Consider the following 63,517-nt stretch of genomic DNA (forward strand, 5'->3'; position numbering starts at 1 on the left):
CAAAATTTTAGACTAAATTATAAAAAATAAAAAATAAAAATATTACAAGAAATCCAATCTATTTAAAGATTATACTTTTATAGCCTTGATAATTTTAAAATAATTGAATTAAAAAGAAATTTAATCATATTAAATATTATTAAGTAATTGTAATCTTTAATTGATATATTTGAAGGAACTATTTCATAGATAAGATCTCTAAAGGTTAAAAAAAAATCATCTATAACTTCTATATACATGAATTTTTTTTAAAAAAACTAAAGATATATCTTTTTTTTTAAGAATCTAATAAGGTTAAGAATTTTTATTTTTTTGGTCTTAAATAAACTTTTAGTATAAAATAAGATAATAAATTTGAAGAAAGAATAGCACCTTTATTATATATTATATAAGATTTTAATTGCTCAATCCTTATTGTAATTGAAAAATTTGTTTTCTAGCACATTATCTTTGTTAGCAACTATATTATTTATTTTATAATTATATTCCTTCTTTGGACAATATTGAGTTGTATATTTAGATTTTTTATAATATAAGTATAATCCTTTTTGATGATGTTGAATCTTTTTTTGCTCAATAAGATATTTGAAACATATTGTGTCAATTTGCATAGATTTTGGCTTTGATGAATAAGATTCTACAAACTTAAAAGTTGTTGCTATCACTTGACTTGTACTTCTTCAATCAAATCTTTATTCTTGATATCTTTCAAAAAGTCAATTTTTGCATGCAATGGCTTGAGCAATAAATTGGTTTAGTGAATCTACTGTCAACACTATCAACAATAAATCTTTAATATTATCTTTCAATTCATATCAAAATTAATTGATAAAGACTTTATCATTTCAATTTATGTTACAAGAAAGGTTTTGGAATTCTACAACATATATGGTAGATGAATAAGATCTTTATTATAAAGATAGGAATTTGATTTCTAATATCCTTCTTTGTTTATTTTTTTCAAATGTGGCCATAAAGACTTCAAAGAATAAATTTAGATTATAAAAGAATTTTGAATTTTTTTTTTATCAAAGATACAAATTAAAAAATAAAAATTCCAAATAAAATTACACTTATGAATTCAACTTGAATAAATCTATGAAGGTATTAGGAAGGATGCAACTTTAAAAAGAATTTTAGTCATTATAGAAATCTTTAAAACTTTGATCTTGTTTTGTTAAACTTTTCCAACATGCTTATTCTTACATCTTTTCCATTTATAGAAATCAAACTTCTTGCATTTGATTGTAAATTTGATCTACTTTTTTTTTAATTACAAAACTTCTTTGTATAGAGTTTAAATCTCATTGTTGACTTCTTTTATAGACATAGAAATAATACTTTTATGATTTATATTAAAAATATGTGAGATTTTAATCCTAAAAATATTGATAAGCTTGTATCACAAATACAAATATTTATGTCAATGGTTATTTATATGATTACATAAAAGTAGATAAATATAGATTAATTTCATAAAGTCTTTTAATTTTTTTTTTTAAAAGCTTTATAGATGCAGTTATGACTTTCAATGTGTTTGTAGGTTAGAAACTTGGCCAACAAGTTAATTACATATTGGTAGCTTGTAGAACAAGTTAACTCTGTGTAGTAGCTTATAAAACAAGCTAATTATGTGGTGCATATATAGATAATTTGCATTGCAAGTTAAGACATGTGGCTAATAAAGTCAATAGATGTTAGAGGTCTTATAAAATATTGTCACGTAGCTCCTAGTTAGAGAACATATATGGAGGCAAGAGTGAAGCCTTGTTCACTCTTATCAACGACTTTCTAGTCCTTAGTCTTATTTCAAGACTTTCTAGCCTTCTTGTTTTTAGCAATAGTCATTCTAGTTTAATATCATATCATCTTTGAGTGACTTTCTAGTTATTTTCAGTGATATAAGAGTGTGTTGAGGATTTTCTTTTTTTGAGATTCATATCCTTGAAATTTTAATAAGAGTGCTAACATATTCTTTCTATCTTATTTTAAAAGTGAGTAGATTATTTCACTTCTATTGTTGTATTGAAGGTTAGAGACTATCCACCTTTAAACAAAAAAAAATTATTTTCTAACATTGATTTTTTTCCTTAAAGAGAGGAGATTATCCCTTTCTGTGGAAATTTTTATTAGAAGTTGTGGATTACTCTCTTTTAATTCAATTTTTTGAATTTTTTTGAATTATTTGTGGAAGGAAAAATTATGGATGCTACTTTCAATGGAAGTAAGAATAGATTTATAACTATTACAAATCTTCATGAGCTTGTCAATATTCTAAGAATAGAAATCTCACATATTTCTAACGTGAATCATAGAGGTATTATGCCTATGCCTATAGAAGAAGTTCACAGTTTGTAATAAAAAGTTATGTAGTTGAAGGAAGCAAGTAGATTGACCTTACAACCAAATCTAGAGATTTTTGCTTCTACAAGTATGATAAGAATAAGGATTATTATGCTTGAGAATTTTGATGGAAAAAAATCAAGGTTTCAAAGTTTTTTGTAAAAGTCAAGCTCTACCTAAGGTTGCATCCTTTCCAATGCCTTGTTGGATTTATTCAAGTCGGATTCATAGGTACACTTTTATCATGAAGTGATTTTTATTAGTTTGTATTTTTAATGGAAAAAGATTCATGAGTCCTTTATGATTTGAATTCATTCCTAAAAGTATTTATGGCCACATTCAGAGAAAGTGATGAAGAAAGAATAGCAAAGACCAAGCTCTTATCTATACGACAAGAATCACGGTTAGCCATTATATATATTATTGAATTCCAAAACCTCACTTGCGATATGGATTGGAATGACAAAACTCTTATCAATCAATTTCGATATGGATTGAAGGATAATGTCAAAGACTTTTTATTGACAATACCAAAGATAAAATCTTTGAAATAATTTATTATTCAAGCCATTGCATGTGACAATCAATTATTTAAAAGACGTCAAGAACAAAGATATGGTTGGAGAGGAACAAATCAAATAATGATGGCAGCTCCTAAGTTTTCAAAAACTTATTTATCAAAGTGAGAACCAATGCAAATTAATATAGTATACTTTAAATTCCTCATAGAGAAGAAAAAGAGTCAACGACATCAAGAAGGCTTATGCTTATATTATGAAAAAGCTAAACATACTGATCAATATTATCTAAAGAAACAATGCAATTACAAAATGAAAAGCATGATTGCCAAAGAAGATAATATGTCAAAAAACGGATTACTCCATCTACAATATGGACCGTGTAGCTAGAATCATGTATAATATCTAGTAAAGGTCTTATTTTCTCTTCTGATCCTTCACCTTGTTTTACAATAGAAGTTTGTTTAAGACCAAAAAATCACAAAATGTTAGTCTTGTTGGATTCAGAAGCCTTAGCTTGTTTTATAGATGAAGACTTTGTCAAAAAATAAGATATATCTTTAATAAAGAAAATCAAACATGTATATGTAGAAGTAATAGATAGACGTTCATTGTCTTCTGTGGATGTCAGACATGAAACTATTCCTATAAAAGTAGTAACTAGTGGTAACAATAGTTTAATAATATTTAATGTGATTAAATTTCCTTCTAATCCAATTATTTTAGAATTATCATGGTTAGAAAAATATAACCCTCAAATAGATTAGATTTCTTACAATCTTCATTTTTTCTATAGTTTAATCCAAGGTCCTATTAGGCAAGTAGAAATCTATAAGTTTAATACATCTAAACCCTTATTGGTAGGTGTAAGAGCTTTTATGTACGCCACAAATGAAGGGCCATCTTTTGCTATATATGCCATGTCTATTGTTGATAGTGAAAAGATATCAAGTGATATTCCTAGCCAGTATCAAGATTTCTAAGATATTTTTGAAAAATAAAATGTAAATATTCTTTCAAAGTATTGTCCTTATAATTGTACTATCAACCTTCAATAAAGAACTCAACCACCATTTGAACCAATATATAGCCTATCATAAAATAAATTGGTTGCATTCAAAGAGTACATTGATGAAAACTTGACTGAGAACTTTATATGCCATTTTAAATCTCTAATTTTTGCTCTTATCTTATTTATGAAGAAAAAAGAGGAATCTCTAAAAATATGTGTGGATTATTGAGGACTTAATAAGATCACCATTAAGAATAGGTATCCTCTACCTTTGATTTCAAGACTTCTTAATCAATTAAATCAAGCAAAGATCTATACAAAAATAAATCTATAATGAGCATATAATGTATTTTGCATTAAAGAAGGAGATGAATGGAAGACTACTTTCCAAACTAGGTGTGGACATTTTAAATATAATGTCATATCTTTTGGACTCACAAATATACTATTTATTTTCAACATCTAATAAATGATATCTTTTGTGAATTTCTTAATGATTTTATTGTCTATTATTTGGATAATATTTTAATCTATTTTAAGAATATAAAAGACTATAAAGTTCATGTTTGTCATATGTTACAAAAACTAAGAGATGCGGGATTATATGCAAAGATGGAAAAGTGTGTATTCTATACTATTCAAGTTGACTTTTTGGAATACATCATTTTCAATAAAGACCTTATGATGGATCCAAAGAAAGTCCAAACTATCATAGATTGTAAGATTTCAAGAATGGTAAGAGATGTTCAATGCCTTTTGGGATTTGCCAAATATTAACAAATATTTATCAAGAACTTTTTTCAAGTTACAACTCCACTTATATGTTTGACTTGTAAAGATAAACTTAAGTCGAATAAAGAAGCTGAAGCATCATTTGTTGCTTTAAAGAAAGAATTTACTTTTGCACCAACTTTGTATTGCATCAACTTTCTTAAGGTATTTTTTACAGAAATAGATGCATCAGACTTTGCCTTGAGTATAGTATTCTTACAAATGAAAATAGATGACAAAGTCTATCTCGTAGCTTTCTATTCCAAGAAATTTTCAAGAATCAAGATTAACTATAAAATCTATAACAAAAAACTTCTTGTAATTGTGGATTTATTTTAAGAATGGAGTCATTATCTAGAAAGTGCTTCAAGTTTAGTCATAGCATATACAGATTATAAGAACCTCAAGTATTTCATATTGGCACATATTTTGAATTGATGCCAAGTGCGTTGAAAAATATTATTATCAAGATTTGATTTAAAGATTACCTATCAACTAGAAAAATAACAAGGTTTATAAAATTTTCTTTTTAGATGTCCTTATCTTGCACCAAAAAAATGAGACATATATTTTGATCAACAAAAAACAATCATCTTGAAGCCAAATTATTTTCATCTTCAAGTAATGAAATCAACATTAATTGTTGATTCGACCTTTGTCAAACAAATTTAATCAAATATGTCCTCTGATCCTCTTATTCATGATATCAAGAATCTTTCTTCTAAGTCTCATGATATTTCAAATTTTGAATTCAAAAACAACCTATTCTATTTCAAAAAATACCTATATGTTACAAAATCAAATCCTAGGTCAAACCCTATTAAAATCCTAATAAAATTCTAAATCCTAAATAAATCTTAAATAAATCCTAATCAATTCTTAAACAAGTTTTAAATCAAATCTCAAATAAATCTTAATCTTAATCAAATCTTAGAATAAATCTAAAGCCTTAATCAAACCATAATCAACTTTAAATTAAATCCTACAGCAAAATAGAACCTCAATAATTAATGACCAAATCATTAATATCAATTCAATATTTTCATAATTCTTAATATCTTAGTTAAAAATAAATAAAAAAAGATGAAATTGATTGCACTTAATAATTGAGAAAAATGCAAGACAATCCAATTAGGTATTTAGTAGCCTCCTATTCCTATCTAAATATTGAACTTCCAGTATCAATATCTCCTTTTTGAATTGTTGAATTACTCTCAAATTTTACTTAAACGTTGGAAATTAAGTCTAATATCCATGTAAAAAAAAATCACTCAATCCAATTGATAAATTACTAAAGATCTTAGAGACACTCATTGATCCTCAAATTCCAATTTCTAAGACCTCAATCCACAAAAACCTTTATACAGTTCAATCGAACTATTTGATTGACTTCAAAATTTGCACATACATTTATAACCAATAAATTAATACACTACCCAAAATTCACTTATATATAAATTTTAAAATTAAAAAAATCATAAAATTTATAAATATATTTTTATTTTTCAAAATCTAAATCAACCAAAAACATCACTAACTTTGAAAATCCTTCAAAATTCAATATTTTTTCAATTGACATAAAACTAATGCTCAAAAATCTTCCTATTGGTTTGCTTTCAAATTCCACTCTCTAATCTATCAAAAACCTTGAAATTGCCATATGGACGTGGTTTTATGCCTCATGGTCTGATTTCAATCCAAATTAACAACCGATCATCTCTAGATATCAATTTTTGTTAATTTGAGATAAATTTTTCTTTACCCTATTGTTAACTCTTTTCTTAACATACCTATATTAATTTCTTATCTCATTTACTTTGATTTGGCTTATTTATGCTTCTATATGGTAAATAGATGTCTCTTCTACAAAAAAACAGCATTAAGATTAAATCTTTTACTACCTTTTTATCTTTTATTCTTATTTTTCTAGTACATCTTTCTACTAAGTTCTTCTATAATAACATCAATATTTTTATTTTTTACTATAAAATTTTGCTATTATACAACAACGTATAATATATGGCTAACTTGTTAGCCAAGTTTCTAACCTATCAATAAATTATAAATATGTAAGTCAAATATGTATCTATAAAGCTTCTAAAAAGCTTTGCCATAAGATAATATCAAATCTACCTACTTTTATCTTCTATCTAATACTTCTTCTTTAGATAAATATATATTTTTGTGACATCATCATTTTGTCAAAAAAGAAAGTATTTGATAGTAAGATCCTTTGTAAGACCATTCATTGTATATATGAGTTATAAGTGTAGTGTATATTTTGTAAAGTTTAATTATTTTGTTTTTTGGCTAGCAAAGTTTGACATCTTAGTACTAGATTTTTATAGTTATATTTCATGGATTTTATAGATTGTAATAGTATTAAATTAAAAATTATAATGTATATATTGTTCAAATCAACTTGTGTATCATAAGTGTATAATTAAAAAAACTTAAAAGTATCACATATAATTAGAAAATAAATTTTCTATTTAATAGTATAGCTCTAAATGTAGGTTGTAAATGTAGTGACTAATGTATGTAAAATATTAATTATTTTTTACTCTAAAAAATATAAAAAATAATATATTATTATACTTTTATATATTCTTACAAAATTATATAGCATTATATTTAATACCTTTTAAATGGCCATGTAAAAGTTTTAGACAAAGATTGAGCAAAAAAAGGATGTATTTTATATTAGCAAAATATATATTGAAGTTAAAATTCATTCATACAATATCAGACACATGTTTGTCTTTCTAGTGAAGAACTCAACAATAGCCACAAGGGGTGGTTATGTTGTGAAGTGAGTGGCAAAGATTATCTATCCATCTATTGAAATAACAATATATTAGAAGAACTTTATATACTATGTATCTTGCTACAACACATGCTTCCATATCCACCAATAATTCTAGTTATTGATGAGCCTTTGTGCATGATTTGTAATATAAGTCTTGCAATAATTTATTTGCGGTCTACTTTGAAAGCTTCTTCACATTGTATATTGTTTGTAGGATTACATCATATGACCTTTTACTTACAATGTGTAAAACTCTAATGTTCATGTTGAGATGTTGTATGTATTGTAAGCCATTTTTTAATAAATTGATTTAGACACTCTTTTAATTCTTCTATGACTAAAGAGTAGAAATAAAAAAGAAATTATTGAAAAATAAGTCTATAAGATTTAAATATTGATGATAAATTAAATAAATTAAATCAAATTTTAATTATTTAAAATCTTAATTTTTTAAATAAGATTTAAATAAAATAAATTCAAATAAACATAATAATATTATACATGTCTACTTTCAATGAAATAATTTAAAATCTATACTAAAAATGATAATTCAAATAATAAATATGTATATATTTAAATTTATTTTATTTATTTAATATTTAAAATAAAATAATAAATCTATTTTAAAATCATAATTCTTAATCAAAAATAATAATTCATTTATTATATTTATTTATATTAATTTTTATTAATCATATTTAAGAAATAGATATTGAATATTTTAAATTATTTATATTTTAAACAATCTTTTAAATATCTTATTTCATTTATACTTTATTTTTAAAAAAAATTAAAAATTTTACTTTAAAGAAAAAAAAAAAAAATAAGATCTATTCATTCATTATTCAATCTTTTTTATATGAAATATATTATTAATTATATTATATTATATACCTTCATCCACATGAAATATATGCAAATTATATTTATTATCATGTGAAATAAATAAATTAAAAAAATTATTACATCTATAATATTTTATGTAAAAGAAGGAATAAATAAAAATTACTATTGACTTTAAAACTTTGCATATAAAGATAGCTTTGCATCAAGGTCATCTTTAGTTTTATGTGCCTCTGAGTAAAATTATTCACAATTGCCTTGACAATCTTCTTTTCTAAGTTCTTAATTTGAATTTTTGAATCTTCATTACAACACTAAATAAATTAAATAGATTCATTGCAACACTTTTTTATAAAATGATACCTCTACTATCTTGTGTTTTTCCTAGAATATGAATTTTAAATTTTTATAGGAATAATTTAATAATTTAAAGTCATTACTTCTACCATCACCAAAATAAGTATCTAAATATTTATTATATATTTAGTCTATATATCATACTTTTAAGACATGAATATGGTCTTGCTTACAAAACCTTGGTATTTAGAGCAATTATCATCTTTGTACCTATCAATATCAATCAAACTTTTATAAAAATTTTATTCCAATTTTACATGGATTTCTTCTTCTATTGTCAATCCAAGTCATGTTATGTCTCAATTTTAATTGTATCAAAATCTTGTTCATCTTTCACACACCAATTCTTTCTTCCTATTATTCTACAACTTTATATGGTGTTACCAATGTATATTGTTTACAGCTAAAAGAAAATATCTTCTAAATATTACCTTAAAATTCCTTCAAAAACTCCAAAAAAACTTCAAATCTATTGCATTGAGTTTGCATTTTCCTGCTTTGATTCTAATTAGAGCAACAATAGACACTCAATTTTTTTTATCTATACAATAATCTATAATTAGAAAACTAGTGGACTTTTTTTATAAAAGAGCATATGATTTTAGTGAATTTGGTATAACTTACAATGGTTTTATTAGGTAAACATAATTCTATCATATTATAAATATACATATTTGATTTTTGTTCTAATGCTTCTATATATATATATATATATATATATAAGTATACATACATATATACATATATTATATTTATTAATTTTTAATTATATATATATATATATAATTTGGTATAATTTATTTTTCAAAAAATATGTGTTTATATATTACTTATATCATCATTTATTGGTTTCAATTTTAAATTGATTAAATGTTTGATATATATATATATATATATATATATATATCAAATTTTACATCAAATAAATTAATATTTTTTATAATTATAATAAAAATTTAAGCGTATATGAATGAATTTTTGTTCATAATTCATTAACTTTGTTTATCTTTATAATTCATGTCTTACATAGATACTCATAAAAATACAGATGTAGAGAGTATTTTAAACAAATATTCTTCCTTAAGTAAAATCTTTAATAAAAAATTAATATATTAAAAAATTATTAATCTAACAAAAAATTAAGATTTTTATTTTTCTAAAATATTTGTTAAGAAAATTAATTATTATAAATTTAATTATTAAGGACAATTTTTATTAAGCTTTAACCTCAACTTTATCCAAATTTATTATATATTTATTAAAACATCACTCAATAGACCATCTTTGCTTTATTTTTTATTATTTTTGAAGAAACAAGTTTTAACATTAAAATATGTATATGCATATGGGATATAATTTTATTATATATAAGAAGAATTTGATGCAATTGGTGGGATTAATCAATAAGATATATATTTAATAACAAAAACTTTGTCATTATTTATACATCTTTTATAATTTCAATATCTACAAAATAATTTTTTGTATAGTAATAATATTATACTTATTAGCTTTTTTTTTAATATTCTAGTAAGACGTTATTTTTTTTGTAACATTTATGTCATCTTATAACATTATTTTAATTATTATTTTTTTATTTAATTTAAAAAATTCAAACATATGGACTTGAATATTTTTTGAAGTTTGTAGTAAGAACTTTGAATTCAAAAAATGTGTTCATGGAATTAAAAAGATTTATGAATAAATGTGGTACAATTTAAGTTTCTTACATCAAAAGAAAAAAATATATATTGATATTAAGATTTCTATTTGTATTGAAGAGAGTTTGGAGATATTTCTTAATAATGTCCAAAGAATAGAGCAACCACAAAACAAAAAATTATACAAAATAGTCAATGTGTTGTATAAGTAATTTGTTTAAGTACAGAAACAATTGTTGTTGTGATAAAGACTCTACTAAGACAATTAAAAGGCTCCTAACTCCAACTTTATTATTTATACTAAGCTAGTTAATTTTACAAATTACAAACCTAAAAACCATATATATTATTCAATTGCTTATTTAACACAATGTGACAAGAGCAATTTACAACAATTTTTTCCATCTCTTCAACAACATTCCCATTAGATGCACGAATGCACCATGTTTCTAATTTGATTCACATTACCATAAATAAACTATTCTTTTTTCAACAATCATCATCTCATAAGTTTACATGAATCGTTCAATACAAAAAACTCACAACAAGTCAAACTCTTAACCCAGTACCAAGATTGTAAATACGCACAAGTCTTTGTAAGAAATGCATTGACCAAGCAAAAGCTGACCTAATCCACCCATGGACCCAATCCCAGAGAAACCCTAACCCTTAAAGTTGCACAAGCAAGTCTCCTACCCACCTTTGGCCACGAGTCAACGTCGAGGATCCACGTGGACAAGGGTCAACGCCTAGGAGAGTGGGGGGTGGCAAACATGATGGGGGTAAAAGCGCGAGAGGCCTCCATCCGGAGGGAGAATGCTCCGGGGGCAGGCTTGTGAGGGATCTTCGAAGCAGATAATGGCAGTCTCAGTGGGCTCTTGGTATTGGAGGACCCTCCCGATTGCGTTATCGCCATGCATGGCGACGTGGCCCGTGACCAGCCCCATCCGCCTTACCACTCTGTCCCTCGGGGATTTGGTCTTGGCGGACGATTGCGTCCTGGTAGCTCGTTGTGAGGAAAAGGAAGTGGACGAAGGCAGTTTTTATTTTTTTTATTTTTTTATTTTTTTGCGGAGGTTGTAAGTTAAGAGATTGCTCGCTGCGGTAGCTAGGAGCCTTGCTGTTGTCACCATGTCTTCGTCAGCCGTCCTTACTAGGTGTTCCGCGTGTTTGAGAAACGGAAGTTCGGTGTCTGCGCCTGGGAATAGCGCTTTGCCTTCTCGGGTGACGCACCTGCGATCATCCGCGTTGGTCACGCCACAGAATGTGAAATTGACGATGAAGGGGATGGTGGGACGAAGAGGTGGATCGAGCAGGCGTGGGTTCGTGACAGCCAGTTCTAACGAGGATGACGTTATTACCACGGAGGTGCGACGCTCTTGCACTTCAGTTGTGGGCGTTATGATTTCTGTGGCTTTGGTTGGTGTTTTGGGAACGTGACCTAAATCTCAGGATAAAGGAATTTAACTCTCACAGGAAGTTCTCGGTCTACCGGCTGGCAAGAAGCGGCAATTTCCATTACCTGCCTCGGTAGACGAGAGTGTCTCGCAGGTACTTGAGTTTGGCCTTCAATGTACTTAATTTTTATGTGAATGCGTACCGAATTTTGAGTATTTGGCGATGTAGACTTCTTCAAACTTTTCGTGGACATTGTTGCCATTTGATTGAGGCAGGGGGAAGCTCACACTCATAGCAGAGCATGAGATATGTTCGCTGACGTGTTCGCAGGCAAGACAAGCTTGCCAGCAAGCGATTAAAGATGAAAAAATAAGAATGATGTTGGAGATCATTCTTCCCCTAATTGGTGCAACAGATCTTGATGATTGGCCGGTAAGTTAAATTAAAAATCTGTCATCTGTCCTCCAAATCCTTATTTCCTTCGCAAGAACTCCAGCACCAGCTTATGCAATTTGGACATCGTGTTTCGTCATTAGTGATGATATGGGCACTGTCTGTGAGACTATGACACTTTCATTTCATCTCCTATTTGATTTTCTCGCTGTACCATATCATGGTTCACTCAAGAATTGACTCAAGGTCTGGTGCCAGGGGCTGCCTTCGTGCTTCTGTGGAAAATCAGGGAGGTATTGAGATGCAATTCAAGGCTGGAGCGCCGCTTGTATCGACTTTGCTTAGGGGGCTTTTGGATACGGCGAGTGCTCAAAAAAAAGATGGTGGTTGCCGCACCTACATTATTGACGACAGTGACGCAGTGGGTGGTTGGGAAAGTGACGAAGTATGTTAAAAGTTCTCTACATCATTGTACTTACTCATCTGCTGTTCAGAACGTCAGCGTAGCATTTTATTCAGGCGGATTTTTCAGAATTGCTGGAGCTAGTGGCTGGTTGGAGAGGCAGAGTGATAGTGCGTCATGTGAACCATCATGTTTACAGTAGGTTGCGAGCCATAAAAAGTAACCGCTGTGAGTTGACAACAGGTATTACAATGTCGGAGATGTATGAATAAATTGAAATAATTGAGAGAAGATAATAATAGTGTCCCTGATCAAGGATGTCATGTGCTAATCGGGGAATGATAATTTCTTCTGTTCTTCGCCTTTGTTGAGTAGTTCTAGAATTTGGTAAGGAATTATTAGTGGAAGTAATTAACATTATTCTTGTATGTGCAATAACAGATTGCTGCGGTTCTTTTCCCTACTCCTGAGACGCTCGACGCTGTAGAGGCCCTGGCTTCTGTGCCCCATCGTCCTTTGTTGTTGGTGAATGCCCAGTGGCAACCTGGACAGGTGAGATTCAAACGATTGAAGCCTTATTTGTACCTTAGGGGAGAACGTTACATATAACCGTTGCGCAACTTATGGTTATGAAACGTCCTGAATTGGGACAGAAATAGATCACATTTCAAATACATGGTTAATGCAGAGTTGTAAATCTCTTAGGAATATCCGCAGCTTAAAGAGCTCAAAGGAAGAGGTTGCTACAGATTGTGTCGGATTTTGGATTTGGAGCACGTAAGAAAGCACGAGAGGATCTCGTCAATACATTTGAGGTCGTGTATTTCCTGAAGCGTAGTCGCATACTCGGAGAAGACGTGTGTCTTATGCGAAGATACCCCGGCGATTGGCAGGTATCGTTGTACATTCTGATTCTGCCATGTTAATCTGATTCTTCGCAATTTGCATCTACGTTAATTTGCTTACACACTTAGGAGGGAGGTGATGTACATTTGACGTTCCTTGAGTCTAAACGTAGCAGCCACCCTTGGTCATTCTCGAATCTTACGACAGGATGTTAGAAAAACCTCTACAAAATATGAACTTCAGTATGGTTTTCCCGCAGGTATTTGTCATAGATGAAGCCGGTGGTACTAATGAATGCGTTGGAGTTGAATCCGAGCGACCTTCATACAGAAGGCTTGAAGAGATTCTCAAGAGCAGAAAAGGTTCCAAGGCTGGTCAAGGTTGGTTCGACAGACTTGTAGGAGAGTTCAAATTCAATCAGAAATCTCTTAAGAATGACGACAATTAAGTTTCTGAAGGCAGACCTTTACATCAAATCAAACTTCATAACCTGATTATGTAACGTTTGTACTGTATTCGATACAATCTCGTGAGCTGTTTGGGCTCAAGGGATTCAAACAAGAGGGTTCTTTGTTCTCAGGTGAGGCTAGAAATATTGCTAGGAACAAGTGTAATGTAGTTGTAGGTGAAAGAGAACCTTGGGAGAGGCGTTCCCTGATGGAATTTACTTTTGTTTAGCGCAGTCGTTGTGGAGATGGGACTTGGCTATCCAGAATCCTGCTCTAGACTTCAATCTCCATTTCGAGTTGTCGAAACTTATGTTGCATTATTTTAATTTACTTATTATTTTAAAAGTTGTGTACTACCTGTGGATATACCCTAGCGCTTGTTTGCTTGAATGTTAATTTAACATCAATGGCGATAACTTGTAACACTCTATCCACATATAAAGATGATTCAGGATTATGTACAACGTGCATCTAGAATCGATGAGAATGCATACAGGCTCCGATCGACCTTCTGAACGGCAATGGAGTTGGCATGCAAGGCCAAAGACCGCAGAGGCGGCACCACCTGGAGATGTGCTGCAGGAATGGATTGTGTAATTTTTAAGAATTCTAACAATGTTAATATTGTGACACATGTCAAAATCGAATTTTTATCAATGAAAAAATAGTCATGCTGTCAGATGCATCACAATTTGACTTAGTTTTATGGTTTAATGAGTAGTCTCAATTACATCTGCAGGTATTAACAGTAACATTGTTGGAGGGTGAATGATAAAGTCTGAAATCTTCATAGTCAATAACACCAGGAAATTTAAAGAATGGTCTTTACGTACACCAGTAGGATTTAGCGCAAATTGCAACATATCACTTTGTCAGGAATATTCAAATGACTAAACAGTAGAAACGTTCCTAACGTTGTCTCGAAGTGCCCGAAAACTAGGGTTAACGTAAGCGGCCGTCGAACGGATGAATGTCATGTCTATTCATCTCAGTGGGGTTAATTCATTCGTCTTGGCTGATACCCATGAGAACAAAGCTTAGGGCTGAGAATCGGCTCCTCCTTTCTGCAAGGTGTGAGGGGCGACTGCGGACGCACTCGAATTTGCAGAAGTTACAGCAATGGCGCCGTCAGTGGTGAGCAATGGGATTGCGGTCGGGCTTCACAGGGGTCACCAAGTGACGAAGCGGGATATCGCCCAGCGGCCCTCCGCTAGCAAGGGCAAGCTCGGCAAGCGTACCTCCATGGTCCGTAACCTCATTCGCGAAGTCGCTGGATTTGCTCCATATGAGAAGCGTATCACTGAGTTGCTCAAGGTCGGTAAGGACAAGCGTGCCCTCAAGGTTGCGAAGAGGAAGCTCGGTACCCACTTGCGCGCCAAGCGCAAGAGAGAGGAGATGACCACAGTATTGCGCAAGATGCGCGCTGGTGGTCACGCTGAGAAGAAGAAGTAGGCCCCTGGGGGTAAACCCCATTGCATATATTAGGGTTTCGTGTCCGGGGTGTTGGTATGAGGTTTGAGTTCTTTAGCTGCGCTGGTTTGTTGATCTATTTTTACGTGCGGGAGTGTGGCAATAAAGAACTTCTCCTTTCACGCACCGGCTATCTCTTTGCACTGTAGATTTGGAGACCTCCACTAGCCCGGCGCCTTACTTGCATTTCGTGTCTTAATCTTCCCTATTTTCTCGTTTTTAATTCACGATTTAATTGGTTTCTTCTCTTGCTCTTCTTTCTTGTCTCTTGTTTGATGCTGTAGTTGCTGTTTTTCTTGAACTGCTGAGCCAGTTGTCTTCCAAAGGGTTTATCCTTGTGGTTGGTAGAGCTGTCTAGATTTAATCTTGCATACTCACAAGTTTAGTCATGGTTCTGATGCGCTGAAATTCGTTTATAAGTTCGGGTTATATTTTGTGGTTGAGCCGGAGTCCACGGTTGGCTATCACATCTTCGTATGAGTCTGATTGAAGTTCTAACTCTTGATAGATTGCTTGCTGTGGTAATCTGATGGAAGTACCAAGCTATTCTATTTCACAGATTTTCTTGTAGACCTCGATTGCATTACTCCAGGATGTGGACCTGATGTGTCAACTTTTTCATGTAAGCATAGTTTGTACCTCGTCCCTCACGGAGGGGCATCTCGTTTGTCTTGTCCGCACTGAAGACAGATATCTGGTATTTTATACAGATTGTTAGTTCTCTTGCTGACTATCTACTGTTAAATAGTGGTTTACATAATGGCATTGTCAGTAATGTCGTCTTTGATCGTGGTAAATTAGCCCTTACGTGTGGACTTCTTCTCTCACTTTTCTCCCATCTTCAGATTTTCACGCTCAAGTTCAATTTCAGTAGATATTTCTTCAGGGCGGCTGGCACCTTTACACAATTGTCGCTACAGTACTTTGAGAAACATTCCCATGTAGTAGACATAAGTTTCATGTACTTCTCAAGAGCGTAATCTCATGGTCCTTGTTGAGGGGTTTATATCGCCTCTGTTCTCTCATTCATTTAGTTGTTTGTGGGGGTATTCTCGTACAGTTCACTGGGCCAATTTTTTTGCTAAATCTAATTACGAACGTATTCCTGAAACAGTTGTAATCATCGTGATCTTGTATCCTAGAGCGGTGGAATCCTGAACGATTGCATCGGCAGCATGAAAAACTATTTAAAAATGTTTGATAGATACTCATTTTTGTTTGACCCCACTGATACAATCCAAGTATTGCATAACATGTTTCAAAACATTGGTAGTATTTTCCCACTACCGATCATTCCTTTACTGAATCAATTTTTTGGTGACAAGTTATGTGTAGTCAGATTCTCTAGCTTTGCAACATGTTTCTAATCGAAGTTTCATTATGGCACCTGGATCATCAATGTGAACACAAAGTCATCATGTGAAAGGTAATCTTAAGGGAAAGGAATATTTAGTCCGAATGCATTGTGTTTATTTTTTTGACATACATGGGAAAATCTCAAGTTAGAAAGCCACTTACATACTCTCTCGCACACATAGACATGGGCGATGGGCTTTTGACAATGGAGGAAGAAGTGGCACTGTATTTGTCAAAGATGTGCAAGATTTTTCACTTCTGAGATTCACAGCACGCCCAGAGCCGCAAAATAAAACTCCAATCTAGTTAATAAATATGTAAGTTCTGAATTGCTCATTTACGACATTGAGAAATCACCTCAATAAGATTCCACTCCCCACCATGATGTCCATGTAGCCGATTGGAATCCTACTTGTCAAGTAGGAAGCTCTCTTGGGGTCCCAGACCACGGTCAGGGCCACTCTTGCAACTGGGGATCACCGGTGGTGGTCCTTACCCTAGAGCCCACACACTGGAATGCAGAGTGAACGGAGACAGAGAGGGAGAGAGAGTGTGTGTGACGGAGGGTGGGAGTGGGAGAAAAAACTTCCACATCAAATGTGCAAAGCTATTTCGGCTTGAACGACAATTTCATGGCTCCTCCTACTCCTCTCCTCCCTCCACTTCATTGCTGCAATTTGCATCACCGATGTGATATTCGCCTTATTTCGTTGCTGGATTTTTTGAAAATATTGATCTATTCCTCTCTCTTCCTGGAGATCAGGTGGATTTCAACCAGATGCCGTTACGGGAGAGCTCTTGGGATTGTGGAGAGTGAGGGGAGGGTGGGTTCTTCGACCTGAATTTACTTGGATTATCATCGGGAGGTGCGGAGTGATGGTGATTATGGTGCTGCATTGTTTTATTCTTTGGCGGAGAGAGGAGAATTCTGAGAGGATCGAGGGGTTGCGGGAGGGCCGGGCATTGTAGTTTTGTGATCGGATTTGCGAGTGGGGGGGGGGGGGGACTGACACACCGAGGCCATTGTGCATGTGGTGTTATGATTTCCAGAAGGAACTGGTAATTTCAGTTGATTTTGCACGTCTTGTTGCGGGTAGTTTGTGGAGGCTGTGTGTAGCGAGCCTGCCTCTGGGATTAGAGGTGATTAGTCTCAAGTTCGGAAGGAATCGCAAGAGAAGTTATCGTTTCCAGTTTGCGTAACATATCAGCGTGACTGTTTTCTGTGAGCATTGTAGTTTATGACATTTAGAGTGGTTTAGGGCTCGAGCTCATAGTAGGGAAGGCTTGCATTACAAGCCGAATGCTGTCAGTCAAAACACATATGTTATTTTTGTAACTTATTTTTTGATGTTGATGCAATTAGGAGCAGCTCTGCCAGGAAATGGAATTTGGACAGGTCTTTTGCAATGTTGTGTGAAGTCTTGCTAAGAATGCTCCACAAAATACCTGGCTCCATGTAGCAACAGTAGGCAATTATCGAGTCATTTTCTAAACCCCTTAAATCCTCTGTCATTTCTTTTCTGTATCATCAGCCGTTTGATTATTGAAGTTCACAATCATGTCATCATTCTAGCGGTCATTTATCTTGGTAAGAACTAGCATTTCGTCAAAATTGCTTTTTACTTCGATTAGTGATTGAAGGATTTGGTTGAGTATTCTGAGAAGGGATGTATTTTTTTATCACCGGCTCACAATTTCATTTGAATTGTAAAGATTGCAGGATATGCCTAAGCCGGCAAAGATTATCATATGAACCCTCGATAATATCATATTTGTATTCAACAAGTTTTAAGTCAACACAAGCTGAATTAATCGATTCATTTTCGTTACATAGCAGAAGTGGCAGCTGCGTTGTCGTATTTACCAGTAATGACATCTTTGGTTCTTACATTTTCTCTTGCTACATGCAAACACGACGATATCGAATCGAAGTAGAGCCTCGGAAATGATGTTGTCGCAGATAAATTGAATTCTGTTTCTAAATTCAGACTATACTTTGGCTTTGATGCGATGCTTGGTCTGTAAAATGTTTCCGGTGATGCAGACTCAAAGCTGGGAGCAGCGGAGGTTTTGGTGTGTGAGTCTCAACCCGGACTGGGCTACGGCCATAGTGCAGAAATACGAAGGGTCAAGTTTTATATGTAAAACTTAACTGCTATATTACTATATTTGCCCTCTGAGATCCGATTAGTGATCCAACAGCGTTCACTAAGTTCACTTCGGCATCCAATAGAAAATTATGTTCAAGACATACAAGAAAAAAACTTTCTACTCTTTTAACGTTTGAAGAAGGGACTGACCATATATTGTCGAGAGGATTGCGAGACTGAGCTTTTCTCGCCATTTCAGAACGAATTTGGTTGGAGTCTTCGAAGTAGGGGGATGATCATGGAGATGTGGAATACGAGTACATCCTCGAGTAAGTCATCCGTGCAGCCGGGTCCGTCAACACCGAACCAGGTGATTTGCATTTCGGTGAAGTTGCAGGTTCTCAGCAAGGGTGTATATGTTGGGAAGTAGCAATGTCTTTGTTGGCGATACTCAGAATGCCTTCTCTGACCTATTTTTAATGCTCGTGACATAGTGCCTGCACCCCTACCTACATTCAAGTTTTGGTAATCGTAGGTCCGCCGAAGTCGAGGACGATGCAAAATGGGATTGGCTCATCGGTTGAAGCTGTAAAGATTTATCAAGTAGAGATCGGTGAGACATGTAAGCACCTAATGTTTCTGTCGTCTTTCGCGTCACATCTATTCACATCTTCTTCGTACAATCACAGAGGATACCACTTGTTCTTGCTTTGAATATTGGATATTCTTGATCAACACGTACATCGTGAGAACAAGCATACAACACTAACTGTACACAATTGATAAAAGGGCTTGTTAGTCATAGAGCAGTAATCCTGTTGCTATTGATCTTTTACACTCTACTTCAGGAATCTAATTCTAGTTTTCTTCTGTAGCATCGTTCTCTACCGCTTGATATGAAGAATCTGTTATACAAGCTTATATAATTTTTAGACATAACATGTCTTAGTCCAGCTCAATTTGCTGGGATTGTCAAGGATCTTGTCCTTTGCTCTTACTAATTGTGCTGATCATTGCTGTGACATGGGTTATTTGCGTGTCAGTTCGAGATGGATCAAATGCAGTTCCCAGGCTACTGTGGGCAAGGAGGTCTGCATGATCGAGCACACCTTCAATCAAGACCCGCCATTTCCGAATATGATAAACTATGGTTCCAGTGCTAGCAAGTTCAGGTCTGAACTTTTGGCCACAGTTTCTAGGCTGCAGCAGTATCCACCAAGGGCAAGTAATCCTCCATCCGTCGGTTCTCGGCCACCTTTAATGGCTTCCTCTCCTGAGTTCAGTTACATGAATATGTCAGCTCCTGATGGATACAGCGGATGGCCTGCTCAAATTTCTTTCAACCTTTCACAAGCAAATTGTGTGGATGGAAGTGCGAAGTGGACTACAGGTGCAGATGCATGTATTGAAAAAGAAAGAGACTTAAGTGCCGTGACTGGTGGAAGGATACTAGATAGTTTCTTTGTCAGTGGATCAATGACACCAGATGCGGAACTTTTGACGCACAGCTCAATTTTCGGCAGAGGTGCACCTGAGCGGGTACCGGAGACCGGCCGGCATCTTTCTTCTTCTCAGTGGTTGATTGAGTCAGAGAGACAAAGGCAGCAGTATCAAAGAGTGCGGACCTCGACTCTCTCATCAACCAACCGTGATCCGTATACAGGTGACACTACCTCATGTTACATGGGGTACGGTTTACTGAGCCAGTCTTATTCTGCTCTTGGCCCAGCATCGTCAGGAGGTCTTCGAGTTTATTGTATGAGTCACTTTGGAGTACCTATTGGTGAGTGCCTTCTAAGAGCCTTTTTGCATATTCTTTTTCTTATTGTTCACTCACGTACGAAGGAGACTGATGTTAGTTACAATGCGGTGCTGATTTAATATGCTATAGTTCTGACGTTTGGCGGGTTGAGGTTGATTGTGCACTATATGACATTCTTTATGAGTCTACGTGCATTTTGGTGGTATCAAGCCATGATTTTGCATATAAAATTCACAACGGTTCCATCCCTCTTGCAAACGAGTCGGAACGGAAGCCGACGACGTGATAGATTGCATGGCGGCTAGGTTTGGAACGTGTTCTCTAAATGAATCTTGGTCTGAACAGTGCCAACTATGGTGGCAGGTGGGCAGCTGTGCTTGACTGACTCACGGCGCTTGGGGGTGACTTGCACCTGCCACAATCAACATATGTCAGTTAGGAGTTTTACCCAGGTATTTCTGATTTGTATGGGTGGTGATGAGGGTCCTTGGTTTGTTGGTATGAATCATCGTAAAAGGGTCAATAGCTGATGAGGGCCCTTACTGAAACGGCGATATGAACCAATTAGAAAAATTGCATTGTTATTGTGTTTATGTTGATCTTGCATGAGGAGTAGGTATTGGAGCGATAAATTCGGCTTGGGTTTTTAACCGATAATTATGATGAGTTTGTGGTGTGGTTGCGTACAGCATTTAGGGATCAACGCTGGAAATCCTGGCGAAGTTGTGTTTATGGAGGGTGGTGAAACTCTAGTGCAGTGGCGCAAGTCATTCTTTTCACAATATGGGGTAAACTTTGGATCAGGATTGTGGATAGCTATTTTCGAATTGGATGATGTGTATTTATAAAAGGTTGTGGAAGTACTTCATGTTAGACATGTTGTGCAAGTGCGGCTCTGCTGACGGAAGGATGATTTGGGCGATAGGTGAATGTGCCGGAGGACAACGTGGGTTGGGATTGGCTGGATGTTGGTTCTTTAAAGGCAGAGCGGAACTGCGTAGCTGGAAACAGAAAGTGTAAAGCGGTGCCGACACAAAGTTGCCAGAAAGAAGTGGATGGGTCAGGCGGCGAGAACAGTCTGATGATGAAAAATAGAATGACACAGATGTGGGATGCCTCAATAGCGAACAAGAATGTTTCGACGCTTCGTACGACGGAGTCCGTTTCGAATACGAAGTACGGTTCATGGCGTGCAAGAAAAGATATCATGGTGGATCTGAGTGAGGCAGTGTTGAGGAATTATGAGCAACCACATAGAAACACGAGCATATCATCAGATATGATGTCGGGCCACTTCTACGAGGCTTCCACGCACCCAACTCTTTTAAGGAGTCAGCAAAACTTAGAGCCCAAAGCTTTACATAGCACGCCGCATTCAGGTCTTGCCTCCATGAGCAATGGGAACAACTTCATAAATGATGGAAGTCAGCGGTATTCCTTGCCGGCACAGCAGTTGTATGGAACTGCGAGGAACGAGAGAGGCGTGATCCATCCAGTCTCCAGAGTAAGTGAGGGGCAAGAATCTCACACAAGAGAGAATGGCATTTCATCGAGTTTTGAGCTACGGTTGGGGCAGCCATCTCAGCAAACACAGGCGACTGAGACAGCTTTTTCATCCATGGCAATCTCGAATGTGGGGCATCCGAACCCTCATTTGTTCGAGCAGATCATGAGAAAAGGTTGTTGGCTTAAGTGCGTTTTCTGTTTCGCGTGATTTTCATGCCGGTACCAGGTACTGTGATTAGGCTGGTCCAGGCGATGGCATTAAAATGTATGTATGTGTGTATTGGTTCAGAATTTATGTGATAATTTTGGTGTGATTTGACAGTGTGGGATGGAAAGCTGCAACACAATCTACAGAAGTTCAATCCGGCGGAACTGCCCAAATTTTCTGGCATCCTCGGTCAGACGAGAGATCAATGTGGTTTTTACACGGCTCGAAAACCAGTTTATGCAAATGCAGATGGCCTTGTTAATTGCGAAATGGACAGCCGTGCAGAGAATGTAAAGTCAGATTATTGTAGTGTAACGCCGAGTACGAGGCAGATGCCACATTCTTCACAAGCGGGATTCAAACCCGACAACGTATCAGAGTTTCAAGTGAAACTTATGTCCCTAGAATGCATAATGCAGTCAACCGTATTAAGCAACAGCAAGGATCGTCAATTAAAGGTTAAGCAATCAGAGTCAGCAAATTTCTTTTCACACACAGGTCAGTCTCGGAGTGTGATATTGGAGAATGAGATGACGTTGGATTCGCTTAGCTCAATGGTATTGATGGAGGTGAGCAACAAGACAGGGCAAAGGCTTCTGGAAGCAGCTATACAGTCATCGTTCACGTATCGTGCAAGGGGACTGGAAATTTCAGATGCGCAATTAAACGACGTTCCAGTCAGACAAATGTTCGCGAGAAATGTGTCTGGTGATGCAGACTTGTATGTTCGACCCACTGTGGGCGGTGGGGAAATGTTTTGGGAGTTCCTGGCAAGGAAACAGGGTTTGAACGATTTGAGAATTGGTTGTGGAAGGACCGCGGAGAGTGGAAATGTTGGACGAGCTGAGCAGTATTCAAAAGGTGCACTTTCTATGCGAGAACAAGGTGCGTCGTTTATGAACCAGCTTACGGTGCACAAATCTGTGGCTGGAGACTGCTGTACAACGTGTGAGGTGTTAAGACAAGCAATAGATGCTGAACATGTATTGGAGAGTCTGAGTTTGGTGACAGACAGAATTAGAATATAAACAGAGAGTTTGGAGATGCTGGAAGTAGCTCAGGACATACAAAGGGAAGACCGGTCTCATGTCGGTTTGGAATCGGAAGTGCCAAATGAAATGTTTCTACGCAAGTTGAGTTAATGTCATGGTGAAAGCAAGCTTCATGAAAGTGAAGTCTGAAGTGTGCAAATTCGTCTTCTGTTTTGCTCTCAAAGTTGTGTAGATGTTAGGAGCTACATTTTGCTTGCTTGGGGTGATATGGTTTCGGGAGAACATTCATGGAGGTTTTGTCTTGCAAAATGAATCTGCCCTGCAGTCCGTCTTGGCAGTGCCATGGTCTGATAGTGTGAAAGTGGGTGTTGCAGAATTGGCAGGAGGGAACGTGAGGGGAATCGAAATGCGGGTCATCGGTGATCAAGACTACGTGGAGGTTCCACCTTTGAGTGGAGGGGGCATACAATGCAGTTGTTTGAAATGCAGAAAAGCAAGTACTTTAGCGAGAGGGCAAGCTGTACCAAGGTGGGGTGGCTATAACGTCTGTGGAAGTGAATGTCGATGGTCTTGTTGTGAAGTAAGGTAGTGTTGATTGGAACTTCAAGGTTGGTGCAGAGGGGCTTATGGATCGAGTTCATTGAATGAGAAGTTGGTGTTGTTTTTCAGGGGGTCTTGAGAAATCAAGTTTGTTCTTCTGATCATGACTTAGTAATGTGAGTGTCGTGGTGTTTGTTCAGGCTTGTAGGACAAGTTTTTCTGAAGGAAAACGCTTGTCATGCAAGCACGGTGGAGGCTGCAACGAAAGTGGGTTTGGCTGAAGGTGATCGTAATGCACCTGAAGACCCTGTTCAGGACAAATATGCAGGGACTGAGTCAGAGGTATACATGGAAGCAGTCGATGTGAGAAACGAAAACTTCTTGTCGAATACCGTTGCAAATAGGACTGCAGCGGAGAGAGGTGCTCTAGGGAGAGATGAGATCACCCCGGACGCGAAGGCTTGTTCGAACAACTCAGAGGTTGTCTCGAGCGGGCTTTTTGACAAAGGGTGTTCTGTAGATGGGAAAGAAGAACCTTTAAATATGCAAGTGTTTAGCACTACAGGCATTCCTGTTGCAGTGGACGAAGCATCCGGTGTATGGAGATACTCTTCTTCAGACGGCTTGGATGTGAATTTGGGCAGGGATGCGAATGTTTCATCGGCTTTGAAGGATCAGAGTGAAGGGGTGGCTTCCCCATCGTCTCTGGGATGTCCGTCGTCAAGCAGTATGTGGAAGATGCTTATGGTGAAGAAAGGTGGAAAGAGAGGCGCCGTGGGATACAGCAGACAGGACATTGAGGACAATGAGGTGGAAGCAGAACCAGTGGAAATCACAGGCGAGTGCTTTGTCGCGATCCTTGTGAAAGTGTTGGTTGTATTGAGGATTGCATTACTGCTCTGTCGAGGTTACAGTGCGGATGCACATTGGGTTATGTAACGTCCTCTTATTTTTTTTTTGTTGAGAATGTATTGGATACGTGCACACCCGTGTCAATGCAGGCAAATTGCACAGGAAGCAGTACAGGAACAGGAAATGGAAATGGTTAGGGTCGCGTTTGGATGGAAGAGATGACGAGGAAGGCAGCCCGGTGTGTTCATTTGGGCAGCAGTTGGAACCTCAAATTACATCAGAGAATGCAACAGTATCTCAGGTACATGAAAGGCTCATCAGACCGGATGGTTGGAAGAAATACATGAGAGAATCAACTGTAGAGATGCCATCGAATTCAAAGCGGCGAAAGCTATCTACAACTCGACGTTACCAAGGAGTGAAGGCGACAAACGTGACAGAGGAGTATTTAGAGGCGGCATATGTGGGTGAGGCTGCTTTGAAGAAGACGGGAACCCTGATGATCCGAGTCCCTCAGAGATTGAACCACCAAAAAGCGAAGAAAAGGATCCAGATAAAACCACACCTGAAAAGTAGCACAAGAGATTGGAGAGCAGATGCGAATGCAGAGGGTCGCATAAGTGCAAAGGATGGCAGGAGTTGGTCTAAGGTCGGAAAGTCCAAGGATTTAACAAAGGCCCGTGTGGAAGTTTCGAGACCTAGTGATTCAGATTCTGGTTCAGATTCTGTGAAAGCAGGCGTTGAAGTTTCCATTGAGATGCCAAATATTGTGACTAAGAGGCTTCGCAGTCCGACGACTCCGCCTTCGGGACCAAGCCCACGAAATGGGCGGATGATATCATTGAGCGTAATACTGAATCAGGCCGCAGAAGCTGGCCCTGTTCCAGTAGCTGCACAATGTCGGGCTGCCTTGCATCAACCGAGAGATGGAACTCTGAAAGTGAGAAAAGAAGGTATTATGCACTATAGTTTAGCTTTGTATATAAGGTCTGACAGTGACATAACCGGCCGTGTAAAAGAATTTATGGATTAGGACCACTCTGACTTTGGAGTAACATGGAAGACAGAAGGTAGAGCCATAGTAGTGCATAAGAAAGTAGATGCATAAAATCGGAAAGTGCAAGATCTATTGAAGTTGACTAGCAACAATAATTTGGGTGGACCAGGTGCTTCAGTATTCGAGTTTCTAGAGAATGAGGATGTGGCAGTCGCAAGAGCTGCCAAACAGGTGACAGCAGCAGTACAAACGGAGAATGCGATTACAAGGGCATGGTCTGTGGGAATGATAGCTGGCCATTTTCCTCGGGGTGAAAGGTCAGCTAGGACAGGAAGCTTGAAACGAAGGAGAGTGGAGTGGCCTAGAAGCAAAAATGCACAGATAGAAGCAGGAAATATGGTATCTAGAATGGAAGGGACATTCGTGTGCAAGATATCACAAGTGAGATCAATAGCAGGCAGCAACGACTTCAAAGAGAAGCTTCAACGAAAGTTTGGTCGGCAGAGTTTACCCATTGGAAAGCAGGTGCGGTCAAGCAAGGTGAAGCGAAACAAAGAGGTGGTGGAAGGGTTGCAAGCCAAGAATACAAGAGTATCGGTAGGAGTGCATGTAGTAGAAATTAATTCGACGCAACTCGAATTGAGGCATCTGCAAGGGCAAATGAAGGTTGGATTAACAGGAAATGGAGTGCTGAAACTAAAGAGGCCATCAGATCTGTCATCTATATCAGAATTGAGCGCTAAGAGACCGAAACTGGTGCATGCATTGAATAAGTTGGAAGATAGTGCAAGCATAACTGATGGAACTTTGGAGCATGGTGAACTTCTGAAGAGGTACCTTTATAACATGTACAGTTTCATGAGGATGTATTTAGGTTGTCGGTATATGCAGAAGATTCTGCCTTTTTCGATGGTACGATGTGTATAAGTCTTTGTTTGTGCAGCTCTTGTTATGTCAGTGTGGTTAGTTTTTGATATAATGTTTTCAGTTAGGTGTCGTTTGACAAACAGAACCTCGTGGCTTTTATAAGTTTACTTGTGTGATGTTGGTCTCGTGCAGTTGCAAGCGAGTGTTACATTTGGGGAAGAAAAAGACTGTGAAGGATCCGTTGATTGGTACCAAGCTGCATAATAAAGACAAGTCCCAACCGTCGGATGTAAACGGTAGAAGTTCAATGAGGAATAAAGAAAAAGGACCTAGAAGCTTTCAGATTAATCCACTTGGCCAAAGTGGGAAATTCATGTGTGATGTGTGCGGAATTTTTAGCTCAGCCAGTTACAACAAATTATTGTGTTGTGCTCGGTGCCCGGTTAAGGTGAACAATTTAGCATTGACCTGTAGTTTTGTGGTAGCTTTGTCTCTTGATGCGGGCACGAAGAATTTAGTTTAGATGTGCTCTTGCAGGCATTTTCAGTGTCTGTTGGCAAGAGTGGTGAATTCATTTGTGTTTTTTTGTATGAATTTGTAATTTCGTGGCAATTTAGTATGGTTGGTGAAGGGTGACTATACTTTCATAATGGTTAAGATGCATTGATTGCATGCGCAGGTCCATCAAGCTTGTTATGGAGTGCCGAAGGTCCCAAAAGGACCATGGTTTTGTCGTACTTGCAAATCTAGAGTAATCAATCCAGTAAGAGTTTTCCTCCCTGTTCTAAAGGATACACCATTGCAGATCTATTGCACTCTTAATGTCAACTGGATATTGATATGTTTTAAAATAAAAATGCGTTTTATGATATAACTCACAAAGCATAACTCTTGTTTGGATTCCTGGAATTTAATTGAAAAGGACTCGATTTTATTTTTTGTAACGATGACCTTGATTGAGATAGAATAAGGATGAATTAATGATTGTGGTAATGGAGAAATTGAGAGGTTGCTCTTGTTCACGTAGATTTGTGTTCTTTGTGGATACGGTGGTGGAGCAATGACACGCGTTCATAAAGCTCGAGATTTCTGCCTTGGATTGCTGCAAACCTGGCGAGATGCGAAGGGTGAGAGTGTGCCTGAGCCGTTTTCAGAGAAAAATAGTGAAACTCCCTTGTCAGCAGTGAACAACATTAAGTTTTCCAGGGGCAGGTTGTCAGCTGGTCTGACAGGAGTACGTGCGAAGAACATGGATATGAAAGTCAGAAAATGTGAAATTTGTGATTTTGAGGAGCTTAAAGATGACAGTTCGGTTTGCAAAGCTTGTCTGAAGCATAGTCCTCAACCCGGGAGCAGTGGTGGCAACATTGTGAAATGGTCCAACAGGGGTGTGAATTCAAAATCAGGCCATGAAAGCTGGAGAAGTAACAATACGGTTCGAAGCATCATGCATGATGCAGGAGCTAAACAGTGGGCGCATATGGTGTGCACTTTGTGGATGCCTGGGACGCGGTGTCTGAACATGGGCACGATGGGAGCGTTTGATGTATCCAGAGTAACAAATTCTCGGCGGAAGGCGGTGAGTTGGACGGTAACCTGGCTGTCAAAGTTACTGTTCATCAGATTCTGGTTTGCAGTTTGCACGGACATAAAAAAATCTTATTGTGTTCACTTCAGTGGAAGTTTGAGTAGGCTATTTTTATACGAGAGGGATTGCCTAGTATATGAGTATTTTCTCCAAATGGTTGCTGGTATATCGATTTAAATTCAACGTTTATGTCTATTCAATTGGGGCATTACTGGTACGCATGACATTTTTTGACCTGAATGTGATGGTGACGCATAAACTTGCAGCTATGCTCCATGTGTCAGAAGAAAGGTGGTGCTTGCATGCACTGTCGTGTACCGAAATGTTCAACTCCATTTCACGTTTGGTGTGCTCATGAGAAGGTATAATCTCCACAAATTTTGCAGTGTTTGGAGAAGTATGTAGGCTTTAGTATTCATATGAATACAAGTTCTTTTAACGGCAGCTTTTCACGCACAGGGTTGAAAGTCACTAGTTATCCTTTTGTACAGCTTATCGCTTTGATGTCTTGCTTGTCTTTCAAGATTTTGGATTGACTTGCCGTCATCAAATGAGATGAGTTCTATTTTTTTTTTTTAGCATGTTATTTTTCTGATACTGTTGTCTTTTTTATTTGTTTTTATTATTCAGGGCTTATTGCAGAGCGAAATTGTAAAAGATGGGAGCAATCAAGTTGGTTTCTTCGGGAGATGTCAGAATCATGGTGATTTTTCTGGTACTGAGTTGGAAGATGTGATGAAGGAGGATTCTTTGTCTTCAACCAGTGGAGAAGTTTGTGCCCGTACTGAGGTGAATTTAATATCTACAGCGTTGGTTTATGTAAGACTTTTGTTGATGATCGTGAAACTAATGGAATTGAGCTCTTTGGCCATTCGACCCAATTTGATGAGATTCTCAACGAGCATTACAGGTGATAGTTTGAACTTTGCTTATAATGTAGGGATACAAAGGGAGGCCGAGTCTGGAAGAACGAGCCAATGCACAACAGCAAATGACCTTGGAGGGATGCACGGCTGTGACTCCTGAGCAAGTTGCAGCATGGCTACGAATTAGTGGTCGTAAATTATCCACTCGTCGGCTCCATAAATCAGCTAGCTTAGCTATGAAATTTGACCACAAAGTAAGTTTACATGGCAGAAGGGCTAGGATTCGACCGATGCTTGATGTGTTTCTGAAGTAATATTTTGAGATGTAAAAGCTGTCTTTGAGGTTCTGTGGAATGATGTAAAAAGGTTTAGGTTACATCAGTCATAACCTAGACCACTCTTGACAATGCCATACATAACACGTTTTAATTCATGTGCTACTGATCAACCACTTCAGGGTAATTAGGGGAATTATCATACAGTTATGCATTAGGGGATGTAACAGGGCGTTTGTTAAAGGGGATAAATTTCATCACTGATTGTCTTCCCTAGAATGTGACGTTATCTTCGCGACATCCAGCATTAAAATTGTGATGTTTCAAATAGGTAGTAGAAACTTCATTTTGGGAGTAGAGTTTTTCCTCGCTATTCAAATACCGGTAATGGTATACGTGGTCTTCTGTATCTGCTAATGCAAATTATCTTTATTCAATACCACTGAGCTTTTCTGCGATCAAATTCCAAACTGCAGGAATATTTGCGGTTCAAACAGAAGAAAGGATGGAAGAAGCTTGCGGTTTATAAATCAATAATCCACGCGCTTGGACTCTACACTACGGATTTTATTGCAGAACGTGAAGTGGTAAGAATCAGTAGCTCTTTAGCCTTTTGAAGATTTGGAAGAGATACTCCGCTTTTTGTGTCGTGGCAGCTGATTATCCACAAACTCGTAGTTTGAAAAAAAATTGAAACTCAAAAAATGCTCGTACCTTTGTCGAAATTTCTCCAGGGGGAATTTCCACGGTTGCAAAATAGGGTCTATGTTAAGATTGAAGTTGGAAACTAGTTTGTTAAAATAAATTCTTTCTGTCTAATAATGTCTCAAATACCTGTGGTTGGTGTAACATCAGGTTGTAGAATACGTAGGAGAGATTGTAGGTCATCGTGTTGCAGACAAGCGCGAAGTTGAATATCATTCAAGGAAGCGTCTACAATACCAGGGTGCATGCTACCTATTCAGAATAGACACGGAGCAGATCATTGATGCCACCCGCAACGGTGGTATAGCTCGTTTTGTTAATCATTCTTGCTCGGTAAGCATCCCTCTTTCAGACGTTAGAGTTTCAAGTCAAATTTGCATTCTGAAATTTATCCATTTTGTAGAAGCAGGCCTAGGTCCTCAATTAGTATTGAAGTGAACTTGTATTTTCTTTTTAATAGTAATTTAGCACGAGCAATGGTCATTCCCCACTTCTTTAATTAGACGGCTCTTAAATCGTCTTTGAATTCCTTTGGACTCTGGTTCTACTCTGGATATCTTTTGAGTTAGTTTGGGACAAGTATAATGCATATATCTGAACTTCTTTATTGGTCTTTTGCAGCCTAATTGCGTTGCCAAGGTGATTTGTGTTGAAAACCTGAAAAAGGTATATTTTGTTCAGATTCTGTATAACTGCTGCTTGTTCATTTCCTTAAATTCATTCGTCCCTAAAAGAGGAACAAGTGATTGGAATTAGCTTCAGTAGAGGTGCTTAAGAAAGTGAACTTAAAAATGTATTAAGTGATGACGTATTATGTGTAATGTCGCAGGTCATTTTCTTTGCAAAAAGAAACATCGATGCCGGAGAGGAAGTGACTTACGACTATAAATTTAATTACGATGAAGTTGGGGACAAAATTCCTTGCTTCTGTGGTACTCCTGAGTGTAGAGGAACATTGAATTAGTAGAATAGGCTGATTTCAGGTTGCTAGAGCTAAACCAAACTTTGTCAATTCAGGCTGAGTGGCTTGTGTATGCAACCTAGACTATATCAAATGTGAAAGATAATGTGTAGTGTTTTAGGATTCCCAAGTATGCACAAATCTTGCACGCTTACATGCAACCTTACATGCAACCTTAGCTTCACACTTAGTCCGCAATGGTAAAATCTATATAATATATGTAGCAAGGATGTGGTTTGTTCATTTATTTATGACTATGTGGCTTGCCAAGTTTTTCCAGTTTTTTCTTTAATTTTTCAGCTCTTAGGGGCGGTAAGGCCAGTGGATGGTCTGGTGTAATCTGTACCAGTGCCTATAAATTGGGTTACAATCTGGAAAAGTAGCGTGCAGTGAACTTCAAAAGATATTTGTGTGTGTGGGTGGAAGTTGGTCGTGGGCACTCAGAAAGCACTCTACCTAAAATTCCATGTTCTTCGACCGTTGCGAAAATTGTTCTATTTTGAGATCTCCATCGGTTGAGGAATCCATGTTATCAAATGGTGTTCCTTTGTCGCCGTGCAGTCTGAATGGTGCAAGCTTGTCGACAATTATACCATGCAATTCAACATGTTATTACTCGTAGACGCCAATCTTCATTGTTGTAAAAGTGGATGTGTTCACATTGTAAACTTTTGCATTGCTTCTAGGAAGGGAAGAAGACTCGATTATTTTAATTGCATCAACAGTGGCTGATTTGTAGATCGCCAAAGCAGTGCCACTCAATGCAATCTCATGAGTTTTTGGTTTGACTTTCTATTTTACTTGTTTTGGTGTTGCTATACTTATTCTGAATTCAAAAGCTGGTAGAAGTCAACAACGTTTGTTTATATTCTGTCTTACTTTAACTCTAAGTTTTACTATACATACCAGATGTGAAGATTGTTATGTTTTACTTTTATTTTTGCTAAAAGACTCATCTTTATATGATCCATAGAATTGCATAATTTTATAAGATGAAACTATTGTTATTTTTATGATAAGTACACAGGAAAAAAAAAAAAAAAAAAAAAAAAAAAATCTGAATTATTTAAGCTCATATCTTAAAATATGTTCTTAACTAAATGCTCAATTGAGACAGCTTTGCAAAACATATTAATCTATTGTATTTTTTTAATGTGCAATACATGAAAATAAATACATTGATTTAGATGATGAATTCAATATATTTTTTATATTTCAACTTCATTTATTTGTTGGTCTTTTTTGCTCTTTTCAACTCCTATCTAGCTTTTAGTTTAATTCTAAGAGTGTGTAGCTTTTTTATTTTGGCAATAATCATTTTAGTTTTTTAAAAAATATTTATGCTTTTTGTTTCTTTTATATCATTTTATTTTTGAGACACATTTCACTTCTTTAATTTCATTCTTTAAGTTCTTGTCCTTTTTAAATTGATAGGGATGTAATAACATGATCAAAGCTTTGTCTTTTATTTTATTAAGGATAGATTATTCTTTTCTTTTAATAAGGCATAAATATATTAGAAGTTTTGGATTGTCTACTTTTAAATTACTATTGTTTTTAGAATTTTTGTTGTTCTTGAATCTTCTCTTCTATTTGTTCAAAGTCATATTGAACATCTTTTTTATTTTATTTTATTTTTTATGGCAAAGAATGTTGATATAAAGGATACAATAGCACAAATATACAAGCAAATGAAAAAGTTAATGTTTGTAATATATCAACTCAATTTTTTACCACAAGAACTAACTAGATTGCTTGGAAGTGAAAATATAGAAATAATTAGAGTTTCTTCAACATATATACTAAACCATATTACTTCTCTTATAGTAGAACATTGTTCAAGCATTAATACAAGTATTAGGGAACTAAGGATTTTCTATCTTAAAAAATTTGATAGTGTTATCTTGTAATATGACTATAAGTTTGAAAAAATATATAAAATGGCAAAATATAGGCAAAACATAGATGAAAAAAAGCTTCTATTCTCTTTGTAGGATCTTAAATAAGACAAAAAAAAAAAATGGATTTATGAAAATAATATTATAAGCATCTTTACGTAGAAGTAAATAGTAGCTTTTAGCAAAAATTTACTTTAAAAAACTAGAATTTGATACTTGGAGAAGAATGGTTGTAAACTTAGGTTGAAATCAAACCAAGAAGCAAAAAACTATGCACCTATAGCATTTCTAAGGCTTTTTTTTGTTGATTAAATAAGAAGATTATGGAAGAAACTTTCTAAAGATTATTTAAATGTTAATTTTGTATTATTTAGATTGATTTTGACTTTGTAAGAGTGATTTGAGATTTTGAGAAATAAAAATAAACTTATAATTTTAGAAATTTTGTGGAAATATTAGCAAATTGACAAGTCAATATTTGAATTTTGTAAAACTACTTGTTGGAAATATTTTTTGTAAATTTGAATTCAATCAATCAATTAGATAAAAGTTTATTAAAATTTAATTTGATTGATGTCTTAGAATTTGAATTTCAAGGATTAGTAAGATTTTCTTTAATCTTAAGCAGTAAATTAATTAGATTGAAAAAAAAAAATTGTGAGTGGATAGCAAACTTAGTTTGTAACATCTTATCAAATTTGAAGGCAAGTGAACCATTTAATAAGGAGATATTCTTGCCAATAAATTGACATTAATGGTTGAAAAAAGAAGACGGATAATACTCGAGCAAATTAGGAGTCTTTTATCCCAATTAGTAAGTTTGATTTTTCTTAAATTTTATATCTTTGTTATTAATTTATAGATTAGAATATGTAAAATATTATAAGTAAGATTTTTAAAATTATAAATAGTTATGAAGGTTTTGAGAGTATTTTAAGAATTAGTTAAGATTTTTTAGATTCAATTAAAGCTACTTCAAGATTGTTAGGATTTTCTTAAGATTTGAGTAGAATTTGCATAGAATTTTATCAATATTCATTTATAATTTTATTAGAATTTTATTGGTATTAATTTAAGATTAAATCAGAATTTATTTATATTTAATTTGAATTTTTTTAGGATTTTTTATGATTTCTTTAAGATTTTCTTATAATCTCTTTAAGATTTCTTTTAAATATCTTTGATGATCTTTATAATTTTTTTAAGATTTCTTTAAGATTTTATTAAGGTTTGATTAGAATTGTTAAGGTTCACTTGGAATTTATTTGGAATTTTATTAGGATTGTTAGGTTCTTTGTTTATTGCAAAGTTCAAGTTTTTCTTCTACAACTAAGTACAAGGTGTATTTTCAAGCAAGTTGACACATAATATAATAATAGTAGAAGATCAAAGTTTTAAGGATTAATTAATCAAGTACAAGTAATGATTAAACTTTAACTTTAGAACTATCTAATTTTATAATTACAAAACAAGTTTATTTGAATGTTGTCTTTAGATTCAACTTTATCATGGTTTTTATCTTTTATTTAAAAAATATGGTCTAATATTAGATAATTTTGAGATTTTTCTAATAAAATTTTAATCTACATATAGAAAATATGATGCATCTCATATTATAATTAAAAAGAGTTATATTTTGTATCAAAAAAAATTAGTATCATTATATGCTTTATAATTTCAACAACTTACAACTAATATTAAGTTGGATGATGTCACCCTTATCAATCAATTTTTCTATGGATTGAAATATGATGAAAGAAATTAATGTTTAGCTTATTTGATACTTAAACATTTAGTTAAGCAATTGATTTTGTTATGAAGCATTTATAAATTTATCATAATCAAATTTATCATAATCAAATTTATCATAATCAAAATTCATCATGATCAAATTTGATTTCAAAGATGCAAAAATATGCCTTGGCATCTTTACAATCGAATGGCAATGCTAATGCCTATTACAAACATACATATTAACACTAATAGTTATTAACATAAGGAGAATTAGATAGAAGTAAAATTAGATAAATTTAATAAAATTTTGTAAAAAAACTTTATAAATATAGATTTGACTTAAGAAGTTTTTGTAGATAATTTACAGCTTGAATAATTAGCTACATGTTACACATGTTGTCTACTTGTTTAATACGTTGGCCATATGTCATACATATTAGCTATTTGTAGTACAAATTAATCATGTTACAAACATATTAAAAATATGCCTTTCTAATAAGATACATATCTTATTTATTAGATATGTGTCAAATGATCTATAAAATATTGTTATGTAGTTCTTTAATTAGATAGTATATGTAGAAGTAAAAGTGAAGCCTTCTTCACTTTTTAAAAAACTTTTCATATGCTCTTGTTTTAGTTGAAGAATCTCTAAAAATTTTATATTTGTAATAGCAATTCTAATTTTTATATTATATCTATCTTTGATTTGTCTACTTTTTCTTTTTGAATGCGATAAGAATATATTATTTCTATAGAATATTATTATAATTCATATCCTTAAAAGTTAGATAAGAGTATTAAATTTGATATTTTTTATTTTAGAATTCAATGAATTATCTCACTTTTATTTTTTTTACTTTTGAAGTTGCAAACTATCCACATTTAAAGTAATATTTTTTATTTTTTAACATTAATTCTTTTTTAAAATAAAAATAAATAAATAAACTATCTTTCTATGAAATTAAAAATTGATAATAGAGATTGTAAATTATTCTTTTCTTATTTGACTTATGGATTTATTTAATTTTTTATTATTAAAATTAATTAATTAATTAATTATAGATATTATATTTGATAGAAGTGAGAATAAATTTGCAACTATTGAAGAGATTTTAAAGTTTGTCAATACTTTTAGGGCAAAAAAAAAATATATTATTAATATCAATTTTAGAAGTGCTATTCACATGCCTATAAAAGAAGTCAACAATGATATCTATTATATTTGTTAAAAAATTATGCAATTAAAAGAAATAAGTGAACCAATCTCATGAGTGAATCCAAAAAGTCTTTTTATTAAAAGTACAAAAAAACAAAGATTATTATATCAAAGAAGTTTGATAAAACAAGATCAAAATTTCAAAGATTTCTACAATAAGTCAAGTTCTATTTAAGGCTATATCTTTTTCAATATCTTTATGGATTTATTCATATTAAATTCATATACACACTTATATAAGAGTGCTTTAATCTCTTAGTTTGCACCTTTAATAGAAAAAGATTCACAACTCTTATATGATCTAAATTCATTTTTAAAAATATTTATAATGATATTTAGAGAGAATGATTGAAAAAGAATAATAGAAACAAAATTCATATCTTTATAGCAAAGATCATATTTAATGACAATTTATGTTGTCAAATTCCAAAACTTAGCTTGCAATATTAATTGAAATAATAAGGCCTTTATTCTTTAATTTTTATATAGATTAAGGAATAAAATCAAACTTTTATCATTAACAATATCAAAAATAAACTTATTTGAATAATTTATTGTTCAAGCCATTATATACAATAATTTATTTTTTAAAGAGAAATTAATATGAATATTTGGTTAAAGAGGAATAAATGAAGTCATAACAACAACTTCTATGTTTTCAAAAACTTATTCATTAAGGTCAAAATTTATCCAAATTGATACAATACATTTTAGACCTTTCATTAAATAAGAATAGACTCAATGTTGTCAAAAAGAATTATGTTTATATTTTAAAGAACCTAAATACATTTCTCAACATCGTCCAAAGATATGATCTAACCACAAATAAAGATCATGGTTGGAAAAAGTCACAATATATTAGAAAATAAGTTTGTTTAGCTACAATATGAACAATGCAATTAGATTCTTGTACAATACCTAGTAAAGGTCTTATTCTCTTCTCAAAATCTTTATCTTATTTTATAATAGAAGTTTGTTTAGAATCTAAAAATCACAAAGCCTCAATCTTATTAGATTTAAGAGTCATAGGTTTATTTTCAAATAAAGACTTTGTTGAAAGACAAAACAAATCTTTAATAAAGAAAACTAAGTTTGTATATGTAGAAGTTATAGATGGTTGTCTTTTTTTTTGGAGATATTACATATGAAACTATTCATATTGATGTAGGAATAAATATTTATAATAGCTTAATAATATATAATATTATTAGGCCTTTTTTTAATCTATTTATTTTAGATTTATTATAGCTAGAAAATATAACCATCAAATAAATTAGATTTTTGTATAAACTTGACTTTTTCTAAAGAATAATCAAAAAAATTGTTAATCAAGAAGAAAGTCACAAGCCAAAAAAAATCAAATTCTTATTTGTATGTGCAAGATTTTTCATATAAGCTACAAAAAAATATCATTTGTTATTTATTTATGCTATAATTTTTTTTAATGGTGTAAAACATCAAGCAACATTCCAATTCAATATAAGGAATATCAAGATTTTTTTTTTAAAAAAAAATGCATATATTCTTTCAATACATTGTCTTTTTGATTACTTAATTGATCTTAAAGGAGTTCAACTGCCATTCGGACGAATCTATAGATTATCACAAAACAAATTGGTTGCACTTAAGAAATATATTTATAAAAACTTGGCGTAAAACTTCATATGCCATTTATAATCTCTAACAAGAGCTCCAGTCTTATTTATGGGAAGAAAAAAAATAGATCATTGCAAATGTATTTGAATTGTCAAAGAATCAATAAGATTACTATTAAGAATAGATACCCTCTATCTTTATTATCAAGACTATTTAACCAATTAAATTAAGCAAAGATCTATATCAAAATAAATTTGTAAAGAGTATAAAATTTAATACACATAAAAAAATAAAATAAATTAATTAATTAATTAAATTTTATATTTTAAATTAATTATGGGTATTTTGAAAATAATATCATGTCTTTTAGACTTACAAATAAGTTAGTTGTTTTTCAACATTTAATATTTGATTTTTTATAGATTTTTTTTGATAATTTTATCATTTCTTATATAAAAAATATTTTGATCTAGTTTGAGAATATAAAAAATATTCAAATCATATATTTTTATTATAAATTAAAGACAATAAATTAATTATTTTGAGTATTTTATTATTATATATAATTATAGACCTTCTTGAATATATTACCAACAAAACATTTACATATGGAAGAATATAAACTATAAGCAAAAAATATTTTGTATTCATAAATAAAGTTTTTTATTAAAATATACAAAAAAATTACTTTTTCAAGCTACTACCAAATATTATTTGAAACATAACTTCACCCTATTCTCTTTCAACTTCTATTTGTAAACTATATTGGTTCTTATAAAATAATAATAATAAAAATAAAAATCTAATAGTTGTAGTAAATTAGATACTTTTCTACACTTGCGCCTATGGAAAAGACAAGATATGAGACCATGTGTACAAGAAAAGACATGGAGCTATCAACAATCATAAGGCAAAGCAAGTTATTATGGTTGAGACTAGATTTAGAGACTTTGACCTAATCATGTTATGGATGATAATGGGACTAAATAGTAGACATCATTTTTGAGACAAATGGAACTACAACAAAGACATTTTTTACATTGCCATAGTAATGTGTAGTTGTGGGTGGTAGTTGTTGTTGCAACAAAATCCCAATGCTAGCTATGTTTGCAAAATTACCTTATGATGTAAGCTCTCAAAGTAGCCATGTCGCCAATATTGAAAACAATCTTGAAACTACATCCAACCAAGATAATCTTGTCAAAGAGCAAAACAAGATTCAACCCATTCAAAAATTGACACCAATTGTATTCTTTATATAACAATTCTAAAATCTAGACTTAATTCCATATGTTTGAACACTACAAATATATGGTTGCATGTTAATGCAATATTTTAGAACACTTTGGTATTGGAACAATGACAAATTTGTCAAATTTTAAAGCCCAAGGTGAAGAGCTAACCAACCAACTTGCTAGCAAAAAACTTGTTGTAATCAATCTCAAGTTAGAAGCAAAAAGCCACAACTACAATTAGTTTATAGATTAAGAGTTTTTAACATTTGCAAAATGAGTTTAAAAGAATGGCAAGCTCTAAAATCATTTGTAGAGGGTATTGTGAATAAAGAATAATATTCAATTAGATGTATAATTGTTAAATACAAATTTTCTCAAATAATCAAGTAGTAATAATTGAAGTCCTTATCTACCTTCACCTGTTGATTCTCCACAACTACATTCAAAAGCACTGTCACCTCCAAATGAGTACAAAATGCACTATTCAATGATCCAACAAAAACTTCATTTCAAGTTTGTGTGTGATACATTATTGCTTTCCAGAGTTTGTGCCGACTAAAGCAAATCTCATTTGATATGGAACTGAAACTAGATAACAAGGGAGCTGAAGTTGATTGAAGATGAAGACTACCTGGATTTCACATCGCCTAGATTCCAAAAATTGTTGCATTGAAAAAACAGAAGCTATCACCCATTGCTGCAAACTGGGAAATGAAGGAATTCTAAAGACATGTTCCAGCTTGTCTTCAGAAATTGATCCGTCTCTACGCCGTGCAGTAAAGAAATGGAAAAAATCTACTGATACATTCATTGGGAGTAACTGATTAACATAATGAATACACTGGGGGCAACGGCACTTACAACTACTTCAGCAGCCACCATAAATATCTACGACGAAATTCTGAGTTGGGTACTGACTTCAGCCTACATGCTACAGGGGTCACCAAGGTGGATCACAAAGGAAATTCTATACAAACACAGCACTCCACACGGCATCGTCACCTTCCCCACATCTTTGATGCACCTCTTTTATCCTCTCCACAGACTTGCAGATTCCACTGCATGTCCAATCAAAGGAAGCCACGCAGATGTTCCCTGCTAGGGCCTTCCATTCACAGTCAGGAGGAGTCCCACAGCACATGTTCCGATCATCGACATGGGAAACGTCCAAGCCGATGATCCATGCACCCAAAGATACATCCTCATTAGCATACTTATGTAAAAGGAGTTGATTCACAGCGATGTAGTTGGCTAAGTCCTTGGACAATGCATATATCTGCCCTGTCGCATGCCGGAAATACTTGTTTCCCTCTTCTCCGAATTTCCAATACTCGGGCTCATGGTACTTCACCCCCTTTTGATTAAGAACAGGACCAGATTTCATGCAGCCAATGTACACACGCGGCTTTGAACGATGTCTAGCCAACGTTGTCCCAAGCACGCCAAGGTTGACATGCACGTCGTCATCCACTTTCACATAAAAATCAGCATCCCATTTCTTGACAGCAGTTGCGAAATATATCTTCGTCTTCATTGAGAGTTCATGATATCCTTCAATATGGTGAAGCCGGAGGAAATCACCGTGCAGAGCATCCTCAGCTTCAATGGCTCTATCAAGGATACCACCTGGAGTTGCACTGTGCCCGATAACAAAACGCACGACTATCCCCTTCTGCTCTTCCAGTTGCTTCAGCTTGACCCCCTGGGGCATCCAACTTTCCCGCACTGAATCCCTCCTCCTCCTACTACTAAATGCCGTATTTATTCCCACCACAACAAAGGCTTTCTGCCGATCATCTGCAGGCAAGTCTACTTTGGTATTTTCATGTGTTATAACAGGCCGTGAGTCGCTCCCGATAAGGGCCCCTTCCTTTGAACGAGCAGTTGAGTGTTCCACCTCCAAGGAAGAGATCCCCCCATCGAGTGTTTGATTGACTTGGTGGGTACGCGACACTTTTTTGAGAATGTTGTTCTGTGCCACGACTCCAAAGCCAAGCTTGGCATTGGGGTCACATTCAACCCTCAACGATTCATCTGTATTTGGACTAGGCCACATCCTATTTGTGAAAAGAAATCCAACAGAGAAACTTGCGAAGCAGAGTACCAGAACCCTGTTCCATGTCAAATTGCTACTTCTAAGCCCTCCATCTTTTCTAATACGCATCGCTACTTCCTCCACAAGCTCCCCACAGAAACTTCGTGATCAGGATTGCCGAAAAGTACTACTGCTCGCCAAAGGTTTAGTTAACAATCTACATCACAGCAAGCACGGCCTTTTAGCGAGAAAAATCTTACAACCAGGAGTACAGGCGTCCATCTTTCAGAGATACAGGATAACTAGTGCTGTAGACATTGCTTCAAACCAGAAACAACAACAAGAACAACAATAATACTGATACAATAATAACAATATCCTCTCGTTATGGAATGAATTGTAGTGTAGCCCCTACAAATAATGATCTCTACAAAATTTCATACACTATGCGTCAAGAGTCAACGAGAAAAGTACAAAATATGAAAACGCCAGTCATGGTAGGTGTTGGAGCGAGCTCATTACTTACGACTCCCTGGCCAAATGAGCATAACCGTGCATATGGTTCAATATATCAGAGCATAAAGAGATGTGGTGCTTACGATAAGAGCATAAGCGTGAATAACAGTAGCCGAGTACACGCTAGATCCTCGTTTAATCTGGTTTAATGAGGTTTAATCTTCGATTCGTCGGACCTGCAACATGCCCGTAACTTGCAAAGAGCCACGTACTCTTATACGTCAGTCACTGGACTACCGCCTACGCCTCCAGCATACCGTGAAAATATTTCAGTCTCTACGAACCCACCGGGCCTACACATTGCTGAATTCACGTCTTAAACAACCTCTACTGAAATTACACAGGAAGCCCGTCATTGGAAAATACTTAATCATCCGAACTGGTGACGATTCATTCCTAAGAGGGCTGTTGGCGCAGATTGGCTGTAGTGAAGGTCCTAGCAAGAAAAAGGAAATGCCCCAAACAAGCCATGCGTTTTCTTTCAGACTTGGGTCCTGCGTTGTAAGGGAAGAGGAGTAACGAACGTAATGCTCAAAGACCAGCACGAAATCTCTCGGGAATCGAAGCGACAGGGAAGAGAATGAACCATACCCTCGACACATAAACCAATCCGCTAAGATCTAAATTTGCGGAAGCATATGCTCGGTGCAGAAACGAAAACTCAGAAACTTGATCAATAAAATCGTAAAGAAAAATAAAATAAAATAAAATACTATCGTTCCTCTTATCGAACCATAATGAAAGCATCCACACCTACTCTGAACAATTTCCCAAACGCCCTGCCGCACTCGCAACCTTCTATAAACACCAATTACACTGTACATATGAATCAATTCCAACGAAACCACTTTCAGTTGGCTGAATCTACCACCATCCACGCTACACAAAAAGAACTCTACGATCATAGCTGCACGCTTCATGCAACTGCTCCAACTCCACAACCCTCTTCAAGACCTCCGACTTAACTCACTCGAAATTCATTTTACAATGACGTATCCCATCGCCATCCCCAAAACTCTTCCTCCAACCCTAACAGAATCTCAACGTCACACACACTGCCCCTTCCCCCGTTCTCTGACACCACCAAGGCCATCACCAACTGCTCTGGCATGTCCAGCCTTGCCACATAACCAAACTCTTCGCATTAAACAAGCTTGCTGATCTCCGAACTTCCATAGAAATCACTTCGCTATGCACCAAGTAGCTTCGGCGGAGCCTCGTCTCTTAGCGGTAGTTTAAAAGTTCTTCCTCATTCTTCGGTTTCTGCCGTGTTGGACTCCGAGGTTCATCAATTCCATTAATTGGTCCAGGTGGCATTGGAAATTGCACAGATGGCAGCTCGAGGGCCTGCGGAGAGGGCGAGCTTGGGTTCTTGCTTGGTGACTCGTGAGGCGCTTTTTAGGAAAGAATGGCCTACTTTATAGTTCTATTCTTTCATTTAGAAGTGGTTACTGCTAGAGATTTGCTGAGCTGGACGAATAGGGTCTTATTGTGGACTGGGAATTGATGAGGTGGACATCGCACGTGTTGTACGTTAGAGCTGTGTGGTCCTTTTCTCATTGTGTGCGGGTCTAAGGAACATTACATGAGGGTGTCTCCATGCACAAGAGGACAAAAGTTAGGAAGTACGGTTGATTATTACATATAATAGACATGCTCATATATATATATATATAGATATATATATATATATATATAATAAAGGAATTGTTAAATTGACGTGTGCAGTTACTAAATCTACCTACCCATCATCATTGGTTGAGGATCTAACTATTTTTTTATTAGTTTTTGACCAATGCAGTGGAGAATTTTTTAATGATGGTTAGGAGGGGTGGGTTGATTTTGTAAATATTTGGGTAAATTTAACAAATCCTTTTAAATGTATGTATATAGAGAAAGAGAAATGATAAAGCAACCCAAATTTTTACTAAATCAACCCACATGCTTCATTCCCAGCCATTTTCTCATTCCTTTGTTCTCAATCGTCGCCTCTGTTTCCAAAGTCCCCTACCCCTGCCCCTATCTTTAGCAATGGTTGAGAATGGAGAATAATTGAGAACAGGAACAAGGGCTCCAAGGATGCAATGATACTTAAGATAGAAGGGGTATTTTTAGTAAAATTTTGAATCGCTTTATCATTCTTATATATATATATATATATATATATACTTATATGTGTATATGAAATAAACTTGGTTAAGAAATTAGTAATAAATTTTGTATCATTTCCATATCAAAACATGAATATAATGTATGTATATTCTCAATTGAAATGTCATGGGGTAAGATCAAAATTGATTTTAATTTTTCACTAAAGATTTGAATGGAATATAAATATTGAAATATTAATGATTTGGAAATATGACAAGTATGTCCCTCAGATTGAAATTTGAAATCCTTCTACAAATATTGTTTTATTATATTATTTTTTGACTTTTTCCCCAATTACAATATTTTTAGGTAGTAATGTTAGTAATGAGAGATCATAATACACATGCTTTATATTATGCCAATTATATAATAACACACTAGAATATATATATATATATATATATGTATTATTTCATATAATGAAGAAAATATATATCTTCATCAACTCCAAAAAAGCACAAACCAAATTACAGTAAATCTTACAATAAAAAACTTTATTTTTCATTAAGAATGCGATTTATTTACTCCATAATCTAAAAATTAATGTATACAATTACATGCTCTTAAAAAGTTAAAAACATACAATAGTAATGCTGAGCGAACAACTAATTTCAAACTAGTTCTTTTCATGTGGCCGCTGGAGGAACCGGTCCGCAGCGATGGGCTAGGCTCAGGAATCCGGGCCCTTCGCCGTGGGTTCACCTCCAGCCCTCGATCCCATCGACGCGCCGTCGCGGTTCCCGGGGAAGCAGGGCTGCCATCATCCACCAGGGCTGTGGGGGACACAGTGTGGAGTCGCGATAGATCCCTAAATGCCCTGCCTCAATTGCTCTCCCCCTAAGCCAAATCCATTGCTCCCGGCTCTGATTGTGTGCGAAATTTCGTCCCGCAAGTGGGTATTTTGGTTCGTGGCTTGTCAGCAGCAGTAGCTACACCAAAAAAAACGAAAACAGAGGAAGAAATGACGGTCCCGTCTTCGCGTCTTCCTCAGGCAAGTTGTGAATATGTCGCTGCCGTAGTGAAAGATTCGGTTTGCAGGTTTGTTCTGATGTTGTATTGGCGAGGCATGCATTTGGTTACGAATCCGGAATTTGGTGTGTATGGGCGTTGCAGGATCAAGCAGACGAGGATGAGGGTCCAATGTTCGTGAACAACGCTGAAGTATTGCATGAGTATGAGGTCGATGAGGAAGGTGCGTTGGTCTGAGGCGAATTTTGTCCTTGCGTGCCAATGGAGTGTAGGCAGCCCAAGGTCCGGACGATCATGGATGTTGAGCTTTGAATGTTGATGTCGAGAAGCTTTTTAGTGGCCTTGATTTGGTGTTGAGGACCTATGATGGTCCACGTCCGGTTGCATTTTTTTGGTCCCCGGCATGATAGTGAGATTTCGCTGCAGACTTGCCGGAGGCAGACGACGACGGAGACGACGATGGAGACGGTGGAGACGATGACCATAAAGGGGATCCAGATGATTTTGGTACATTTATGTTTTTGAGTACATTTTACGAAGTGATTATATGCAATCAGTTTGAAACGCGGTTTATGAAATGCACCGAGCACGAATACATGACCTTGCAACTGTAAAACTACGGTATGCTTCTGTTTATTGTGAGAGTGCGTCATCTATAATTCTGGCAGTACTTTATTAAGCTGAGCTCCATCTTTTGTCCCTTCACGCAGACATGGACTTGGCAGGAGACGGCTTTCCAGAACATGACGATTCTGTTCACACCTTCACTGGTCACAAAGGTAGGCGTCACATCGACAACATTTCGTGTGGTAGTTTGTAAGATTGTATTTGGATTGGGTTGATTGCAAGCTTTGAATTGAAAATTAAACCACTGAGTCATTATATGTTATTGTTCTACACAGGTTAACGTGGTGTGGAATGACACTGGTGCAGGACCTGTTTACTCAGTAGCTTGTAGTCCCACCGACACCGGCTTGGTCGCCACTGGGGGTGGAGACGACGTTACCTATGTTTGGCGGGTTGGAGATGCAGAGTCTCACAAGCAGCTTGGAGGTAATTGAGTTCGATTGTGTGTTGGTCAAAACACCTGAACATAACTTGTGATTTGTTCATTTGTCTTCTAACAAGGTCCGATGTGTCGTATTTTTTGTAGAGCTTGTGTACGTAGTGATGAGTTTCTGTCAGCTACTAAGTGGCTTTCCACCGCTTGCAGGTCACACGGATTCAATAGCTTCATTAGCCTTCAGTCATGATGGTCAGTTGCTGGCCTCAGGAGGTCTGGATGGTATCGTTAATATATGGGACAGCTCAACAGGAACACTGAAACAGAAATTGGAAGGACCTGGCGAAGCCATAGAGGTTAGTGACGTGTCCAGAATGGATGCTAGTACCGCATTCTTTTTAATCTTTCGTTATTTAATTCTTTTTGATTAGTTTGTCGCGTTATGTCATCTTTGGATGGAGTGTTAAGCTGACATTCGTCCATCATTTTCTGGCAACTAAGCAATTAAATTGGAAATTTCCTGTTTAGCGGTAACTAGTTTTTTCCTGAAAATAAGTAAGATGTTATCTGCGACTTGCATGATTCTTTGCTGCAGCATTCTTAGTGTTCACTGTGACAACAGTGAGATTGTGATTGGTGTGGTGCAGTGGGTGAAATGGCATCCAAGGGGGCATGTATTGCTGGCAGGAAGCGAAGATGTGACAGCTTGGCTTTGGAATGCCGACACTGCTGCTTGCATGGCTGTGCTCTCTGGTCATAGTGGTGCTGTCACTTGTGGTGATTTCACCCCCGACGGTAAGTTATGCCTTTTGTTTTTCTGCTCAGCGTGATTGTTTCGTGTAGTAGCCTCTACATGAGTGTTAGTGGCTGATATGCTGCTTGGTACATTATTAATTGGACTAGGTGTCTTTGTTTTTCTCAACCAATTTCCTGTTTCTTACTGTTCCAAAGTGGCTAGTGTAATGTTTTTGAGTCATATAACTGGATAATGAACGCATTATTTGCTAGTAATTTTCTAATAAAGCCAGTGATGGTGCAGGCAAAACAATTTGCACAGGTTCAGAAGATGGAAGCTTCCGAGTCTGGAACCCGAAATCTGGAGAGAGCACTCGAGTTGTTCAAGGTAAGGATCCATAGAACAGATTTTTGTTGCACGCTTGTCGGAGCGGCGGTTAGTTCGGTCGTATGCTGTTATTTGTATATTTGGGTTTCATTTTCTTCTACATCTGAGTTCATGCTTGCACAGTTTTCGCATCCTATGTTCCTATCAAGAGGACAGGCTGTCATTCTATTTTAAAATAGTTCGGGAGCATCGACTGCTGTGATCCCACTTCATGGTAACACAAGTCGTCTTTTCGAAAAGACATGAGTTCATTTTCGGATTTTGTGCAGGTCATCCGTTTCATACCGAGGGGTTAACTTGCCTTGCTATTTCCAATGATTCTACTATCGCCCTCACTGGTTCAACAGATAACAACGCATGCATTGTGAACATTCAGACTGGGAGGGTAAGTCTCTCTGACAAGTCAAATGGTGGTATGTGTGTTTTTATCCGTTTATTATGTTAACACTTTTTTAGTGTTTCAAACATGATTTTAAAAGAGGTATTGATGTCTTAGGTAACTGGCGTGGATGTGTGAACCACGGCATTTTATCTATTTGATACTCCATGCAATTAAGATTTTGGTGTGTGGTTAGCTTGTTTCTGGAATTCTTAGAATTTATGGCGTCAGATCAATTGTGGAGATCCTTCATTATCTACGCTGAGATTGCACATTATTATGATATCTGTAATCTTTTGCAAAGTTCCGCTCATCTGAGAGTTTAAAACATGCAACACATTTTCATATTCTTCTATTTCGTGGTGTGCAGGTCCATGGGACCCTTGCGGAGCATTCTAAATCAGTTGAAAGCGTTGGATTTTCATCTGGGTAACTATCACTTGTTCTTTACTTGAATTATGGTTACTTGGATGTCCTAGTAAGCAAAACGCACCAGAGAAAATCTGCTCAAGAGTACTTACCTCTGTCATTTATGTAGGTTAAATCTGGTTGCCACCGGTGCAATGGACGGGAAGCTTATAATTTGGGACTTGCAAACTCTTCAATCTCGATGTACTTGTGAGCATGAGGTGCGTGATAGAGAAACTGTTGCTGTCATGGTGCTGATAAGAGCTAAGGACAAGGATCCATGTTGATATTGTACTTTGATTGACATTCAAATCTGAAGCCGTAATTTTAGTTGTGACGGAATCCTTAATTGAACGATTAAAATTCAGAAGTTTAATTGCAAATATTCTCTTCGGGAAGTAGTCAACAATAAAGGTGTTACTTTTCTTGTTTTTTCATGACAGTCTTTAATGTGATCTTAACATGCAAAAACTGCTGTGACGTTATTAGGATGGGTTGGTAAAAATTCTATGGTCTCCTGCATCTCAAATCGTATACACAGCCTGTTTGGATGGAAAAATCAGAGCGTGGGATGGGCGAACAGGAAATTGTGAACGTACCTTCCAAGGTCACGGAGATAGCATTCTTGACCTTGCTATATCGAGGTATTATCTCATTTCTCTGCTAACCAAGTGTTTCCAACCTGTTCGATTGAATTACTATCATGTGATATAACAATGTCGTTTTACATTTATTCCATTTCGCTGTGAGCAGCTCTAACTTGGGTCTATGAATATCACAGGGACGGAAATCTCATTCTATCAGGATCTGATGATGGAACTGCACGAGTTTTTGAATTTTGAGGTATCGCGCCATTAATTTCAATCATTATTCAAGTTGTCCCAGGTATATGGAGCATAGTTGTACCCGCGGTGTTAGTGCATAGAGTGTCTCGGACTACGTCAACGTCCACTGCTCTTATTATATAGTGGAAAAAATTTACATGGTTTCTCGACAGAATCTAACATTGCACGTAAATTTACGGTAGGTTTGTGCTAGGATCTTATCTTTTGTAAATTCGCCACTTATTATATTGCAGCTCTGGTGAAACGTATGAGAATAATTATTTTTCAAATCCAGTACATGCATAAATTAATTGAGAGCTTCCTCCGCCTCTGCATGGAACGGTCGCTAAAAAATCCGATAGTACTGCAACAAAGTGGGCACTGAGGTAGATATTGGCCAGATGACAATGAAAAATTTCCAAGTTGAGAACAAATGATAGATTATTTCAAATAAATGTCTCTTATTACGGTTCCATGTTTTCACAGGCTGAGAGATTTATCACTTCTGATTGTGGCCAAACTAAAATCAATAATTCTTCTAGAAAAGGTAATTACGTTCTCAATGAACTGATGTACATCATTGATGCACGATTGAAACTAAGCACTGCTTCCAAGCACGATTCTTCTGCCTTTCTACTCATTAAGAAATGAAATTATGCCGCAAATTCTAGGCAGTTCCTACTACAGGTTTCGAACAAAATCTACAAGAGTTTTCAGATGCAACTTTCTGTATGCAACTTCACACACCTGCACAACATGCATGAACTGACCTTAAGTAATTGCCACCTGCAACAAACGTGGCATGACACTCTTGGCCTTTCCTGGAAGAGGTACTTATCAAACGTGGAGAAGCCCAGATTGAGTTTGTTTTGCAGATGAACTGATGAGACGCTGCCTATTATCCCCAACAACGCAATCCCGACAACCCCAAGACCTAAGCAATCCTCGAAGCTTTTCAACTGTCTTTACGTCACCTTCTCTACGACACCGCCTCCACAACTTGTAGAGGACTTCCCTGCATGGGATATGCCCAGCATCCATCTGCAGCAAAAGCGACCATCCCCGTTTTACCACATAGAAAAAAACCCTTAAAAAGTAGCTTCAATACCCAACTGTACGTGAAATTCAAACATGAACTATTCCAGGCTGAGACGCTTACCATAGCAGCGAGAACAACAGAAGCTGCTTGCATGTCACGATTGACGACATGAGCAGTGATCATCAACTCAAATGATCGCTGATCTGGAGTAATGCCAGCCTCGTTCATGTACTCGAACAACTTCACAGCTTCTACTGTCTGCGCACAGCAAAAAATAAAACTTTAAAAACCAAAAAAGGACCACTTAAAAGAAAGGAAGATAAAAATATAAAATCCATTTCCCTCGGTCAACTAGAATTTTCTAGTGTGTGCGAATTAAGGGACCCTGAGCGACACAAACCTTTCTAGTCTTTCCGAAAGCCTCCAAGAGAGCATTTATGGAATGAACATCAGGACTTAGCCCAAAGATATTTCCAATAGATTCGAAGGTCTGATATGCACGGTCAGCATCCCAAATATATGCACAGCCGAGTATGACGCAATTTAAGGCTGCTAGAGGTACTGATTGTCCACTACCATGCATTTCAGCCAGCTTGAAGTATGCCTGCGAAACATGTAAGAGAGTCAGGGCTTGTGCTCAACATTTGGAAGTAGCTTCTATTGAAAAGCAATGCACCATGAAAATAGTATTCTAGCATCGTGCACCTAGGACAATGAACTTTGATGTCCGGGCGTGCTGCAAGTTACTCGTAGGCCAGTCACAATATCACAAGTCTATCTATTAGCGGATTCAAGGCAGCAAAAGTGATCCCCCACATCCGTCCCTCATTACCGAAAATAAATAGGTTAAACTTACACCATCCAGTCCAGTGGGGCCCATCTGAGACAGCGAAAGCGTAAAAGGCCTTAATGACGAGAATAGACTCAAAATTTCTAGCTCTTCTGCATTTCGAGGGATCTTAAATTGATTTTGCATCTCTGCCAGAGTTGAAAGTGCGGCATCGAACTGTTGTGAAGTGGACAAGGTGTGCACCAAGGCCATGCAAGCAGCTGGGTTATGTGCACGAGCTGAGCCAACAGACGACTTAAGAAGGTCCCAGGCCTCTTTCGCAAGTGCGAAATTAGCAGTGCGTGCAGCCGTTCCGAGAATGGCCACAATACTTCCCTCGTCCATTACCAGGGGCTGTGCAACCCTTGGTATACTTTGATTGTTGAGGTATTGTAAAGCAGCAAGAGCACATTCCGCATCATCGACTTCTGTTGCTGCTATGACCAATTCTACTAATGTCTGAATTTGAGGCGTCATTTGATGAGCCTGAACAAATGCAAACAGGCAAATCGGTTAACACAAGTCATAAATAGCTGAGCTCAACTACTTTTACTTAGTCTACAGCCGAAGCATTTAAAATATAGCGCTGGATGCAAGATGGTGGTTCGTGAACTCCCACCTCCAATTGCTTCATTACAGCAACAGCTGTTTGGGTGCGGTGGACACGAGCGCACTTCGTTGTACGTAATCTTGCTGGGCACAAGATTTCTCTCGTACATAGCCTGCATATGCCTTAACGCAGCTGGTATTCTTCGATTAAGGGCACATAAAGCAATAACAAAGTTGTACGCATCCCCGTCTGGTTGCGCCTCTGGTCCAGCTCGTTCCATTCTGCAAAGAAATCAAATATAGAAAAAATTGATGTAAACCATTGTTTGTTTGCATTAAAAATACCATCTGAAAGTGCATTAATCGTCAATGCCCTGCCATACGGCATCTTGATTCCAATTTACTGATCAGGACCGAGGATAAAGAGTACATTTTCAACAAATGCAAAATTACTGAGACCAGTCTTCCAAATTTCAACTCAAGAATGCATATCCTGCAGGAACGTGGATGCCCCGACAAAAGAAATGAAGAGGACATAAAGTGATAAGAAGTAGACAATTCTCATGTTGTTCTTAAAACTATCAGCGGTAATCGAATCCGCAATGACGAAACTCACTTAGAAAGAATAAGTTCGGCTGCCTTCGAATCTCTCTGACGAAATACCGATCGCAAAAGAAAATTGTACGAAAGTAGAGTTGGCGTTACGCCTTCATTCTCCATTTCCTTCACAATCTGGTGCAGTACATCAGGATGAGTACCTAGGCGGAGCTTGGCATGGAGTAGCAAATTATACACCAAGACATTCGGCTTTTTAGGAATCCCTGCTACATCCGTCGACTTCACCCATTCATCATAAATCCGCACGGTTTCGTCCATCTTTTGGTGGGAGAGCTCATTTGACATTTCTCTCGCTACACCGATCGCATCCAGCTCCCCTACAGCCGCATTGTCAGTTGGTGAAATGGGCTTGAATCCAGATATCACCGAAAATCCGGCCCCTTTCCGCACTGCACTTCCCAAAGCTTGAAATCCTGGTGCCGGGCTCAAAGCAGCACTGGCAACTTCCACCTGCGACGACGCTTGTGCACAATGCGCACTGCTGCACACACTTCTTGCGCGTCCAAGCCGAGGCAGCCTAAGATCCTTTTTCTCTACCTCACCTGTCTCTTGAACAACCCCATGTGGACCACCCCCGAGTGAGCACAAGCTTCGGGCTAACATCTCCCGCTGCCGCACACTCAAGTGCTTGCAAATAAGCTTCAAATTCTCCCTCAACGCCATCTTTCCCTGCAAATCCCCCAGTAAGCCCTAATTAGAACCCAACCACTTCTATTGATCGTCCTACAGCCCCCGCTCCTTCAATCCCTCGCGAACTTCACAAGGCACTTCAGATGCTCTGCACGTCAAGCACAAGTTCCTATAGAGTGAAACGCCAGAGAATTCCCAGCCACCATGGCTGGGAGAAGCAGGTGAATGCCACCACCACGTCGAGTGAGGCCAATGCGCAATAGGACCTGATTGCAGGCTTGCATGGTGCATCAGAATACAATGCTTCGTGACCGAATTGAATGACCCCGAGGCAGAAGGGTCCATCGCCATTGCTGCGGCCGTGGGTGCCGTCTGCCGCTGCCTCGCGTTCGCGTCTCCTTCAGTTATGTCTGTACACGCACGCATGGAAGAAGATGAGTTGTTTCTCATGACCTTGCATGACATGGTGTGGCTAGAAGTGTAGGGCCACCTTTTCACCCCAAGAAACATGCTTTGAAGCATCATTTTTTTGAAAAAATTCTATGTGACTTGGATATTGTGTTAAATTTTAACATTTAGCATGGAAAAAGTGGTAACTCTGAAAAAATGTTTGCTAATATATTTATATTGATATATGTTTCACATGATTGTTTGTTTGTTTATTTGTTGTTGTTGTTTTTGTTTTTCTTTTTCTTTTCACATATTGTATAAAAGGTGATTTTAAAATTTTAAAAACCTCATATCTCCTAAAATAATATAGACTTGCTAAAGATTTTAAACATACCATTAGAATACCAAGCATAAAAATTATGAAATAAATTAACTTAAAATATTCAAAAATAAAGAAAAAAATTCAACTAGAAAAAATACCAAGTCAAAAATCATATATCAAAAAAATTGAAAAGTTTGTAGAGCATTTTAAATTCACTATTAGATTTTTAGGCCTTTAAAATAATAAAGCAAGTCAAATCAAAACTTACAAAATCCTTCCTATTTACATAGTTGAGTCAAAAACCAAAATGGTCAAGTTCTGAATATTTACAAATCTATATAATTTTAGAAAAATTCAATGACATATTTTGACTAAGCAACCTCTAAATGGACCAAAAAATATTTTAGAACTTTCAAAAATCCTTTTATGACATAAGTCAAAATCCTAATCCTAAATCTCAAATCTTAAATTCCTAAAATTTTAAACTTTAACTCTAAAACTTAAATTCTAAATCTAAATTCTACATCTTTAATCCTAAATTCTAACACTTGATCTCTATAGCAAGGTAACCAATTCTATGGTTGTGATCTTTTAAATCTAATAGTTTTGTAATTGAACTATCTTAAATTAATTCATTTTGATGAATTTTGACTTAACCTTATTGCTTAATTTCATCAATTTCATAATTTTTTAAAATATCCATTTAGATTTATTTTTTTTAGTTTTAATATCAATCTATTTTAGGTCTTATATTATATTAAAATTAAGCTTAAAAATAAGAAGATATTTTCATAGATATTAAAAATATTTATATATACTAGTATATGTACTATATTTTAATAAGAAATTATTTAGCCAATTATAATGTCATTACTAACCTTCTTAGAACCTATAAATCTTTATCTTTTTATACAAATATTATATTATTGAAATATTTTCTATCAATAATCTTAATATATTTTTATCTTAAAAAAACCTGTATATCTTTTATTGCCAATAAAATGTAAGAAAATATTATAAATTCAATTAGGTTCTTATGGTAGTTAATTATAGATGTAAAACCTTATTTGGTAAAGATTTTTCATATTACTTTTTACTTTCATGGCTCTTAATTTTATTTTATTAAAATAAAAAAATGTCATTCTTGATATTTATATAGCTTCATTATCTTTCTTATTGGATCTTTGATATAACAACTTTATAAAATCTTGTCTTGAAGAAAACAAAATGGGTGGTAACTTTAGAATTAGTTTTTTTAAACCTAGGCATATTAAGCATCTTATCATCAAGCTCAAGCATTTAGTAGGATTTATTTTTTATTTTTTATTAAATAAGTTCATATATATATATATATATATATTATTGTGTGCACTTTTAGTACCTCTATTTTATAGCATAATTTTTTAATAGTGATCAAGATATCTTTATTATTTGGATATCATATAATATTCAATTTTTAAAATTAATATTGGATATTCAATAATAGATAATTAATTCTATATTTACAAAATTGAATGTTTGAAGTCAAAAAACTTTGGTTATAGTATATTGATGTATATTACACTTTTTTAATTGATATAAAGAAATTAGACAATATATCTTAAGATATAACTATTTTTATTTTTATGGTATTTTAAATTTTTTTGTATATAAGTAGTACTTCTAAATTATAAAAGGTATATAGATGTTTTAACAAAATATAATAATGATGGTTGTCTTTAAAATCTTTATTTAACCATCTTCTATAAAAGAATTAGGTTTTTAAATTATTAATATAATTTGACATTTTTTTTTTATATTATATATAAAAGACTTATAAATATTAATCAAGACTGTCAAATAATTTTGAACAAGATTAATATTATCATTCTAAATTTGTGTGAAAGTTAAATCTTGTAATTTAATAAATTGATGATTATTTAATTTTGATACATAATAATGCTTGATTTCTAAACAATCAATATATAATTTTACCAACTTGAAATATTTTAGATAATTAAGATGTACATATATTTTTTAAAAGCTTCAATTAAAATTTTTTCATAGATATTGGAATTGCTTATGATATTTACATTAAAATAGTTCTTCATAACTCATTATGTTATAATCCAACTATATAGTGAAAAATAAAACTATGGATGTTGTTATAGAAGAGCCTAATAGAGAGATGTAATAGAAAATAAGGATAAATGATAGAAAAATAGTAAAAGATTTAGTCTTAATACTATCTTTTTATAGAAAGGACTTCTATTTATTTTGTAGAGGCATAAATGAGCCAAATCAAAGTAAATGAGATAAGAAATAATATAGGCATGTGTAGGAGGAAATTAAAAATAGATTTTAGTAAAATTTACTTGAAGAAGCTAAGAGTTGATACCTAAAGAGGACCAGTTGTCAACCTAGGTTGAAATCAGACCCCAAGGCACAAAACTGCATACCTATGATGACTTTGGGGTTTTTTGGTAGGTTGGAGAGTGGAATTTAAGAGCAGACTTAAGGAGAGATTTTTGGATATTGGTTTTATGTCAATATAATCAATATTGAGTTTTTGAGGGATTTTCAAAGTTAGTAATGTTCTTGGTTGGTTCAGATTTTTGAAAAATAAAAACATGTTTACAAATTTGAAGGATTATTGAGTTTTATAGTGTATATATGAGTAAATTTTGGGCAATACATTAGTGTTATAGTTATTAATGTTTGTGCAAATTTTGAAGCCAATCAAATGGTTAGAGCAAAGTGAATGAAGGTTTTGGTGGATTGAGGTCTCAAAAATTGGAGTTTGAGGATTAGTGAGTATTTCTATGATTTCTAGGAATCTATTATTTGGATTGAAGTGATAATTTTTTTATATAGATACTAGACTCAATTATCAATATTTAAAGTAAAATTTGGGAGCAATTCAATAGTTCAAGAAGGAAATATTAGCACTAGAAGTTTAGTATTTAGATTGAAGTAGGAGGCTTCCTAACACTTTATTCGATTATCTTGCTTTTCTCTCAATTGGTAAGTGCAATTTATTTCATCTTTCTTGTGCTTATTTTTAACTAAGACATTAAAAAGTGTGCAAAGTTTGAGTTGACATCAACCGTTCAATTGTTAGTTTTCAAAATTCTATTTGCTATAGAATTTATTAAGAGTTGTTTAAAATCTAGGATTTGATGGGGCTGATTTTGGATTTGGTCTGGGATTTGCTTAGGATTTGCTTAGGATTTGGTTTAGAATTATTCTAGAATTTGTCTAGGATTTAGGATTTTATTAGGATTTTAATTAGGATTTTACTTAGGATTTGATTAAAATTCAATTAGAATTTGAATAATGTTTTGATCTAAGATTTGATGTAGGATTTGATTAAAATTCAATTACAATTTGAATTAGGATTTGATCAAGGATTTGACCTAGGATTTGATTAAGATTTAATTAAGATTTCAATTAAAATTATATAAGGGTTTTTATTTTTAATATTTTTTAAAAATTATTTGTCATTTCTTTAAAGGTTTATTTTATATATCTTTACAATTTCTTGTTATTTTTCTTTGGAATTAGTTAAAATATCTTTGTATTTCTTTTATAACTTTTAAAAAATTTATTTTTGATTAATCAAATTTTGATTAGGATTATTAAGGTCTACTTAAGGTTATTTAAGATTCTATTAGACTTAGCAGGATTGTTCTTGCATTTCTACTTACCTTCCATAGCTAGACGCCTAGTATATTTTCAAACAAGAATACATGTTATATGACATTGTAAGGTGTTTTTTTCTTGTATGCTGTTAGGGACATAGTCCTTAGAACCTTCTAGAGACAAGTTTCTAGAACCTTCTAGAAGCAAGTCTCTGGAACCTTCTAGAAGCTTCCTAGTTGGTAGAGTCGCTTGAGAAGCTTCCTAAATAGGAGTATATATTGGAATCGAGGCTGAAGAGTTCTTCAGTCTCGACGACACATCTCTTGGAACTCTAGTTCACCTCTCTAGTGTTGTTCTTGTATTCATCTGATTAATCTAGTTCTTGCTAGTTCTTCTTGAACTTCTTGTTAGATCTCGAGTCTGTATTTCTGTGTCCATGACAGTTTGTTAAGACTTCACTCACCTCAGATATCAAAGCTAGTTTCTTCCACGTTAGAGTGTGGATTACCCCTTTACTTGGAAGTGTACTAGCATTTTAGAGGTTGCGGATTACCCTCCTCTAAACTGATACTTCTTTTGTTACAATATTGGAGTCTTATTCTTCTTGGAGAGAGTGGATTACCTCTTTTCTTGAAGCTCTTAAGGCATTTTAGAGGTAACGGAGTACCCTCCTTTAAACCAATATTGTCTTCTTGTACAGTCATTTCTGTCCTTCTCTTAGAATGGCCGGAGGCCAAGACATTAATATGACGAAAAGTTCAGAGTCCAAGTTGGATGCTATCATGAATGCCCTCGCTACGTTATCGTAAAGAACTGCAGAGATTGAAGGAGTCGTGGCAAGGCTTCATAATGATATAGCATCTGGGATGGCACAATCTAGGTTGCACCAGCCTCAAACTTATGTACTTGGAGAAGCAACTTTGCCTCAGGTTTGACAAGCACCGCTGGTTCTACAACATAAGGAGCCCGAGTTAGCCTTCCGAACAAGTTCGATGGTACGCGTTCCAAGTTTCGAGGATTCGTCAATCAATTCAGGTTGATAACAATTTTACAACCCGAATGCTATCCAATGGAGGAGTCACGTGTTGGGCTTGTTGGAACCTTACTTATAGGGCAAGCTCTATCATGGCTTGCTCCTTTATTTGAGAAACGATTGTCCATACTAAACAACTTTGAAACCTTTTTGGAGGCATTTGCAGAAGTATTTGGTAAACACGACAAGGTTCGATGGGCTACAACAAAGATCCAGTCACTACGACAAGAGATGCACTCTACATCAGTCTATGCATCGGACTTCAAGCAATTAGTATGCGACATCAATTGGAACGAAGAAGCATTGATGAGTCAATTCTATTGGGATTTAACGGACGATGTGAAGGATTTGCTGTTAACTCTTTCTGATCCGCAAACGCTCAACGAAGCTATTAGCCAAGCTGTGAAGTGCGATAACCGCCTATTCCAACGCTGCCAAGACCAACATTCAAAACAACATATGGTTTGCCACGCCCTAACTATGTTGACAAGCAACGTGAATTCACATTCAGAGATAGAAGACATGCAAATTGATGCGGTATGTGTCAAATCCCTTACTCTAGAAGAAAAAAAGCGGCGTATGGAGGAAGGTCTATGCTTGTATTATGGTGAAGAAGGCCACAAAGTTGGAAACTACCCCAAGAAGTAAAATTGACGTATTATCAGGACTAGGGGTACATTTGTTCAGGAAAACGAGGATGCCTAGCCACGATAGGAACCGTGCAGCTAGACAGTGAAATATCGCAACAACAACCAAGTTCCTTTCTTTCCGCTCAACTTGTCCTTTGCTTTACAATCCCTTTGTTTATTGGCCCTCACAAACTGAGAACCTTAGCATTATTAGATTCAGGAGCATCTGCTTCTTTCTTAGATGAAGAATTTAGGAAGCGTCATAAGATCCCTTTAGTACAAAAATCCAAACCTATTCACGTTGAGGTCATAGATGGACGACCTTTATTATCTGGTAGTATCACCCATGAATCTGAACCTATAGAAGTGACGTTTAAGGGCCATAGTAGTCATATTATTTTCAATATTATTAGAACCCCATCAAATCTTGTTATTCTTAGTCTTTCCTAGTTAGAAAAGCATAACCCATCCATAGATTGGAGGTTGCGAAAGATGAACTTTCCCACAAAACCACCCAAGAGCAAGTCTAGTAGGAAATCCTGAATAGAGAAATCCTTATTCATTTGAGCAAGGGCGTTTATAAGATCGTCCAAGAAAGGCACAATGTTTGTCATTTATGCGGCTCCAACTACCGAGGAGAAGATCTCGACAGCAAGTATACTTGAGCAATATAAGGATTTTAAAGACGTGTTTCAAAAGAAGAATGCCGACATGCTACTGGAACACCGACCACATGATTGCGCCATAGACTTATAGGAAGGAGCACAACCACCTTTTGGCCCAATCTATAATCTATCGCAGACGGAGTTGGCGGAATTGCAAAAGTACATCTACGAGAATCAAGCCAAGAACTTCATCTGTGATTCAAAATTGTCAACTGGAGCACCCATCTTATTTGTGAAGAAGAAAGATGGCTTGTTGTGGATGTGCGTGGACTATCGAGGCCTCAACAAGGTAACAAAGAAGAATCGTTACCCGTTACCCTTGATTTTTGGTCTCTTAGAACAACTTGGACGTGCAAGGATCTTTACAAAAATTGATCTAAGGGGAGCTTACAACCTCATACGAATCAAGGAAGGAGATGAGTAGAAGACAACATTCCGTATAAGGTATGGCCATTTTGAGTATAATGTCATGCCTTTTGGTCTTACCAATGCTCCAGCGGTCTTTCAACATATGATGAATGATATTTTTTGAGAGCACCTTGACGATTTTGTTGTCATCTATTTGGATGATATTTTGATATTCTCCAAAAACGAGGAAGAGCATGAAAAGCACGTTCGTTTGGTCTTAGAGAAACTATGCGAGCGAGGATTATATACCAAGTTGGAGAAGTTTTTATTTCACCAAATAGAGATGGAGTTTTTGGAGTTTGTTGCGACTATGAAAGGCTTGAAGATGGACCCAAAGAAGGTGGAAGCAATCGTGTCCTAGGAGGTTCCGAAGACAGTCAGAGACGTACAATGCTTTCTTGGTTTTTCCAACTTCTATCAAATCTTCATCAAAAATTATTCTCAAGTTGCTGCTCCTCTCACTCGGTTGACATGTAAGGATAAGTTGGAATGGGGACCTCTAACAGAGAAGGCGTTTCAAGTCCTGAAGACCGCATTTATTATGGCTCCAAACTTGGTACATCCAGACTTTACAAAGGCCTTTTATTTAGAAACTGATGCTTCGGATTTTGCTTTGAGAGCTGTACTTTCACAAATGAGAGAAGACAAGAAGCTCGATCTGGTTGCATTCTATTCTCAAAAGTTCTCTGCTGCTGAAATCAATTATGAGATCCATGATAAGGAACTTCTTGCTATAGTGGATTCTTTCCAAGAATGGCGTCACTTTCTTAAAGGAGCTGCACACCTAGTGACCATATACACAAATCACAAGAATTTGGAGTATTTCATATCAGCTCGAGTTCTAAATCGACGTCAAGCTCGGTAGAGTATGTCGCTATCTAGGTTCGATTTTGTTATCACTTATCGACCTGGAAAGCAGCAAGGACTATTTGATGCCTTATTGAGGAGATTGTATCTTGTACCAAAGGCTAGAGAAGCAGCGTTTGATCAACAATGTACGACGTTGTTGAAGCCAGAGCAATTTTGACTTTGTGCTACTATTCTGCCAATTGATGCAGACTTCCTGAATCAGGTACCTGCCGTGACCATTGAAGATTCAGTAGCCATTGATATCAAGCAACATGCCAATGATGACAAGTTCAAGGTGGAGGGAGATCTTTTATACTTTGAAGAACAGTTGTATATCCCAAAAGGACCAACATGACTCCGAGTTCTTCAATCTCGCCATGATTTTCCAGCTGCGGGACATTTTAGATTCAACAAGACCTTGGAGCTTATTTCTCGAGATTTTTGGTGGCCCCAAATGTAGAAGGATGTGAAAGATTTTGTCCTCTCCTACGACATCTGTTCAAGATCCAAGAATCCTCGGCATCGCCTTTATGGACTCCTACAGCCATTGTCGATTCCATGTCGACCATGGTCTTCAGTTTCCATGGACTTCATCACGGACCTGCGATCATCGAACTCATTTGACAGCATCTTTGTCGTGGTAGATCGGCTTACAAAGATAGCGCACTTTGTCCCTTGCAAGAAGACATCATCCAGTGAAGTCACAGCAAGGCTCTTTCTCGATAATGTGTATCAATATTATGGACTACTATATGATATCATATCAGATCGAAGAACCCAGTTCGTATCAAAGTGTTGGAGATCTCTCTTTGAGATACTGAAGGTAGATATCAAGCATTCTTCGGCTTTTCATCCTCAAACTGACGGCCAAACAGAACATGTGAATTGAGTCTTGGAACAATACTTACGATGCAGCATCAACTATCAGCAAGACGATTAGACCACATATGTGTCGCTAGCCGAGTTTGCATATAACAACACCCTCCATGCGTTGACTCAATACACACCATTCTTTTCTAACTATGGGTATCATCCAAAGCTTGATTTATTGAGTCCGTCAACAAATAACAATCCAGCAGCTGAAGGATTTGCGAAACAACTATCAAAGCTTCAAAATACATTGAAGCTTCAATTACAATCCACTCAAGAATTCTACAAGGCATCTGTAGATAGATTTCAGAATCAAGCACCTATTTTCAAAATTCGAGATAAAGCATGGCTTCTTCGACAGAATATCAAGACCAAGCGACCATATGATAAGTTGGACTATCGAAGATTGGGACCATTTGTCATTCAGAAGCAAATCAATCCAGTGGCATACCGTCTGGAATTACCGGCTTCTATGAAGATACATCCAATCTTTTATGTTTCTCTGTTGGAGCCTTATCAAGAGTCGTCTTTTCTTGGAAGAGTGCAATGTCCACCACCTAGTATTGAGATTGAGAACCACGAGGAATACGAGGTTGAAAAGGTGCTAGATTCATGGCGAAGGTGGAACAAGTTGGAGTATCTTGTTCATTGGAGCGGCTATGACATTAATGAGCAAACGTGGGAGCCAGCTAAAAATCTCGCCAATGCACCGCAAAAGATACATGACTTTCATCAACAACATCTTCATAAACCTAAGCTGGTTTGACGATAGCTTCCTTCTAAAGCTTGCTTACCCAAGAATATAAGAAAGGGGGAGAGCACCACCAAAATTTGTAATTGATGTAGTTATTTTTTCCAAGATAAAGTAGAACTTTTTCAGTAGCCATAGTTTGGTCTTCTGATATGGATAGCCAAGAGATAGATACTATACCAATCAGATTATCTCAACCGACTAGCTCACGAAGGTCACCTCGAGATGAAGAACCGCCTATACCACGACGACGACGGAGGATACTGAGTAACCAATCACTGGTGATTATATTTGAGTCTGAGCCTGCTTACAATGGTCAGCCAGAAGGCATGTTTGCAGGACATTTTCACAATGAGAACACGGAAGTTCATGCTTGGTCAGAAGTTGAAAGAGTGGACCACTACCGTTGGCTTCAAGGGCCGATGAACCACTTACCTTGTGAACAACAGTTGGAGTTCATAGCAGACGTTATGCGACAGATCTTTATTTTCTTATATTGGTAGTAATTAACAACATTGCTTCTCAGAGACCTCGAAGCTAAAGGAGGGGGTGATGTTAGGGACATAGTCTTTAGAACCTTCTAGAGACAAGTTTCTAGAACCTTCTAGAAGCAAGTCTCTGGAACCTTCTAGAAGCTTCTTAGTTAGTAGAAGATGTTAGAGATATAGTCCTTAGAACCTTCTAGAGACAAGTTTCTAGAATCGTCTAGAAGTAAGTCTCTGGAACCTTCTAGAAGCTTTCTAATTGATAGAAGTTGCTTGAGAAGCTTCCTAAATAGGAGTATATATTGGAATCAAGGCTGAAGAGTTCTTCAGTCTCGACAACACATCTCTTGGAGCTCTAGCTCACGTCTCTGGTGTTGTTCTTGTATTCTTCTTGAACTTCTTGTTAGACCTCGAGTCTGTATTTTTGTGTCTGTGACATATGCCTTATAATCATATATTTTGACTTTGATATTGAAAAAGCTTTGAGCATGTTACTTTAGAGACATTTTTTTTTCATGCTTCTGGTGCCAAACACCATAGTATCTATTCCATTAAGCAAATAATTTAACTATTGAATAAAGCTTGAGATTTTTTTTTTCTAAATACTTGTATTATTTGATTTCTTTTTTTATGGCATTAGAGATAGCTTAACTTATGGTATTTAGATGCTTCAATTATTTTTAAAGGTTATTTATTATGCATTCTTATTTGATTTTTTATTGCATACTTAATGATGGTTCATAGCACTTAATTCTTTATGTACGAAAATTTTAATTTGTACAATATAAGAGAGCAAATAGAAGCAAGAAGAAGCATTATACACAAATAATGTCTAATATGACAAATATAAGCAATTTCAAGTCTTGGAATACTATGCATTTGGTTGATGCTTCATAGTTGTGTAGATAAATTAAGAACATGTAATTGAGATATGTATGGCATTGGAAAAATATTCCTATGGAAGTTCAAAAGTCTTTTTGAAGTTTTTGTTCTTATAGAAATGCATCAAAAATATATGTAAGTATGCTTATTAAAGCTGCAATTGCTTGCAATATTTCTTTGTAATATAACAAGATACTTTTGTGTTATTTATGTTTTATTGCAACATCTTGCTCTAAAAGAAGATCTATAGTAGAAGCCATACTTTTAAGGTCTATGTATTATTAGATAAATAAGCACATAGGTATTATAGATAGATATATTTATCTAAATTAAAAGAATTAAATTAAAATAAGTAAAAATAAATAAATTTTATAATATCTTATAAAGAAGCTTCATAGATATAGATTGGAATTTTTATGTATTTGTAGATAATTTTTTGGTTGAAAACTTAGCCAAAAAGTTAAGCATGTATTACACATATTAGTGACTTGTGGTACAAATTGGCCATGTGGCACAAATATAGGAAACTTATCTTGTAATTTAGGCATATATCAAAAGTCCTATTGAACATTGCTATACAACTCTTAGTAAAATATTATATATGAAAGCAAGAGTAAGGTCTTCTTCACTCTTATTGATACCTATTTTTATTCTTTTTTTTTTCAAGAGCTTCTAGTCTTCTTTTCTTTAATAATAGCCATTATAGTTCTAATATTATATTATCTTTGAATAAATACTTATTTTTTTCAAGTAACATAAGAATGTATATCTTTTTATTCTTTGTAATTCATAACTTTGACAGTTTGATAAAAGTGTTAATTTACTACTTTTTTTGTTTTAGAAGTAAGTAGATTACTTCATTTTTTTGTTGTATTTTAAATATTATAAAATATCCATCTTTAAATCATTTTTTTTATTTATATTGTCTTTTTTTTTTAAAATGATTGTTTGTCTTTGTAAAAAAATTATTTGATATTAGAGGTTGAAAAATATCCTTGTCTAATTTGACTTGAAGATTT

The 63,517-nt window shown here is 35.5% G+C and overlaps 6 protein-coding genes across 16 annotated transcripts; 4 read left to right on the forward strand and 2 right to left on the reverse strand.

Moving 5' to 3' along the window:
- Window positions 1-11,442: 11,442 nt before the first annotated feature.
- On the forward strand, window positions 11,443-14,148 carry LOC112291477 (uncharacterized). 2 transcript variants are annotated; one of them, XR_002972442.3, is made up of 7 exons: window positions 11,443-11,682; window positions 11,791-11,865; window positions 12,043-12,144; window positions 12,395-12,550; window positions 12,950-13,060; window positions 13,197-13,401; window positions 13,614-14,148. XR_002972442.3 is itself a non-coding variant. In XM_024538922.3 (7 exons), the coding sequence occupies exons 1-7, from the start codon at window positions 11,446-11,448 to the stop codon at window positions 13,800-13,802; spliced, it is 1,014 nt and encodes a 337-aa protein (XP_024394690.1). In that variant the 5' UTR covers window positions 11,443-11,445; the 3' UTR covers window positions 13,803-14,148. The 2 variants fall into 2 exon arrangements, 1 of the variants encoding a protein (XP_024394690.1); XM_024538922.3 differs by having other exon boundaries at window positions 13,258-13,401.
- Window positions 14,149-14,874: 726 nt separating this feature from the next.
- LOC112291478 (large ribosomal subunit protein eL36x) lies at window positions 14,875-15,399 on the forward strand. The gene has a single exon (XM_024538924.3). It carries the CDS (start codon window positions 14,923-14,925, stop codon window positions 15,253-15,255), a length of 333 nt encoding a protein of 110 aa, XP_024394692.1. The 5' UTR covers window positions 14,875-14,922; the 3' UTR covers window positions 15,256-15,399.
- A 1,661-nt stretch (window positions 15,400-17,060) lies between these two features.
- Window positions 17,061-31,117, forward strand: LOC112291476 (uncharacterized). Of its 9 annotated transcripts, XM_073538924.2 has the most exons (23): window positions 17,061-17,453; window positions 18,674-18,702; window positions 18,979-19,089; window positions 19,214-19,341; window positions 19,763-20,502; window positions 20,845-20,933; window positions 21,171-21,269; window positions 21,407-22,160; window positions 22,310-23,080; window positions 23,562-23,715; window positions 23,928-24,565; window positions 24,729-25,532; window positions 25,746-26,409; window positions 26,636-26,891; window positions 27,123-27,206; window positions 27,471-28,022; window positions 28,298-28,393; window positions 28,662-28,820; window positions 28,972-29,151; window positions 29,649-29,759; window positions 30,028-30,210; window positions 30,499-30,543; window positions 30,707-31,117. In XM_073538924.2, exons 5-23 carry the CDS (start codon window positions 19,815-19,817, stop codon window positions 30,839-30,841), a joined length of 6,462 nt encoding a protein of 2,153 aa, XP_073395025.1. In that variant the 5' UTR covers window positions 17,061-17,453; window positions 18,674-18,702; window positions 18,979-19,089; window positions 19,214-19,341; window positions 19,763-19,814; the 3' UTR covers window positions 30,842-31,117. The 9 variants fall into 9 exon arrangements, with proteins under 9 accessions (XP_073395025.1, XP_090112061.1, XP_090112060.1 ...); XM_090255935.1 differs by having other exon boundaries at window positions 17,061-17,495; window positions 18,674-19,089; XM_090255934.1 differs by having other exon boundaries at window positions 18,674-19,089.
- Window positions 31,118-39,305: 8,188 nt separating this feature from the next.
- Window positions 39,306-42,270, reverse strand: LOC112291751 (putative beta-1,3-galactosyltransferase 2). The gene is made up of 2 exons (XM_024539612.3): window positions 41,155-42,270; window positions 39,306-40,772 (listed from the first exon to the last, which is right to left on the reverse strand). The coding sequence occupies exon 2, from the start codon at window positions 40,682-40,684 to the stop codon at window positions 39,488-39,490; it is 1,197 nt and encodes a 398-aa protein (XP_024395380.1). The 5' UTR covers window positions 40,685-40,772; window positions 41,155-42,270; the 3' UTR covers window positions 39,306-39,487.
- A 1,754-nt stretch (window positions 42,271-44,024) lies between these two features.
- Window positions 44,025-48,222, forward strand: LOC112291874 (uncharacterized). 2 transcript variants are annotated; one of them, XM_024539811.3, is made up of 13 exons: window positions 44,025-44,213; window positions 44,336-44,473; window positions 44,618-44,698; window positions 44,902-44,970; window positions 45,125-45,244; window positions 45,405-45,550; window positions 45,842-45,989; window positions 46,234-46,317; window positions 46,587-46,702; window positions 47,067-47,125; window positions 47,235-47,325; window positions 47,594-47,748; window positions 47,886-48,222. In XM_024539811.3, exons 4-13 carry the CDS (start codon window positions 44,904-44,906, stop codon window positions 47,944-47,946), a joined length of 1,047 nt encoding a protein of 348 aa, XP_024395579.1. In that variant the 5' UTR covers window positions 44,025-44,213; window positions 44,336-44,473; window positions 44,618-44,698; window positions 44,902-44,903; the 3' UTR covers window positions 47,947-48,222. The 2 variants fall into 2 exon arrangements, with proteins under 2 accessions (XP_024395579.1, XP_024395578.1); XM_024539810.3 differs by having other exon boundaries at window positions 44,336-44,414.
- Window positions 48,223-48,437: 215 nt separating this feature from the next.
- LOC112291842 (pentatricopeptide repeat-containing protein At1g26460, mitochondrial) lies at window positions 48,438-51,784 on the reverse strand. Its single transcript, XM_090255523.1, has 6 exons — window positions 50,962-51,784; window positions 50,384-50,627; window positions 49,824-50,282; window positions 49,368-49,571; window positions 49,088-49,225; window positions 48,438-48,969 (listed from the first exon to the last, which is right to left on the reverse strand). The coding sequence occupies exons 1-6, from the start codon at window positions 51,624-51,626 to the stop codon at window positions 48,766-48,768; spliced, it is 1,914 nt and encodes a 637-aa protein (XP_090111649.1). The 5' UTR covers window positions 51,627-51,784; the 3' UTR covers window positions 48,438-48,765.
- Window positions 51,785-63,517: the final 11,733 nt, after the last annotated feature.

This window comes from Physcomitrium patens, chromosome 14 (genome assembly GCF_059467195.1).
Source record: "Physcomitrium patens ecotype Gransden chromosome 14, ASM5946719v1, whole genome shotgun sequence".
Classification (NCBI taxonomy): Eukaryota; Viridiplantae; Streptophyta; class Bryopsida; order Funariales; family Funariaceae; genus Physcomitrium; species Physcomitrium patens.

What these genes read in the sequence shown, in the direction of transcription:
- LOC112291477 (XM_024538922.3), top strand. Translation starts at nt 11,446, where the DNA reads ATGTCTTCGTCAGCCGTCCTTACTAGGTGTTCCGCGTGTTTGAGAAAC. An exon ending in GTGGTTGGGAAAGTGACGAA is followed by an intron (nt 12,551 to 12,949) that starts GTATGTTAAAAG and finishes GTGCAATAACAG; the next exon opens with ATTGCTGCGGTTCTTTTCCC. An exon ending in GATACCCCGGCGATTGGCAG is followed by an intron (nt 13,402 to 13,613) that starts GTATCGTTGTAC and finishes GTTTTCCCGCAG; the next exon opens with GTATTTGTCATAGATGAAGC.
- LOC112291478 (XM_024538924.3), top strand. Translation starts at nt 14,923, where the DNA reads ATGGCGCCGTCAGTGGTGAGCAATGGGATTGCGGTCGGGCTTCACAGG.
- LOC112291476 (XM_090255935.1), top strand. Translation starts at nt 19,815, where the DNA reads ATGATCGAGCACACCTTCAATCAAGACCCGCCATTTCCGAATATGATA. An exon ending in AATCTAGAGTAATCAATCCA is followed by an intron (nt 27,207 to 27,470) that starts GTAAGAGTTTTC and finishes TTGTTCACGTAG; the next exon opens with ATTTGTGTTCTTTGTGGATA. An exon ending in TTATTGCAGAACGTGAAGTG is followed by an intron (nt 29,760 to 30,027) that starts GTAAGAATCAGT and finishes GTGTAACATCAG; the next exon opens with GTTGTAGAATACGTAGGAGA.
- LOC112291751 (XM_024539612.3), bottom strand. Translation starts at nt 40,684, where the DNA reads ATGCGTATTAGAAAAGATGGAGGGCTTAGAAGTAGCAATTTGACATGG.
- LOC112291874 (XM_024539810.3), top strand. Translation starts at nt 44,184, where the DNA reads ATGACGGTCCCGTCTTCGCGTCTTCCTCAG. An exon ending in TGGTGATTTCACCCCCGACG is followed by an intron (nt 45,990 to 46,233) that starts GTAAGTTATGCC and finishes GTGATGGTGCAG; the next exon opens with GCAAAACAATTTGCACAGGT. An exon ending in GATGTACTTGTGAGCATGAG is followed by an intron (nt 47,326 to 47,593) that starts GTGCGTGATAGA and finishes TGACGTTATTAG; the next exon opens with GATGGGTTGGTAAAAATTCT.
- LOC112291842 (XM_090255523.1), bottom strand. Translation starts at nt 51,626, where the DNA reads ATGGCGTTGAGGGAGAATTTGAAGCTTATTTGCAAGCACTTGAGTGTG. An exon ending in GCCGAACTTATTCTTTCTAA is followed by an intron (nt 50,628 to 50,961) that starts GTGAGTTTCGTC and finishes ATTTCTTTGCAG; the next exon opens with AATGGAACGAGCTGGACCAG. An exon ending in CTTTCGGAAAGACTAGAAAG is followed by an intron (nt 49,226 to 49,367) that starts GTTTGTGTCGCT and finishes TGCTGTGCGCAG; the next exon opens with ACAGTAGAAGCTGTGAAGTT.